The sequence below is a fragment of the Dipodomys spectabilis genome, unplaced genomic scaffold (assembly GCF_019054845.1).
Source record: "Dipodomys spectabilis isolate Male_0828 unplaced genomic scaffold, ASM1905484v1 ptg000115l, whole genome shotgun sequence".
In the NCBI taxonomy this organism is placed as follows: Eukaryota; Metazoa; Chordata; class Mammalia; order Rodentia; family Heteromyidae; genus Dipodomys; species Dipodomys spectabilis.
In genome coordinates, this window is record NW_024870792.1 from 3,726,372 (window position 1) to 3,798,460 (window position 72,089).

Sequence of the window (72,089 nt, forward strand, 5' to 3'; positions counted from 1 at the left end):
CTTTTTAAATAAAGACCCAGAAGCACAACAAATCAAAGAAAGGTTGGACAAATGGGACTGCATGAAACCGCAGAGCTTCTGTATGGCAAAGGACATAGCTAGTAAGATCAATAGAAAGCCCACAGACTGGGAGAAGATCATCACTGGCAATACAACAGACAAGGGTCTTATATCTAAAATATATTTAGAAATCAAAAAATTAAATCCTTTAACAACAAAGCCTCAAAGAAACAACTGCCCAATTAATAAGTTGGCTAAAGACATAAAGAGAAACTTCTCTGAAGAGGAAATAAGAATGGCCAATAGACACATGAAGAAATGCTCAACCTCTCTAGCCATAAAAGAAATGCAAATCAAAACAACATTGAGATTCCACCTCACTCCAGTTAGAATGTCTATAATCAAGAACTCTAATAACAACAGATGCTGGCGGGGATGTGGCCAGAAGAGAACCCTACTGCATTGTTGGTGGGAGTGTAAACTTATTCAACCACTTTGGAAAGCAGTATGGAGGTTCCTTAAATGACTGCACATAGAGCTCCCCTATGACTCAGCAATCCCACTTTTGGGCATTTACCCAAAGGATGGCAAACAAAGCCATACTAAAGCTACCAGCACAACTATGTTTATTGCAGCATTATTCACCATAAGTAAGATTTGGAACCAACCCAGATGCCCCTTAGTAGATGAATGGATCAAGACAATGTGGCATCTATTTACAATGGAATTCTATGCCTCCATCAGAAAGAATGCAACAGCCCCATTTGTTAGGACATGGAAAGACTGTGAGCTTTATATAAGCACTTACAACTTTAAAAATAGCAGTTGTTGAAATATGTAAAACTAATTTATTTCACAATGCAAAAAGGAATGTCAAATGATCTAGTGTATAAGCTAAAGCAAATTGCAATATTATTTGATGCTTAGAAGACCCGCCTCTTTCCTTTATCCTTTCTTGCGAACCTGCAAGACTGGAACACATCAGACTTGTCCCTTTTACTCTTTGATAATCCTAAGATCTAAGCTTTGTCATTTTGACATCTTTATCTTTGTCATCAATTCATAAATTTCTGGCTCTGTTAGTTCTCTTACTATACAATCTCACAATCTGATTTTAAGTGATCCACCTGTCGTGTTGAATATTTATTGCTGCTAAGGACACATAATCTGTTTAAATAAGAGATCACTCCACAGGCATAAGCTCATTAGTTGTAGTACAATAGTGAAAACAGACCAGACATTAAATTTGTAGATAATTGGTTTTGAATCCTGCTGAGGGACACAATGGCTATGAAGTTGTCTGCCATTGAACTTCCACCTGAAACTCAGCTTTTTACATAGAACTGGGGACAGGAATATGTCTAGGAATAAATATATCTGGGGACATATTTTATATTGTATTTTATCTACAGGATATTTCAATAACTTCTGTATTTAGAACAGTTATAAGTGTCATATAGTTGCTTTCCATCTATGTACTCTGATTTACTGATATTAATGACATTTTGACAATATGGTCACATTATACTTAGTGAATCAACAGGAATACATTATGGACTATAGCTATAGACTTTAGTTATATTTCTTCAAGTTTGCTCTAACATATTATTTTTGTTCCAGAATCCCACCCAGAATAGACACATTACATATAGTCACTATGTCTCTGAACCCTTCTCTATACTGTGCCAATTCATCATATTTTCCGCAATGGATTTGAAGAAGTCTGCTCAGGAAGTTTATGGAATAACCCTCACTGGGTCACACTTTCTTCATGAGGGGTCTACCTGTAACCTTATTTAAACAGTTTGTTTTTTCCCTTCCCCTCCACAAATTATATAAACATCAAATACAGTGAAAGCAGGGCTTATACCCTGGGGGAGGTACATACAAAGCACAAAGAAATCATCTTATAAATATGTTGGAAACAATTGCATCTTATTTTGGGGTTCATTTTGCCTAACATCAGCTTGTCTAACAGTTTCTGTTTGTCTCATATATACTAGTTATTGCAAATAAGGGAAACCATGGGACCTATATTTCTTTGGGCCTGGCTTACTTCACTTAATATAATTTTTTCCAAGTCTTTATATTTCCTAACAAAGACGTTATGTGAAAACCATACTTTACAACTTTGGCTGGTTGGGGGGTGGAGTCTGGGGGGATGGTAGTGGGGTCTGGGGGTGGGAGGATGGAGAGGAGAAGGGATGGTATAGGGAAACAAAGGAGGAGGCAACAATGCTTGATAAGAAATGTACTCACTATCTTGCTCATGTAATTGGAACCCTTCTGTATGGTATTTTCACAATAATTATAAAAATAAGTGATATGGGGAGGAAGCTCACTGACACAATTGTCATTCTCATCCAGGGCATTGCTACTGATACTGATTTGGTGTGTATGGACCCTGGCTGACAAGGTGTTTGTAAATGTCTTCATCTTAAATTTACTCTGTCCCTACCTTTGCCATACTGTACTCACTAGAAGTCAGTCACATTTAAGAATTGCAGTCTAGAATAATCTTACCAGACAAGCAGAAAATGTCAAAAGCTATGCACATATGAACATTTAAGATGGTGCTAAGCGAAATGAGGCCTAAGATAGGGGCACAAGATAGGTTTCTGTTGTTTTTAATGTACTATGTGTTTTTTTTTGTTTCTTTTGTATGTTCTTCCCCTATGGTATAACCCCTGTTTTCACTGTATTTGATGTGGGTGCCCTGCATCTTGTATATACATTTGTTTAATTTGGAGAGGGGAAGGAAAATATCAAAATGCTGAAACAAGAATACAGGTTGTCCCATTGTAACAATGAGGCATACAAGACACTATGCAACTTTACAACTTTGGGGTGGGGGAAAGGAGACAGGGAGGTGGGGAGGGAAGGGATAGTAGAGGCAAAACAAAGGAGGGGGTAACAATGCTCAATAGGAAATGTACTCAGTACCTTACTCATGTAACTGTAACCCCCTGTACAGTATCTTTACAATGAAAAAATATTTTTAAAAAAGCATTGCAAGAGTTTTGCTGGACATTATAGCTCAAAACTATAATCCAGCTACTTAAAAGATAAAGATAGGAGGAACTTAGTCAAAATGCCAGTCTTGTAAAGAAAAAAAGGAAAGAAGGAAGGAAGGAAGGAAGGAAGGAAAGAAGGAATTGAGTGCAGTTGTGCTGGCCTGTAATCCCGTCTGCAAGAGAGGGATAGATGGAAGGATTAGGGTTTGAGATTGCCCAGTCAAAATGTGTAAGACCCTTTCAGAAACTAAAAATACAATGACTGGAGGCATTTACCTAACAAGCATGAAGCCTTGAGAAACCCACGATACTTCTAAAAAGATGTGGAGAGTTATATTTCACTTATGACAGAACCACATTTTGTGTGGGATTCTTCTGCATAGTTCCATGAGATACTGGATTAGAAATGGTGGCAGCATGCATTTACATGCAGTATAAAATTGTTCAAATCTTTTTATTTGTTTTGCAAGGATATGAATGATTATTTAAAATTTTGGAGCACAATTTAGTGCTACAGTATTGTTTAATTGACTGCAGAGAATTTCTTCATTTGCTGTGCTGTTGTTTAAAAATGGTATCCCTATTTTGTTCCATTTTTCTTAAAAAAATCATATTCTTATTTCCTGTCACTACAGGATATTCTGAGTTCATTTTGTATATTGTCTCCCACCACTACTCTAGAATCAGACATTTCCAATTTTTCCAGTGAGTACTGGGAAAAACAAAGTGCTGAATTAGAAAACAGATCTAGCCAGATGCTGGTGGCTCACATCTGTAATCCCAACTACTCAGGAGGCTGCGATCTGAGGATCACAATTTGAAGCCAGCCAGGGCAGAAAAGTCTGTGAGACTGTGGCAAATTAACCAGCAGAAAAGTAGAAGTGGAGCTGTGGCTCAAAGTGGCAAAGCACTAGCCTTTGAGCAAAAGAGCTCAGGACCAGGCCCCATGACTCACACACACACAAAAACCACATATCTAGCTGAAGAACTATACTTTCCTGGTATTACTTGAGGAGGTATATCTATATATGTATCTATATATATAATATAAATAATATATAATATGTTATATAATATATTATATATAATCTATCTGCAAACTAGCAATGACTTCACATTTGTATTTTTCATAATTGATCACTGACGATGCCAAAATTGTATCCTTGTATTTAGTACTCATTTCTTCATCCTTGACTAGCAGCATATAGGAGTATTGCATTCATACTGTTAAGCCATACTCCTCTGATCTGGAACTTAACCAACATTAGTCTTGCTGTCTCCATTAATTTCCACAGATACTGAGATCAGCAGTATTTTTTTCTTCATACATTCAGTGCAGTTATTACATTTGTAGCACAATTAGATTAGTTTGTCGTAGTCTACTTTCCATTTTGGTATGCCCTGACATCTTAAATGATTTTTAAAATTTACATATATTATAGTTCTTTCTTTATACTGTAAAGTTATATAGATTTTGACAAATGCAGAGTGTTATGTATCTACAGTTAAAGCATCACACAGAATAAGTCACAGCTTTTAGAAATCTTTTGTTCTACTCACCCTTCCTCCATCCCAGAATTTGCAACCACTTATAAGATTAGCATGCCTGTAGTCTTGACTTTTTCAGAAGGTCATAGAAATGGAATTTTATAATATGCAGCTTTTTTCATACTAACTTCTTTTACTAAGTAATTTTATAGTTCATAATTTTATAGTAATTTTATAGTTTATAGTTTATACATCTCCATGACTTTGACTTTGACCTGAAGGCTGAAAAATTTGTTTTTTATTTGTTTGTTTTAGTTTTCTCTCTCTTTTTTTTTTTTTTTTGACGTTTTGGGTTGGTGCCCTAAATTAGTAATTTGCTCTTCTTTTTAACTTATTGAATTAAAAATCTAAATTTGTGTTGCAGTTAATGGGTTTTCTTTTTATTTTTATGAGGAGGTTATATTAACTATTAAAATGTTTAAGTAATTTCTTTGCTTACTATAATTTATGAATGCTTGGTAATTTCCTTTTCATTTATTTATTTTCTTTTTTATTAAGTACCTTCCTTTTATACTTAATGTTTATCTTTACTAACATGTCATATATGTCCTTTTCAGATTTTTTTATCTTTCTTGTTTAGTTTCTATTTTTTCTACCTAGATTTCCCTATTACTGAATTTACCCGCCTATCCTCTTTCCATTAAACCATTTACTATCTTGGTTACAACAATTTATTCAAAGTGGTTAATAAGGGTAAAATTTATTGAGAACAAGTTCCAAATGAAGACAAGGGGCAAGATGATAAAACAGGTGCCATAAGCCAGAGAAGATTACTATATAGAAATTATGCTGGATAATGTCATGGGGAGCAAGAACAGACAATTCCCTGAGCTGTGCATGATTTAAGGCTCTGACTTCCTGCCAAGAACTTCTATTGTCCAGAAAGAGGGAGAGCCAGAAAGTATACCTGTCCATTTATGTTATACATGCACATCAGCCCTGGGACAAATATTAGGCTCATGAAATAAAAGTTTGTAGTGGATTCCTTCAGCATTTATAGAATTTTTTTTACCTTATTTCAGTCATTTGAAAGTTTACTAGAAAAAATTACCTATCATTCTATTTTCTATTATTCTATGTTCTATCATTTATCTCTATCTCTATCTCCAGTTCATGTTAACTGAAAGACATTTGAACCTATTGGGGTCTCTGTTGTTATAAAATATCATAATGCCTTCTAGAAACTCAAGAGTGTCAGCTCTCACCTCCCATTCATTTGTATTTTTTCCTTAGTCAATCTTACTTTAGCAGATCCCCACAAAAAAGAAGAGCGTTACCATGGTTGTAGAAAAGGGCTGATGATGATTATCCCCTGATCACTTCAGAGATACCATTTTCCCAGGTTCATTATAATCTGCCAATATAAAAATGGAAGAATTAGTCCAAAAGTTTTGGCTAGTTGGTTTTATTGCACACAATTACCCCTTCTCTGCACATCCATGGAAAATATAGCATGTCTGGATGCCTGTTAATCTTGGAAGAAACTTATGTCTCTATTATTTTTTCTCTCCTCTTTTGTCTGACAGCAAATTTTGGAGGGAAATATTACATCAGTAGAAGGCCTGACATAAAGGACTTTATCTTAGTCATTTTTAAATTAGATATGAAGGGGTTAAGTAATGCCTTCTTTTTATTTTCTCTAGGTTTTTTAAATTTGGAATAATAGTTACTATCTTAGTTTTACAGGAATTTCCATCTTGGGTTTAAATGTATAGTTTTAGAGAAGAATGAAACAACTTAAGGCATGACTTTAGGGAAAGGTGTCTAAGAAAAATGTAAGTATCGAAACATTTTTACATCATTTATACATATCTCCTTGCCTGTGTGTCATTGCCAATAGTGTAATAATAATGGACTCCAGGACTAGATGAATCATACTTTTCTTTTTGAGGCAGGACCTAATTATGCAACACAAACTAGCCTCATTCTCACAATCCTCCTGTCTCAGCCTGCCCAGTCCCGGGATTACAGTAATACTCACCACGTTATTAAATAAAGAAACAATATTGTGATGGTTTATTTATTCATCTATGAAGAACAATCAAAGTGTTACCTCTACTTTTATAATTAAGGCATAATATACTCACATTTATCCTTTTAAAGAGTAGGGTTCTATGAATTTTGAAGGACTGCAGAAGAAGATGAAGAATCACCTGAATCCCCAAGTCCCTGACTTTCTTTCTGGTCCTATGATTTTACCTCTGTCATGAGGGAGAGAGTGAAATAGGGAAAGAACTATATGTTGAGAAAGAAACAGAGGGAAAGAAACAAAGAGAACATAGCTATATAAAGAGACAGAGGAAAATAGGTAATCAGAGAGAGACTTTGAGAAAGAGAAAGACTGAGAAAGGAGAAAGATAATCAGAGATAATTATTTTGAGAAAAAGAAAAAGAGAGCAATGAACAGATGTATTCATTACTTTTCTGTTCATATGGTACTAGGCATTGCATCTAAGGCCTGGTGTATCTTAGGCAAGTACTGTGGCACTTACCAACATCCTCTGCTTTTAGAACCATTCTTTTTGAGTCCAAGAGGTGTTAAAGCACATAGGTAATAAGGTTCTTAAATGTGTTATTTCATGTTAAAATATCCCTCCCAAGATTTTGTTATATCATTTTTATATGCTTCCTGAAGTTGTTTTATTTTTGTCTTACTATGAGATTTAGCTAATCTTTATATTTTTCTTTGGTAAATATTTATTATATATAAAAACAATCTGAATGGATGGTATTCTTTTTTATTAATAAATTTTTTATTGTAAAAATACTGTACAGAGTGGTTACAATTACATGAGCAAGTAATGAGTACATTTTTTATCAAGCATTGTTGCCTCCTCCTTTGTTTCCCCCTTACCATCCCTGCCTTCCCATCCCCCCTCCCCAAAGTTGTAAAGTTCATTTTTCGACATAGCGTCTTGTACATCTCATTGTTGCAATGGGTCCATCTGTATCCCTATTTAAACAATTTGTCTTTTCCCTTTCCCTGGACAAATTATACCAACATCAAATACAGTGAAAACAAGGGTTATACTGTGGGGGGAGGAACATACAAAGCAACAAAGAAATCCTTTTATAAATATGTTACAAACAATAGGAAGAAAGAAAAATCATTTGAGTCCTTACCTTAGGGTTCATTTCATCTAACATCAACTTATAGGACCATTTCTGCTTGTCTCAGACATATACTAGTTATTGCAAATAAGGGAAACCATGGGACCTATGTTTCTTTGGGCCTGGCTTAGGATTTTCTTATTCTTATGAGAACTATTTCTGAATTGAAAACAGAAATATACATTCATTTTAGGACACGCTGATTAAATAATAATAGTGATAATTATTTATTATTGAATACTAAGTTCTAGACATCTCCATTTCATTTCATCTCATTTACAGGTTTGTGAGGTGTCCCTACACAATAAGCCTATGTGGGCTTTCATTTTGCATCCTAAACAAAGGGTACTTGGCAGGTTGTTTATGACAACTGTGTACACATTGTTCCTATACTGATTTTAATCCTGTAATCAGACAGAGTTCACAATATACAATTATGAGTGAAACATGCTCCAAGTGATATTCATGATTATTAATATTTATTGGGCTTATCAAATTTTATCTTTAAATTTACTCATGTGGTCTAAACATGTAAATACTTTGAGAACTTAATGGATTATATCTCTGTGAAAGATTTCTTCACTGCATTTGGGTCTTATGACAAAGGAAGTTCCTGGGAAGTTGCATTAAAATACATCATTGATCTCAAAGAACTATTATGAATGAATCAATTTCACAGAACTGCTAAGTGATGGTCTCATTTCCATAGAAATGGTCTCATTACAACTAAGTACTGAGAATGTATGAAGACAGTATTGTTTAGAGGAGGACTTGCAACTCTTTCCTTTCCACTGTCTTACAAATATCTTTATTGATTTCTAAAATTAAATATTTGAATTCATCCCCCACCCCAGGAGACATGCTCAGATCTAACTCTCAACTAGTAGTTTATTAGTTCTATTATTTGTGTAAGTTTGATTAGGCTTAAGATGACAATAGACTGCACTGAATAAAACATTTTTGCATATTTTAAGATAATATAGGCCTTTTTTAAAAATCGTAATGTTTATCTTTCTTCCAACTTTTCATTAATTAATACAAATAAAGAATTATAACCTCTGGCCAAATAGATTAATATGAAAAAAAAATCAACTTTTCCTTTCTCTTGGCCAATTCTTCAAGACTAGCAACTTGTATAAACACAGACACAGTTCAGGAAGACATATTTAAACTATGTAAGGGCAATACAGTTAAACTTTTATTCAACTGGTTATTGTAAATAATAGAATCTCCTCTTTTTTTTTTTTACTTTTTTTATTGTGAAAATTCTGTATAGAGGGGTTACAATTACATGAGCAAGGTAATGAGTACATTTCTTAACAAGCATTGTTACCCCCTCCTTTATTTCCCCTTACCATCCTTTCCCATCTCTCCCTGTCCCTCCTACTGCCGCCCCCCCCCCCCCACCAAAGTCTTAAAGTTCGTTTTTCCATAGTGTCTTTACATCTCATTGTTGCAATGGGTCCACCTGTATCCCTATTTAAACAATTTGTTTTTTCCCTTCCCCTCCATAAATTATACCAACATCAAATACAGTGAAAACAAGAGTTATACCGTGGGAGAGGGACATACAAAGCAACAAAGAAATCATCTTATAAATATGTTAGAAACAATAGGAAGAAAGAAAAACCATTTGAGTCCTTATCTTGGGGTTCATTTCTCCTAATATCAACTTATCTGACCATTTCTGCTTGTCACAGACATATACTAGTAACTCTTCTTATCACTTCTCCATGCTTTTGTAATCAGTGTTTTCCAGTGTTGACTAATGCTATAGGAGAATTGTTGTTTTTTATTACTAAAATTAAGCACATTAATATTTTTATTTAAAAACATGCTTATTGTCACTAAAATCTCCTAGGACAAATACAAATACTTTGAGAGCTTTTATTAATAAACAAAATGAAAATACAAGATTATATTAATAAAATGTATTTTTATAAAGACTTTATTCAAAAAATCCAAAGTTATGATCATCATAATAGAAATATTAGTATAAATGAAAAGAGATATTTTGAATAACTTCTTTCACTTAAGATTTACTATATTTAACATGCTTTACAAACTACTGTATGTGTACTAAATCAATCTTGGAAACCATTCTAAGAGAGTACTATACAAAATTAACTTTCCCAAAGTCACACAGTAGGCGAATATTGAATCTAGGATTTAAAACAAGCTTTACACTTTAGCTATTAAGCTAATAAATTTGTAGATGATATATGGAAACTTCATTTACTGTAATACAAGTAACAAAATAAAACTGGAATAAAGATGTTACCAGATGATCAAATTATTGACTACTCATGACTTTCTGATGTAAGTTATTTAGTTATAGTATAATGTACTACGATGGCAATTGTCATTTGCTATACTATAAATGCATCATAAATCTTTTGTCTTACTCAAGATCACGTCATTCATTTATCTTAAATGCTTATATTTACAATAAACTAAGAAATAATACACATCAAACACTGGATATTTATCTTCATTGTAATCACAGTTGATAATAATGATTTTTTTTTAATTTAATTTTATTTTATTTGAGAACATACTGTACAGAGGGGTTACAATTACATGGGCAGGATAATGCATACATTTCTTACCAAGCATTTCAGCCTCCTCCTTTGTTTACCCTTCACCTCCCTTCCCAGCCTCCCCCCTCCCCCCCACCCAATCATACCCTCCCTCCCCCCCCCCTCCGACATTGTAAAGCTGGTTTTGACATGACATTTTGTACTTCTCATTGTTGCAACAGGTCCACCTGAATCCTTAAACGACTTGTTTGTCCCCATCTCCTCCACATGTTATACTGACATCAAATATAGTGAAAGCAGGGGTTACACTGTGGGGGAGGGACATACAAAGCAACCAAGAAATAATCTTATAAATGCGTTAGAAACACATGCATGAAAGAAACAAAAACATTAAAATACATATTTGAGGGTTCGTTTTCCTAACATCACATTCTCTGACTTTTTCCGCTTGACTCATACCTATACTAGATATTGCAAATAAGGGAAACCATGGGACCTATGTTTCTTTGGGCCTGGGCTTACTTCACTTAATATAATTTTTTCCAAGCCTTTCCATTTCCTAACAAATGGGGCAATGTCATTCTTTCTGATGGAGGCATAGAATTCCATTGTGTATATATACCACATTTTCTTGATCCATTCATCTACTGAGGGGCATCTGGGTTGGTTCCATATCTTAGCTATGGTAAATAATGCTGCAATAAACATAGTTGTGCTGGTAGCTTTAGTATGGTCTTTTTTGTAAACATTAGGGTAAATGCCCAAAAGTGGGATTGCTGGGTCATAGGGGAGTTCTATGTGAAGTCTTTTAAGGAACCTCCATACTGCTTTCCAAAGTGGTTGAACAAGTTTACAGATAATAATGATTTTTAAAATACGTGTAAATATATTCTCAGCATAAATAGACATTTTTTGTTTTGTTTTGTTTTTGCTCATCGTGGGGCTTGAACTTAAAGCCTGGGTGTCCTGAGAATCTCTGTGCTCAAGACTAATGCTCTACTACTCGAGTTACTGCATCATTTCCAGCTTTTTCTGATTAGTTTATAGGAGGTAAGAGTCTCACAGACTTCTCTGCCCAGGCTGGCCTTGAACTGCGGTCCTCACATCTCAGCCTCCTGAGTAGAAAGGATTATAGGTGTGAGGCAGTGGTGCCAGGCTTAAATAGACATATTTTAAATAAACTCATTTAAAAAGTGTTCTCATGGAGAAAGACAGAGTTGAGAGAGGAGCTGAGATTGGTTGAAATACTTTGTAACTGTGTGGAAATGTAAGCTAACAAACTTTTCGGAAAAAAAGTATCCAAGTGGATTGCAATTGAAAAATATAATAATGAAAATACAGACTATGAAAAATTTGCCTTTTATTTTGAGAGGAAGTTGTATTTTAGGCTTTTTTCATGAAGCTATTATGCAAAGACACAATAGTTTTACTTTTATATATTCCCTAAAAATAAGGTTTTATATAGTTTTGAGTTAAAATAAAAGTTCTCTCCACATTTGAAATAGTAGTCCATCTATTTTCTCTGTCAAAATTTATCTCTTGCCTAGCTTTGATATGCCAGCATTGGTCATAACATTTTCCAATGTGGAAAATAGAGAAAACACTTGCAAATTTTACAATTATTATATCCAGGGTCAAGGAAGAATATATGTATATATGTATGTATGTATGTATATATGTATGAATGTATGTATGTAGAATGTAGGTTGTAGGGCTTGAACTCAGGGCCTGGGCACTATCTGGGATCTTTTTTGCTCAAGGCTAGCCACAGCTCCACTTCTGGTTTTGCAATAGTTAATTAGAAATAAGATTCTCAGGACTTTTCTGACCCAGCTGGCTTCAAACTGTGATCCTCAGATCTCAACCTGCTAAGTAGCTAGGGTTACAGGCATGAGACACTAATTTTTTATTATTATTGACCATGATTTTATTGATGATGATGAAGCTCCACAATGGAGATATGTTGGCAGACTTGAATGTCTGATTATCAGAGTTCCTTTATACAAAGTACTAATTGTAAAGTATATGTATATATGCATATATACATTTAATAGGTATCACTTCAGCTATTAGTTGGCTAATGCCTTCCTTATCTATACTCTGAAGGTAAATGTAGTCTCAAGATCAAAGAATTATGTTAAAAATAAAGTCAGCTAAGTTCTTGAAAGGCTTGAGGACAGTGTTTAGCACATGGCAAGTCTGTGGAATTATTTAAGTATTCATGTACATCTCCTTGTACATAAAAAAGAAGAAACAAGGTCATGAGGTGTAGAGTTAGTTAACAAGTATAATTTGGCTCTAATTAAAATAAGTTTAATTAGGTAGTAAGCAGTTAAGCCTAAAGAATGTTGTGACTTGTAGGGGCTGGGAAGGTGGCTCAGTGGTAGAGCGCTTGCCTTGCATGCTCAAGGCCCTGGGTTCAATTCCTCAGCACCACATAAGAAAAAAGCCAGAAGTGGTACTGTGGCTTAAGTGGTAGAGTGCTAGCCTTGAGCTGAAGAGCTGAGGGACAGCGCCCAGGCCCAGAGTTCAGGCCCCACGACCGGACCCAAAAAAAAAAAAAAGAATGTTGTGACTTGTTAACTTTATTTCCTTAAAAATAGTTAAGTAATAGAGTAACTACTAATCAGATATTATTCTTTTAAATGCCATTCATGATGACCTAGACCAATATAATATGTCATTTTCCGTGTAGAATAATGCTATCAAATTATTTTCTCTTATTTGTTACACAGGCACATACACCCATTTGCCTTTGTAACTAAAAATGTGAGTGAAGTAGGGCCATAATGTGTGTGAATGGACACAGAACCTGTCATGTCTAGCCTGGATCTTGAACAAAGCTCCCACATTTTAATTGCCTTTATTATTCTACTTATTACCTACAAAATGAGGTGTTTAGCAGGCATACGTTGAAGATGATGGGACTGCAAGCTGATTGTGGCTTCCACTGCAGAATATCATTTTTAAGATGGAAAAGCCATCACCAACATAAGACTCAGGATGAAGTTTTATAGAGTGAGAGTTAAATGTCTACCCTTTCTCACTTTTTATTTTCTTTATTGTTGTTGTTTTTAGATACTAAGGGATTGCGTCAGATGTAGGTTGAAAGGCCAGTGAGAAACATATTTCTTCTCTGAATAATGGTATCATATTTGTAATTTATTGTTACTTTTCTCTGGCTTCCTTTTGCACAATACCACCTGTGACACATTAAGGGTGCTGCTGTCAGTTAAAGATGCTGTAGGATCCAGTTCTGTCTTCTTCAGATAAAATGACAAAGAATATTTGCGAACTAACAGGTTTAAATCTTGTCATTTAACAGACTTTCTAAGGATTTAAATGTGTGTAATATGTTTTCTATTGAATACATTTTTGTGAGTCTCTTGAAGGAAACAAATCACATCTCAGATCCTTGGCCTAAAGAGTCCATGCTCATTCATATTTAAATAAAACATTAGTTTGTAATAATGAGTCAATGAGGAACCTACTCTAATTAGCTACTTGAGGGACATAATGAACTAGCAATTTAGTCTATTCACTTTCGTAGGATAAATTGAAATTTCTGAATGATTTTGTCTCATATTAGGCAAAGCCAGATTTTGTGTTTTTTTTTTCCTCTTTGAAACTATTACTCATGATACATTTTTAAAGTATTATAGCTATGTACTTGAACTTAAATATCATTAAATAAAATGCTATAGAAACTCCTTTGCAGATCATTAAACTAAATGAAGGCTTGATTTAATGAAACTATAGTACTAAATAATAGCTTTCCTCTATAAAACATCAAGACAGAGATGTAACTGAGACATATTACCATGATATGACAGAGGTACTTGCCTTGAAGGTGGGTTTAAAATATATGCTTTTTTTTCTGAATTTCAGTGGTACATCTTGCTGACAGAACCAGTAAATGAATCATATGGAGTGTTTTCTTGTGTTCCCTAATCATTCTGTTACATAAATATATAAAACCTAATACGGAAAGAAATGTTTGTAAAAGAGGATAGTGTCATTCTGTGGAACTTTTTAGGCTGGTTTTTTTGGAGGGGGGTCCAGTCATGGGGCCTGAACTCTGGGTGTGGGCGCTGTCCCTCAGCTCTTCAGCTCAAGGCTTCATCATCACTTGAGCCACAGCACCACTTCCGGCTTTTTTCCTTTTGCTTATGTGGTGCTGAGGAATCGAACCCAGGGCCTCAGGCATGCAAGGCAAGCACTCTACCACTGAGCCAACTTCCATTAATTTTCTATTGATATTTAGTATGTCACAAAAATGCATTTTTAAACGAGATACAATGTAAATTGGGCATTGCTAATGGCAGAAAGTCTACTTGAAAAATATTTATCCTCACACTCATTTTCACTCATTGAAATAGCTTTGCAAAAAGATATAATTTTATTCTCTTACATTTATATTTAAATGTATTTATGTATGAAAAGAGATAGATAATTATATACATATATAGTTTATATGAAATTGGAAATTATCTTTGAGAACATAATAGAACAGAATGAGTTGGTTGCAAGCATTTGATACAGAATAGTGTATTATATTGGATTTAATATTTCATTTATTCACCGACTTATTTACCCTTACCTACGTACTTTGTCTCAATGTTTATATTGTACTAATATGGCATTTCAGACAATAAAGTTATAAATCCTAGATTAATCATAGATTACATTACATAATATGCAATAGTATTCCTTGCAAATTATACTAAATCAATCTTGGTTGACATAGGTTAGTCATTATCTAAATGGTAAATTTCTCTTTAAACAAACTAAAGAAAAATACCTAAATAAAAAAAGTTACTGTCACTACAACTTAAAAAAACTAGAATAATGTATTTTAAGTTATTGACAAAATCTGTAGAAATTTAAACTACTTTAAATATTTAAAAATAAAGATGAATAAAGGAAAAAAAATCTATGTAGTAACAACATTTCACATAAATGTATCCAATTCTCCAGGGGACTGGTTTTTAGTTTGTTATAGTATTCTGATGCTAAAGAGATGTAAGCTAATAATTTCCCTTACAGAGCTGTTTGGGAACATGCAATTAACCTCCTCTTTTGTGAGGGTAGAATCAATAGAGAAATCTCTCAAAACAATTAGAAATATTTCCAAAAGTCCATAATAGTAACTCAAAAAGCTCCACTTTATACTTACATAAATTTAATTCCATCCCTCTGGCTTAGTCAGTCTGCTTTAAAATTATGGTACATAATGTTGTTCCATTAAGCATTTTTTTAGTTAGGAATGTGAAATAGGTTATTTCTTTTTAACCTGTTTTTTTTCCAGACTATTTACTTAAAATATAAACAATATCTTACCAGCTTCACAAATTTGAACATCCACTATTTAGGAGAGACTTATTGGATACCAAAGAGACAGACTAAGAAGAATTAGAAGTTTTAATTTTCCCCAAGAAGCATATGAATTCAGAGACTTAAAAAATGTATGTGTTCTCTGTGTCAAAGCTTATGCAGACTTTTTGAGACTACAGATTTTCAGTAATGTTTAAAAGTAAAAGGGTATCACACATTGGTAGCCCACACCTGTAATCGTAGATGCTCAGGAGGCTGAGACATAAAATCACAGTTCAAAGCCAACCAGGACAGAAAAGTCCACAGACATCCATCTCTAATAAACCAGCAAAAATTCAAGCTGGTTCAAATACAGTGCCAGCTATGAGTAAACAATCTTGAGGGCTCTGAGTACAAGCCTCAGTACTGACAACCCCATCCTGAAAAAAAAAATACCCTCAAAAGACAGGAGCATGCTTTATACATTGGCAAAAAAAGAATGTTTCTTTTTCCCTGTTTTATAAGAATTTTTTTTTGCAGATCCAATTTAGCCAAAGAACAAGAAATTTAACCTTAAACATTTCCCTATAGCAATATGCATTGGTGCCTGTTTCTGAAAGGAGATGAGAAATTTGAAAATCAAAGGCAACTGCATAAGAAGACTTTTCTTTGTCTATTCTGGCAAGGTTTTGCTTGCAGAAAGTGTCTTTAATAAATTCCATGGGAGATTTATAAGTAAACAAAACACCATTATATATATATCTATATATACTACAATTGGACATACTTCATGAAGCTTCATAAATAAATAATATTTCTATCTTTATTAAATTAATTGGTGACTTAAAATAGGATTGTGTATATTTTTATTATCAAAAACCATAACTCCTGGTAATTGGGTTGAAAATAATAGATTGATAAATGAAAACCAGCAAATCATACATCATACTATGCATTACAGCTACAAATCGATTGTTCCAAAATTCAAATAAATGGAAATATTCCTGTTGGGCACCATTGGCTCATGTCTATAATCTAGCTAATCAGGAAGCTGAGATCTGAGGCCAGCATGTGCAGAAAAGTCTATGAAATTCCAGCTCCAAAATAGCCAACAAAGAAGCTGGGTTGGAGCATGGTATGACAGAAGAGGTACAGTCCCAGGAGAGTAAGTTCCAGGCCCTGAATTAAAACCCTGCTATCAACAATTTTCTTTAAATGACAATATGAAATTTTATTCACTAACTTTATCATACTAACAGAGAACATGATTATTCACATTTGACAGATGTGCATGAAGAAATATCACTCAACACATGACTTCCATTAACCAAAAGGAAGGGGATAGGTATCTTCTAAGACAATGCTCACATCAGCTCAATTTAGGAAAAGATTAAGGACAAGGAACATGAGAAGTCCTCTTTCACAAAGTAATGTTGAAAGTTGAAGGCTCACAGGTAAGAACATATTCCCTTTAAAAACCAGAATACTATTGAGGCAAATGCTTTGATCTAATGCAAGGAGAGTACAAAACTTTAAGAATCATCTTTATGGTCAGTTTTGATTTGACTAAGGAGTTGGTTAGGATGTTAAGGGAAGAATAGAATGTAAGGTATTTTATTCTAGCAAAAAGAAAAGCTGTAAGAAACAGCTAATCATGAAAAAGTAGTATACCCTACGAATATTCAAGTAATAGGATTGCAAGTGCTGAAACTGTTTAAGTTTGTAGATTTTATGAATAGTATACTGGAGTTTCAATAAAGCATCTCAATGTTCAATCTATTCAGAAGTCTGAGCCATTCTGAAATTCTGCTTAATTAGAGATCTCATCCTTCTGTTTACCTTCAAAGTTACTTTTAATTAACTCTATTTTAGATAACTTTAACTAGAATATTAATTATGTAGCTTTTCCAAAACTAGAATGTAGGCTATTGCAGTTGTCAGAGAGAAAGATTATTGGACACTGTGACCTGAAGGTTGTATAACTACATGGCAAACATGTTCTGTCTTTTACTCTTTCTGCATAAAATAAAAACAAATGTGTTGATTATTTTTATGAGGAATAAAATGACTCAAAAGGTATATAATCAGCTTTTCTGGCTTCACTTTGTGACTGAGATAATCTGCTCAGGCTTCCTTAGTAACACAAAATTAAAGACCTGCACCTGAGGAGGATTTTCTGTTTGTTTAAATGCCCTTAAAACTTGGCAGATGAGTCTGTGTAAATAAGGCAGTATTAGCACATCTTTTAACTATGAAAGAGTAGTGACATCAATTAGTCACAACTAGGATTGATGTTGTTATCTTGACGGTCTGTCTCTTCACTAGACAGCATCTCTCAACCAGATTGCGGCATCCTGGGAAAGTAGAAATCTGAGCCCCAGAAGGTATACTTTTTGTCATTTCTTTTTGTAAGTAGCATGTTTTAGGATGTCCTGATCTGTAGAAAATTGAAATGGAATAGAAATGGTCAGAAGAGTCACTGGTTTTACTAAACAATTATTTATTTTAAGAAGACTCTTATAACCAAAAAAGAGGTAAATAATATCATTTAGATTTATGATAATTTTGGAGTTAACATTCAAATTTACATCTTACCTGTGATCCAGTGACTGAATATGCTCAAATTATTAGTAAAATAGGGAGTCCAGTAATTTCAGAAGATTTTGTTGCATGTTACTTAAGATTAGAGACGCAGGATGCTTACACAGAATAACTTGTATATAAAGCACTCAATAATTTGCAAATGTTATTATCCCTATCATGATTATTTGTATATTTGCACACAATGTTAAATGATTTATGTCTTGTGAGTGCTAAGTTGACAAAAGAAAAAATATTTCACTAAATTCCATGTGTAGTTTGGGCATATATATTCTTCAGCTGCAACATAAAAGGAAATTTATTTATGTTCAGTAGAGTGTGCTGGAATGAACAAAATCCACATGCTATATACAAAAAGATGGACCTCATCACACTTTGCCACAATTCTGTTAATCATTTGACTTTTCTTACGAGCTTTTTTTAAAAAAATCAATCAAACATTATCTGGCAAGCTCAATAAGACACATCTCCATGGTACTTGAATTTGTAATGTCCATAGGCCCAGAGTGATTATTTTCATTTAGCAAATTAGGGATGCATTGAAAGACTTTGATAAATATATTAAAGGTATATGACAAAGCTATATAATATAAAAGAGAATATTGCAACTACAAATTATAAATGATCCTACTTTTGCCAGATGTAGTAGTATGTTCACAACCTAGGGTTCCACTTCTTAAAATTGCACCACTAGCTGGGGCAAGCATTAAAGCAGAACCAACTCCATGGATCATCCTGTAGGAAACATTTTCGATTCAAATGATAACATTATCCTCAAGACATAAGCAGCAAATGATTTCTAAATTATACTAAAAGCAAGGGAACAGAAAGTGAAAGTTAACCATCAAAATGAAGAGCCTCACAATTAATTGCTGGATCTGAGCCAGTGAAGAGTAAGTGAAGAGGAAATCTTTACCCTTGTAAAGCAACTCAGAAATACCACTGCAAAACCTCTGTAAGACATGGTTTCCAATAATCTAATTTGAGAGCAGTCTAATTCAAGAGTAGGAAAAAGGGAACATCTGAGATTTTTCTAAGTTGTTGGCTATAGAATCCAAGATAATAATGACATTAATGACTCCATGAGAGAAGGAAGAAGAATATAAACTGACCTCTTGTTCACATTTCACAGATCATCAGTAGATACAAGGGGCTACTTCATTATTATTTTCCTAGTCCTGAATGGGTAACTTGGAGAGATATACAAAATACAAAGTTCCCTGACATATAGATTTAAAAACAAACAAACATTGCTAACAGCCAAAAGCAAGCTTTTATCGTTATTCCTCTTCTATTCACAATGAATCAAATTAAATCAGAAGCAGGATCGTGTACTGGTTGTTATTACAGAGATAATTAAATCTCACAGGGAGGATGGTGTTATCCATCCTTTATTTTATGACCACTGCAAAAAACTAGATGGAAAATGGAGAATGACAGATGACTTTTTTATACCAATAATCACTTTATTTTCAATCATATTTTGTTATCTTAAAGTAGTTGTACAAAGCAGTTACCTTTCAACAAATCTCTTTATAAATACAATGAATCTTGAACTCTGTCCCTCCTTTCATCATTCCCCTCCATCCCTCTCAGCCCAGCCCATCCCATCAAGTTTTCTAGTTTCATAGAGTACTCATAGTATGACTAAATTCTCTGTCCTCTTTCTCTTTTCATTTGTCTACCCCTTCTCCTTGACACCCTTGTCCCAGCACATACCTTTCAAATGCCAGTTTCCTAGTATTTATTTTGTTAGTTCATTTTCCTAAGGAGTTACATTGTTTGAATTCTCCCCTCAAATACCATTTTTTGGTTAACACATTTGTGTATATTTACATACAACCACATACGCATTTATTTGTACCTCTCCACATAGGAGAGAAAATAAACATCTTTTGTCAGATGAATTCTGACTGCATAATGGAGTAATTATTGTAATCATAGTTACTATGCTGTTGCAAGGGCTATACTGAAAGTTGGTATGTGACCATGATCTGGTGAAAACAGTTGCGACTCAGAAAAGATATCAAAAGAGTTTGCATTCACATGGGAATGAGTGCAGTTCATATTCACTAGCTTACCTCAGGGCTATGTTAATTCTGCTCTGTATTATAATGTAGTCCAAAGGGGACCTTGATTGACTTGACATTTTGCAAACATTAGCAAACATCAAACTGAGTCACTGTATTGACATTGTCCTTATCCAAACTGTTCAAATATGTAGGTACTTTTAAATGTCCTTGTGTAGGAAATGAGTTGAAAAACCCGGAAATTAAAATTAATAATATTTAGTGGTTTTCAAATTGAAATTATTTTTTTAAAAGTAAATGAAATGATACTATGTCATCAATGCTTGGTTGATTTCTTTTTTTTAATACTTTTTATTGTAAAAATACTGAACAGAGGGGTTACAGTTACATGAGTAAGGTAATGAGTACATTTCCTATGGAGCATTGTTGCCTCCTCCTTTGATTTTCATCTACCATCCCTTCCTTCCCAACTACTCCCCGCCCACCCCCTGAAGTTGTAAAGTCTGTTTTCAACATAGTGTCTTGTACATCTCATTGTTACAATGGGTCAACTCTTCTTAATGTACCATGTGATTTTTTTTGTTTCTTTTGTATGTTCTTCCCCCACAGTATAACTCGTTTTCATTGTATTTGATTATGGTGCCCTGCATCTTGTATATACATTTTTCTAATTTGGGGAGGGGAAGGGAAAAAACAAAATGCTTAAATTGATTGATTTCTTGTTCAAAGGATTCCTATACTGTCTCTTCTAAGTCAATGTAAGGACACAGTGTTTATCAGAAGAGTTTAGATTTGGAGGTATACCCAGTATCTTTGCTATAAAAAGAATATCAAGCATTGACTTATGACATAAAATATAGTTTTGTGTGGTGACCATGAAAGAGAGGTCTCTGTAACAATTTGAGACTCTTCCATAAATGATTTTTCCACTCATCCCAGATTGATCTTATGTATAGAAAAATGTTTAAGTCAGTGGAAAGTTGAATGGATAGAGCAAGTATCTCTTGGCTGGCTATCTGGTTCACCTTGAGAGTAGCCAAGGGATGTCAGATATTAAATAACATGAGATGAATGTTGATTAATCAGTCAGGTAAAATGTTTAGGAGCAGGGCTGGGAAGGTGGCTCAGTGGTAGAGCGCTTGCCTTGCATGCATGAGGCCCTGGGTTCGATTCCTCAGCACCACATAAGCAAAAAGAAAAAAGCCGGAAGTGGCGCTGTGGCTCAAGTGGTAGAGCGCTAGCCTTGAACTGAAGAGCTGAGGGACAGTGCCCAGGCCCAGAGTTCAGGCCCCACGACCAGACCCACAAAAAAAAAAAATGTTTAGGAGCAGTCTATTATGTTATGGAATATTACTTACTCAGGGTTGCACTTGAATATACCTAGAGGAATTAAATAAATTATGCAAACAGGTGATTCTTCTATCATGTGATCTGTATTTATCTTACTGATATTCTATACACATGCCTATTCTATGAATTCATGGATAACTTTATTACATGCTGAAAAGTAAAAAAAAACAAAAACCACAGGGAACATGATGATTTAAATCCATATGATAATTTAAGTTGACACTAAGCCATTGTCTCTCTACAGTCAAATTCAAGGATGCCTTAAGCTGGTTCTAGTAAATATACTTAGTTATCTCCTTGGAATAGAAAGAACTGTAATCTGAAGTTGGAGTCATACTTGGAAATTGACTAAAGGTTCATATATGTCTAAAGACTGGAGGAAGTAAGTAGAGATTGATTGGAAAATGGGTGTTCCAGGGAGAAAATTTGTTCTATTTGCTATTGCTTCAATATCAAATTAATATCAACATAAATTTAGTGGCTTCAAACAGCAACTAGGCATGATCTTATACTATTGGAGATCAGAAATCTAAAATGAGTCCCAATAGTCTAAATTCAAGGTGTTAGTAATAGTGCATTTCCTTTTCTAGGCTCTAAAGGAGAATTTGTTTCCTCTCCCACTATGAATAAACTACTTACAGTTCTTGGCTTGAAGACTCTTCTAATTTGAAAGGGCTTAAAGCTCCTTCAAAATTAGTAGTGTCTAGGAAGGTTTTCAAATCACATCATGACACTCCCTCTCTTCTTCCATTTATATGGGAAAAAAGTGATTATGCGGGCCTTCCTAGAAATTCCACAAGTTCCCAACTTGCAGGTCACCCACTTAGTTATCTTAGTTCCTTCTGTATCCTTAATTTTCTTTTGCTATATATTCTATAATATTCATAGGATACAACATTTAATATTTGGGCTTGTTTTTGGGGGGGAGGCAACTTACTCCACCTACTATTCATATTGATATTCCCATGGCAATGGGCATAAAATAGACATTGCTGTGTTATTATCTAAAGAAAACAGGGTTGCAGAAAAATTTTCTCTGCACTTCCCTTGTAGGTTAGTGGTTTCTGTCCTAAGCTACCCTGTATTTACAAAAGGTCCTCAGCAGATAAAATCTTTGTTGATTACAATAGTATTCTTCATTGTCTTTCCTGTAATCAAAATTTGGGTTGCTTACATGGTGAATTATTCCATTTTTAAAATAAAACACAATAGTTAAGGCCTCATACACCTATAATAATTAAACAGTTTTTGGATTCAAAGAGACATTGTTTTGAATCAGGATTATTGTACATAATAATCTGGCCTGTGATAATATATTTCAATATGCAAGACAAGAAAAATAACACCCAGGTAGAGTATTATTTGGAAGTTATCAAAGTAAATATATCAAAAACTGATAAACATGACAAATATAAACTACTTCTCATTAAATGATCCCATTGTCATTAATACAATAATAGCTAGTAGGTTTTTGTTAAAATTTAAATCAGTGAGAGGATCTGTAAAGGATATGGAACATACATAAAATAAGCTAAAATATTTATAGTGATCAAATTTTCTACCTTTTTATTTTTAACTTTTCTTATATTTAAAGTACATATTACAAAAATCATTAGAAAAAGCATTAACATCTACACTTTTTGGTGTAGATCAGCTTACTTTTGGTGACTTCTAGGTTTTCTGGCTATGGAATTGCAGCTGCTATGAACAAAGGCACTGGCAGTGTGGAACTGCTGCATAAATAATTATAATGGTCATAGGAAAACTCACATGGAGTACTAGGGTCATTGTTTTAGATGCTCTTGACCAAGACTAAGGTTATTAGGACAATAATAAATAGATCTGGGTGAAAAAATAACACAAAGGAGGTTGATGCGGTCAACAAAATATGACTGTGGTACAACACTAAAAGGGTAATGTTTTAACAGCACAAATGAAATACAACTGTAGAGCAATCGACTGCCCTCATGATTACATATTATGACATTTAACCCAAGCATAGACCTTTATTGTACTTAATGATATAATTATAAGGTGTAATGCTAAGTGCTTTGAATACCAAGTATAAAATACTGTGTAAATGAACTGAGGGAACAAAGCTGTGTGAATGGGATTTGCTAATTAGCTTCACTCATCAACTCTAGCCTTGTAGGGAAGATTTTATAAACCTGATGTGCCAATTCAAGAATTAAAGTTTACAGTGGGTGCTGATTTCTTTTGAAAGTTCAGACTTGAACAGGAGGAATTAAAGAAGAAAATGAAGCTTAATGATTATTGCTTGCATTTATCCACACATGTGGCAGTCTCAAGAAATCATTAAAAAGTCCAGAGCCAGGCCAGTGCAGCTTAAAAAGTGTCTCTGTTGGGTTCTACTTCAGTCATAAAGCAAATCTCAAAATAGTATCTCTCATCTCACAGAGATAAGATTCTGACTTTGATAAAATATACATTGCATTCTATATAACATATAGTCCCAATGTATTTGGTGTTTTTATGTAATAGTGGTCTGTGTGAGCAAGTGTCTAACAATGGTTTTATAATCTGAAATCACTTTAATTTTTAATGTAGCCCTTAGGATGAATTACTTGTCCATTGCTACTTGCCCTGTAAAAATATGCGATTGAGGATATCACAGGTAAAACTACAACCATGCTGGGAGCCGGTGGCTCACGCCTATAATCCTAATTACTCAGGAGGCTGAGATCTGAGGATCGTGGTTCAAAGGCAACCTGGGCAGGAAAGTCTGTGAGACTCTAATCTCCAATTAACCACCAGAATACTGGAAGTGGTGCTGTGGCTCAAGTAGTAGAGCATTAGCCTTGAGCTGTAGGGCTCAGGGACGGTGCCCAGGCCCAAACTTCAAGCCACACAACAGACAAAATAAAAACAAAAACAAAAAATGAAATAAACCTACAATACTGAAATACAATAGCATTTCTATTGTCGTACAAAGAGCCTGACTTGCTTTCCAAACTTGTTTGACTTTAGAAAAAGCCATCATGTTTTAGAAATAAGTCTAAATTTGATTCGTCAAGATGCATATGGACAAATTACAGACTAATTATATGTACAGAATGAATAAGTGGTCGAAAGATTAGAAATTATAACATCAGCAAACCTAATGCAATTTTCTTGTTAGCAGCCTTTCCTAATTCTCTTGCTCTCTTTTTTTAAAATAATTTTTTATTGAGATTAATTGATTTAAATTTCGCAAATTTCACAGTATTGTGAAAGTTAAAGTCACCAACACATTTTAATCTTAACAAGGCAAATTTCTATTGTTATGGTCTATAAAGTTTGTGAATTATATAAACTTTGGCAATACAAATATTTCTTGTTCTCTTGTGTGTGTGCATGTGTGTGTAATTTCATAAAATGTGGAAAGCAAGCATCAAAAATTATATCATTAGTCAACCCCAACTGATTAAATGATACTATGAATAATGGAATGACTCATATGTTATCATTCCAGAAAGGACCAGGAAATAGAGAAGATTACCCCTTTAGTGTATGGAGTACCATTCTATGTGTTGTATGTACTATATAGAATAAGAGGTAGAAAAGGAGAGAGTTAAAAAGCATAAGTAGGCAGCTGTACTTCTTCAGCCATCCTCTGTGCCCATAGCTAGTGTGATGGACATGAACCACCATACCTAGGTTCTTTGTTAAAATGAAAAGTCTCACTTTTTCCTAGGTTGGTGTTGAGCTGTGATCCTTTGTTCTTCTGTCTCCTGAAGCATGAGCCACCATGTCTTCTCTCCTCTAGTACATTTCTTATCAAGCATTGTTGCCTCCTCCTTTGTTTACCCCTTACCATCCCTTCCCATCTTCTCTGCCCCTCCCCCCCTCCCTCCCCACCCCGGCCAAAGTTGCAAAGTTCTAAAAACATTAGTAAGAAAGAATAAACATTTGAGTCCTTATCTTGGGGTTCATTTCGCCTAACATCAACTTATCTGGCCGTTTCTGCTTGTCTCAGACATATACTAGCTATTGCAAATAAAGGAAACTATGGGATTTATGTTTCTTTGGGCCTGGCTTACTTTACAGTTTATTTTTAAGTAAAGTTTTACATCAATAAAAATTTTCACTTAAAATGAAATGATGTCCATTTTACTAAGGACTTTAGTTTACTAAGGTCTTAACTAGGCTCACTAATTTGCCTGTTCTAAAATTAAATTGTATATAAGGTTCTTTCTCAAAGTATAAGAACAGTGAAGATGATATTTTCAAATGAATAAAACCGAATTTTAATATGCTTTCAGTATTAATATATTTAAAAGTAAAATTTACATCATAAACCAGGAAAGTTATTTTCAAATTTTTACAGTAACAGAAATAATTGCTGTGATAATTGAAACTCCTTTATTTTTATGTTTGCCAATAAACAATTATGAGTATAAATAAAAATAAAAAATATTTAATATTTTTATTTAGACAGAATCAAAAATCAAATTGAAAATTTTCGTATGTTTCCTTTTTGTAAATATACTTTTACAGCTTAATTCTGAAAAAAATAGTAAAATAGCAAGAAAAAACCTCAAATATTTATAACAGTTTCTGCACTATGTGCCAATTTTCAGGAAGTAATTCTGGAAAGTATTGTCAATCCCAGGCTACTTTGTATTCAGCAAGTATTTGCTGAAATGGCTTACCAAAATTTCTCAAACCTTCATAATTATCACAAAAAATTTTAAAAACCCTCTGTAATGGTTCAAATCACAAGAAAATAATCAAATACAGTTTCCTTCAACTGATGCTCATAATACTATATATCAGTAGTTACTCAAACTTAAGTTTGATATCTGTTTTGATTACTTCATTCTTAGCTATTCTTAATTAAATTTGTATTACAGATAAAAAATGTCAGCCACATATTTGAGGAAGCAGAGTAGTAGCACAGTTATCAAGTTACCTTAGAATTTCAAAATCTAAATCTGATCTCTAAATATTTTATATTATATTTTATGTGGAAGCTAGAGCTTTTACATATTATGTATTAACCATTTTTTAATCTCGTGGAGAAGTATTCTTTTAAAGAAATCCCTGGGGCTGGGGGTTTAGCTCAGTGGAAGAGCGCCCGCCTGGCGAGCGCAAAGCCCTGAGTTCGGTCCTCAGCTCTGGAAAAAAAAAAAAAAAGAAATTCCTTCATTAAATTAGAAATAGTTTAGAAATAGTTTATAATATAAACATATGATGAGGTAGTCTTTCATCTTGAGTGTGATAGAAATTTAATAATTCCAGAGACATCTAGGTTTGAATGTTTCATTTTCAGAAAGAGTAGTCAAGTAAGGAAGTCATACAATTTTTTAAAATTAAATTGGCAATTCCCTTCCTATACTAACTTTTACTGCTATCTCATATACTCTAGATTAGAGAAAAAGGTATAAACACTTGGAATAAAAAAATGTAAATGTATGTGGGAGTAGGGGGGTAAGTGGGAGATAAAGAGGTATGGGGTAACAATGATTAAAACCAAATGTGTTTATTGCCTTACTTACGTACCTGTAACCCCCTTTTCATTACCTTTTCAATAATTTTTTAAGACAACAAAAATATCAACAACAACAACAGAAAACTCTATGTTAGCTTTGGAATATTTTGCCTTTTTTATCCTTCTTCAATTTCCTTCTCTTGCATGTTTTTCTTTAGTGTGGCAAATTAGTGGAGGGAAAACAATTCACCTAGCTCTCATGTTTGTCTGTACTTAAGAGGATATAGCTTCTTGGGCTATGTAAGATAGACTTGATTTTGCATTTCTGTAAAACCATTGGCAAATATAAAGATCTATGTTATACAAGAAAGAAATCAAGGAAGGAAGGAAGGAAGGAAAGAAGGAAGGAAGGAAGAAGAAAGGCAGGTAGGAAGGAAGGAAGGAAGGAAGGAAATAAATAAATTTAAATGCAATAGGTTATCCACCATATTGACAAGTTTTTCTCATCCAGACATAGTTCTTGGAAAATTATTGGGACAAAGGGTTTTGTTGTTGTTGTTTGTTTGTTTTTTCAAGGCATGATGCTGCCCCTGAGCTTTTTGCTCAGAGCTAGTGCTCAACTACTTTGAGCCACAGCACCACTTGGCTTTTCTGATGGTTAATATGATGTAAGAGTCTCATGTATTTTATTACCTAGGCTGGCTTTAAACCACAATCCTCAGATCTCAGCCTCCAGAGTAGCTAGGATTATAGGTGTGAACCACCAGGTCCCAGCACTACTTTTCCATAATTGAGTACTACCTACAAAGGAGAACACTTCTGTTACATAACCAGCGTCAACACTTTAAATTCCAAACAGAATCCATTTAAAAAACAAAAACAAACACAAACAAAACAAAACAAAAAACATTATTGCCTACAAGAAATACACCTCAGAGACAATATCATTAGCTTTGAATGAAACATTGAAAAAATATTAAAAAACCTCCAAATGTGGGCCGAAGTAGGTATACTCATAGCCTACAAAACACACTGCGAGCCAAAATTAGTCAGAAGTGACAAAGAAGGTCACTTTATATTAAGGAAGGAAAAATTTAGCAAGAAGAAATAATAAATGCCAGCATGTACACATCAGGATATAGTCATGGTTAAGTGGTAGAATACCTGCCCAGCAAGCCTTGAACACAAAGCTCTGTGTTCAAATCCAAGTACCACCAAAATAATAATAACAACAACAACTACATATCTACATGAACAAACATTGGCAATTCTATTTTAATTAAACACTACTGGACTTGAAAGCACAGATATGCCCAACACTACAATAGTGGGAAAAGTGAATAATACCACTCTCATAAACAGACAGATCATCTCAACAAAATGTCAAGTAAGTAATTTTGGAATTAATAGACACAGTAGACCAAATGGACTTAACAGATATTTTTAGAAAATTTAATGCAATAGTTGAACACTGTACATTTTTCTGAGTAGTCTATGAATTTTTCAAAATCGATATTTTAAGTATATCTTAACAAATAGCATTGAAATATCTTCCTTTATTCTATCAGACCACAATGGAATAAAACTAGAAAAAAATCAGAAATTACAGAACATATTCAATCGAAGTGAAATTGAACAATATAATGTTGAAGAAGCCTGGTTATCAGGAAAAAATGGAGAAATAAAAAATTTCTAATAAAAATACAACTTATCAGATCCTATTGCTATTAGAGATTTCTATATCTATGAGCACTTGCATAACCTAATTTTAAAAAAGGAAAAAAACTTCATTTAGTAATTCAATGATACAACCTCAGCTCTGAAAAAAAAAAGTCAAATTGGAGTCAATTAGCATTGGAGAGAAAATTAAGGCAAAATTCATTAAATGGAGACTTACAAAGTACAAAGAATTAATGAAACAAATAGGCTTTTGGAAAGATAAAGAAGTGTTGGACATATGTCAATGATAAAAGCATCTTCCTGAGAAGTATGAAGTTCTGAGTTAAAATTCCAATACCACCAAAGAGAAAAAAAGTACCTACCCTTAATAAACCCTAAGATAAATTGACTAAAAAGAAGAGGAGAAAAAGTTTGGATTATAAAATTAGAGATGTAAAATGAGCTCTCATAACAAATGAACATGGAATGTAGAAAGTCATTAAGAAATACTTTGAGGGCTGGGAAGGTGGCTCAGTGGTAGAGCGCTTGCCTTGCATGCATGAGGCCCTGAGTTCAATTCCTCAGCACCACATAAGCAGAAGAAAAAAAAAAAAGCCAGAAGTGGCACTGTGGCTTAAGTGGTAGAGCTAATCTTGAGCTGAACACCTGAGGGACAGCATCCAGGCCCAGAGTTCAGGCCCCATGACCGGACCCAAAAAAATAAAGAAAGAAAAAGAAATATTTTGAAAAAATATTCTAATAAACTGGAAAATTTAAAAGAAGTATATAAATTTCTAGATGCATTTGGCCTACCAAGAGTGAGTCAAGAACATATAAACAACTTAAACTGATCGACCAAACATTGATATTGAAGTGGTCATGAATCTTCCAACAAATTAAAGTCCAGGACTAGAAGATTCACTGACAAATTTTTCCAGGCCTTTAAAAATCTAACACCACAGCTATTCAAATGATATTATGAAATAAAAGGGAAAAGGAATGCTATCAAATCATTTTTATGAAGTATCATCTCAATACCAGAACCAAAAAGATAAAATAAAGTATAAAGACTAATTTCTTTGATGGACTGAAGTACAAATATTTCATATATATATATGTATAATTGTAAAGATGCTATACAGAATGGTTATAGTTACATGATTAAGGAAATGAGTACATTACTTGTCAATCATTGTTACCCCTTCCCTTCCTTTTTGTTGCCCCATTATTCTTTCCCAACCCCACCTCCAACAGTTCTCCTTACCCCACCCCACTCCCCCTCTCCAATTTAGTATTAGAATGACTAGCTAGAGCAGTAAGACAAGATGTAAACATACAGGGGATCCAAATAGCGAAAGATGAAGTAAAACTCTCCTGTTTTGCAGATGACATGATCTTGTATTTAAAGCACCCCATGGACTCCACTCCCAAGTTATTTAAGCTGATTCGAAACTTTGGCAAAGTAGCAGGGTATAAAATTATCCCTCTGAAATCAATGGTTTCCCGTATGCCAATGATGAGAAGAACACATCTGAAATTAGGAAAGCAACTATTTTTGTAATAGACCCACAAAAAATAAAATACCTAGGAATAAACTTAACTAAAGTATTGAAGGAACTCTATGATCAAAACTTTAAAAACATGAAAAAAGAAATTAAAGCAGAACTTAGGAAGTAGAAAAACCTCCCATGCTCCTGGATAGGGAGGATTAACATCATGAAAAAGGCAATACTGCCAAAGGCTATCTACAAAGTCAATGCAATATCCATCAATATCCCAACCTCATTCTTCAATGAAATAGAAGCAATCTGAAAATACATATGGAACAATAAAAGACATCGAATAGCAAAAATAATCCTTAGCAGAAAGAACAGTGCTGGAGGAATAACAATACCAGACTTCAAACTCTACTACAAAGCCATAGCAATCAAAACAACTTGGTAATGGCACAAGAATAGACCCGAAGAACAATGAAATAGAACTGAAGACCCATTCTTTCTTATGGAGACATACAATTCTATTATATATATATATATATATATATATATATATATATATATATATATACATATATATGTACCTATACATATATATACATATATATACATATACATATATATAAAACATTTTTTGATCCATTCACCTATCAAGGGGCATCTGGGTTGGTTCCGTATCTTAGCTATGGTGAATAATGCTGCAATAAACATAGTTGTGTTGGTAGCTTTAGTATAGCCTTGTTTGTGATTGTTTGGGTAAATGCCTAAAAGTAGGATTGGTGGGTCATAGGGGAGTTCTATGTGCAGTTTTTTGAGGAATTTCCATACTGCTTTCCAAAGTGGTTGAACAAGTTTACACTCCAACCAACAATGCGGCAGGGTTCTCTTTTGGCCATATCCCTTCCAGCATCTGTTGCTATTAGATTTCTTGATTATAGCCATTCTAACTGGGGTGAGGTGGAATGTCAGTGTTTTGATTTGCATTTATTTTATGGCTACATAAGTTGAGCATTTCTTCATGTGTCTAATGGCCATTCTTATTTCTTCTTCAGAGAAGGCTCCCTTTAAGTCTTCAGCCCACTTATTAATCGGGCAGTTGTTTCTTTGAGGATTTGTTGTTGGGAGATTTAAGTTTTTGAGTTCTAAACACCACCCCATTTGTTAGGAAATGGAAAGACTTGAAAAAAATTACATTAAGTGAAGTAAGTCAGACCCAAAGAAACATAGGTCCCATGGTTTCCTTTATCTGCAATACTGGTATATGTCTAGGATAATCAGAATAGTTCAAAAGCTATGTACATATGAATGTATATGATAATACTAAGCAAAATGAATCCCAAGAGAGGGAAACTGTTTTTTTTCGGGGTTTTTTTTTTTTTACCATTCTTTTTAATGTACTTGCAATGTACTATGTGATTTTTTTTATGTGTGTTTCTTTGTATGTTCTTCCTCCATGGTATGACCCCTGTTTTCACTGTATTTGATTCCAGTGTCCTGCATCTTGTACATACACTTTTCTAATTTAGGGAGGAAAAGGGAAATAATAAAATGTTGTAAAGAGGATAGGATGACCCATTGTAACAAGGAGATTTACAAGACATTGTTGAAAAGGAACTTTACAACTTTAGGTGGAGGGGAGGAGTTGAGGAGGTGGCGAAGAAAGGTAGGGTAGGGGAAAATCAAAGGAGGGAGTAACAATGCTTGATAGGAAATGGACTCTTTACCTTGCTCATGTAACTGTAACCCTTTTGTTCAGTATCTTTAGAATAAAAAATATATTAAAAAAAATAGAACCAAAGACCCACAAATGAACCCACAGACCTCTAGCCGTCTAATCTTCGATAAAGGAGCCAAAAAAATAGAATGGAAGAAAGACAGTCTCTTCAGTAAATGGTGTTGGAAAAATTGGTTAAACACCTGTGGAAAACTAAAATTAGATCCTTGTATATCACCCTGCACCAGAATCAACTCCAAATGGATCAAAGATCTCGAAGTCAAAGCAGACACCTAAAAACATTACAGGAAGGAATAAGAAAAACTCTATGGCTTCTTGGCACAGGCCGAAATTCTCCTAATAAAGACCCAGAAACACAAATCAAAGAAAGGTTGGACAAATGGAATTGTATGAAACTGCAGAGCTTCTGCATAGCAAAGGACATAGCTAGTCAGATCAATAGAAAACCCACAGATTAGGAGGAAGATCTTCACTAGCCATACAACCGACAAGGGTCTCATATCTGAAATATACTTAGAACTCAAAAAATTAAATCCTCCAAAAACAAATCCTCAAAGAAACAACTGTTCCATAAACAAATGGGCTAAAGACTTAAAGGGAAACTTCTCTGAAGAGGAAATATTTCTTAATAAAATACTTGCAAACTAAATTCAATGACAGGTTTAAAGGCTTATACACCACAATTAATTTGGTTTCATTTCAAGGATGCAAATATGGCATAAAATATGCAAATTAATTTAACAGAGCACATAAACATACACAAGCACAAAAATCTCATAATCATCTCAGTAGATGTGGAAAAATCCTGTGACAAATTTCAATATCCCTTTATGATAAAAACTGAAGAAACTATGCATACAAAGGATGCATTCAAAATAATAAAGTCTACATATGACAAATCTTTAACAAACATCATAGTAAATGAAAGAAAATTTAAATCACATCTTTACATCCAAGTATGTGACAAAAGTGTCTTTCTACTCTTATTCAAGATACCTCCAAAAATCTGAGCCAGAGTAATTAAGAGAAAGAAGTAAAAATGATTCTGATAGTGAAGAAATGAAATTATTCATGTTTGCAAATGATATGATTCTGTGCTCAAAAGGTGCAAAAGGTTACATAAAAAATGGCCTATACCTAATGATACAAAATCAACATGCAAAAAAATAGTAGCTGTTCTATATACAAGCAACACAAGTTTAAAATGAAATCAGAAATTTATTCACAATAATCTCAACCGAAGTAAGAATAAATTTAAACAAGGACATGAAAGACCTCCACATTGAAAAACTGAAGTCATCAGAAGATGGAAAGATCTACCTTGCTTATGGAGTGGCAGAATTAATACAAAAATAGCCATACTACCAAAAGTTAACTGCAATTCCCATTAAAGAACCAATGTCATTCTTAGAAAAATGTATCCCCAAATTCATATGGAAGCTTAAAAAACTCCAAATAGCAAAAGAAAGCCTGAGCAAAAAGATTGTGACACTGGAAATATCACTATCCTGAGCTATGACTTTTATCTTGGAGCCATAGTAACAAAACTAGGATAGTACTGAAATAAAAACAGTGGTGAAGACCAAAGGCATTGTATGGAAGACCAAGAAATAAAACCACATAGCTACAGACATCTAGTTTTGACAAAGGAGTCAAATGTGCCAGTGCAAGGCACTGCTCAACTGGACTCAGAGGTCTATTTAATCACTTATGGATTGTTTGTGTGAAAATAGGTGACCTGACCTGTCATCCTATTTCAAGGTTGAAGACAAAAAGAATGACTAAGATATTTTGTTCTTAATTTTTACAAGAGAGCTATCTAGAGATCGGGGGTTACTATTCTGAACCTAAATTACCTTGGATTTAAAAATGGTAAAACTGTTCAGACCTATTATCTTTGATAAGATCACTCCTAAATGAAAGAAATTACTCATGACCTGAAACTGAGACTGCCCTTCCTCTGTGGAAGTCATCACTCATTGGAGACTGTAAGCCCTTCAAGTAATAAGACTGCTTTAGTTATCTTCCAAAAGGTCTGAGATAATGATCAACTGGACTGCTTAATTATGCATACATCTCACTCAATTTTTTTCCCTATTTAATCCCAAAGCTCCTGTGAATAACCCATTGATAGGTTGAAATTTGTGCTCTCCATTTTCCATAATCACTTTGATTAAAATCCTTCAGTGCCTTTTCATCATTACTTTGGTTTACTTTCTGTGGGGAGACAGGCCAGACCCACCATGCTGGAACCTCAAAACTCAGGCCTTTGTCAGAGCACTGTTTGCACCCACATTCAAAATTGAACTCTAAGGTGTTTTCTAGACTAATTAGAGCTCCAATTAAAAATACATTAACCTAGACAAATTGTCCTTCTTAATTCTTCTGTCAAAGTATCTGACAGTTTTTCATAAAAATTATCTGAATAAAGTATTTCATATTTCATAGGTGTCTTTTCAGCTAAACTGAAAATGCAATGATCATGTTCTGTTTAGACACAATCAACAATCTTGATTGTGTCTAAACAGAACATCGTGTCTATAGTAAATGCCTAAGTAGTCTGTAGTGACGATATCTTCATTAAGATTAAAATGGTGGTATATATTTTGTATTCTCTAATTTGTTAACATATTATGTGCTCTATAACATGAATGTCATATTGTGCCTCAATCTTTTTTAATGATAGAATCTCATTTGAGAATAGTAAAGGGAGTTGTAGTGGGCAAACCAGAAAAAAAAAGTTATTTAAAACAAAATTAGTAAAAGGAATCTGATATTGAACACTTCAAAGCCAAAAAACTATAAAGAAGCAATTACTTTGTAGGTAGCATTTGGTTACACTGAATAGATGGGTAAAAACTGACCAAGCATTTGTTATATCCCAATAGCATACAGTCATCATAAATAAAACTAGAGCTATATAAGACAGGTATTTAGAAAGGACAATTTCTCTTGAGGTTATCTAGGGTCAAGGTATAGCAAATGAGTCTGGGGGATATTTATAGTAGAAGGGTATCCAAGGTTTCTTATTCCAAATCTGTTATTTTTCTATTAAAGACACTGAGAGGTAGAATGATAAGCTATCTGTCCAAGTCCATAGCTACGTAATAAAAGTTGTCAAAACATAAACCAAAGCATCTAATTCTAATTAGAAATATAAGAAATATTCAATACTCTTGTATTTTCTGCCAAAAAAAGACCTCATAATACACTATTTGCACAAAAAATGTCCTTTTAGCATTTTGTAAGTATTTCCTTTCACAGCTATAATTCAAAAATGCTGGGTCACAGACCCTTTAACCTAATAACATATAAATTTAATGTCCAAGTAAGATATAAATACCCTTAAGGACCACTTTGAAGAAGAATAGAAAGGTAACCTTGAATGTCAGAAAAGGGGAAGAAAATATTAAAGATACTCACTTACATGCACAGTTATTTTTCAAGGTGGATTCACTCGATAAAAATTATGACCTTTTTTCTGTACCTTATTTTATTTTGCAGACCTAAAAATATTGCCAGTGCCTGAGGCGTAAGTCAGAGTGAACCTCCATTAGCACTCCAGAGACTTGGCATTTTCCTCATTAGGCTCCATAGTATCTGACTGAGTGACCTTGTTTGGTGAGAAGACACAGATGGAGTCTGTCAGTAAATCTTGTTAATGTAACAAGTATTCCTACTGTTAGATGAGTGTTGCACCTGACACTGGCATTTCATCCCTTAGTAAACAACCCCTGCTCCCTTTTCCAACATGGGTCTCTTCCCTCATGTTATCAGGTTTTTCAGCATTAGCTTGTTCAGAGGATTATCTAAAAGAATGTCTCTTGCTGTGAAGGTGAGATTCTTTCTCTTTCCTAATCGCAAACTCTTGCTGGCTTTTGAAAGCTGTAAAGATGACACTAAATGTAGCAAACATAAGCCTATTCCAAGTTGATCATCTCTGTACTCAGAGGAAAAACAAAATTTACTGTCAGGGGACAATTGTTCTAATTCCATGTATCATCCTATTGTTGTGTATTATTATGTAAAAGAACTTCAAAGAATCTTAATGGGTGAATAAAGAGTTGGCATATGCTTTCCTACATATAACTATAGGGCATATATCATGAGCTTAAAAGATATTTAACAAATAAAGAAACTTCTAATATTCTTATATATATTGGGTTGATAATTATTTTAAAAATAGCATCCTTCCAGGTATAATAAAATAATCAATGATATAATTTAGTTATGAATGATAATAGTCAATATTTATGTCTACTTCTAATTTTTTTTTTTTTTTTTTTTTTTGGGTCCAGTCATGGGGCCTGAACTCTGGGCCTGGGCGCTGTCCCTCAGCTCTTCAGCTCAAGGCTAGCGCTCTACCACTTGAGCCACAACGCCACTTCTGGCTTTTTCTGCTTATGTGGTGCTGAGGAATCGAACCCAGGGCCTCTGGCATGCAAGGCATGCGCTCTACCACTGAGCCACCTTCCCAGCCCCTCTACTTCTAATTTTAAATAGTAAATATAAAAGTTAAAATAGTTACAAATGCATAGGCAACAGTCAATTTTAACTTTAAAGGGATATAGTGCCATGAAAACAATTTAGCTAAAAGTTAATCTTAAAACCAGATGGCTGAAAAATAGTAATAACTCGTTTACAATGAGTCTTAACTTTTCTGAGAATTGTTTAATTTTATGCATTCACTTGGGATAACTTAGTAACTGCAAACAAAGGAAAACATCTATGGCCCTATAACTTTTCCATATGTCTCTTCCCTGCACTGAGAACCATGCTGTAGAAGCACCAAGAATAAATAGAGGGTCTCTGCATAGAAGAGTTTAGTAGGAAAAGTAAGCTTTTCTGTAGCACAACACTCCAAACATTGAAACAGAGAGTTAAGAAGTTGCAAATTAAAATGTTTTTGACCTTATTCCAGTAATGAAATAGAAAGTAATACAGGATAGTATCAACTACAATCAATGATGAAGTTTTCCTCCATCTGTGTTACATAAAATCACAAAGATGGGATTACAAATCAGCCAGCAATAGAATTGGAGTGTGTTTTTAGTTGAGCCTCTACATTTACTAAACTTGAGTATGACTGAATGCATATAATACAATATATATTTCATACACGTACACACATACATATATTGCATGCCAATTAATATTTCCAAATGTTCTAAACGATGAAAAACGCAGTATATCCTCACAAAGCAAGGTCAAGGCTAAAACTGTCAAGGGATATGTAGATCTGTCTAGTAATTATTTTAACTGATCAATTTTCACAACTACCAGCATAATAATCATTATACCAAGTAAAAAAGGAAAATAGATTTCTGTAAGTTATTTGAAGAATAAAATGACATATCCATCCTTTATGAACAATGTCAATCTCTACCAACTGTATAAGAATATATTTACTTGAACTCTTCATCTAAAAAAATGTCAAAATCCTTTCTATCCCTCCTTCCCTCCCATCTACCTTCACTCCATATAACCAAACTCTATGGTCCATTGTTACTGTTTCTCTGAATTTACTGTCCCTTCAGTCTTTTTGTGTGTGTTTTTGTGTATATAACTTTTTGTATTACTTATCCATTTGTTTACTACCTGTTTTAAGTCAGATCCAGAGCATTTCATTATTTAAGATTGCTCTATTATAATTCCAACTTGGTGAAGGAAGACTTCTTACATATATAAAGCTCAGTGATTAAAGAGCAAATGTAGTAGAAAGACCCCTACTCAGGCAGGCAAACCAACCTAGTCGTCCAGAGTGACAGAGCCCACCACAACAAAGTTGTTAAAAAAGAAGCAACTTTATTGAGAAGGTTCCTACACTGACAGGCCAGGGCGGCAGCACAGGCTCGGGAGCTGATACTGCAACCCCGAGCGGCCCATGTACTTAGGTTTTCAAAGGCAAAATTCAAAAGTTCAAGCCTGGTCACTCAGGTGACCAATGAGATTGTCACACACCCAAAAGATTGCACAGTCATAACTAGACCACACTCAGGTGGCCAATGAGGTTACACTTTGTCACATAATGGCTGTTTAAACCAGCCTATCACTTTTGGTTTAAATGACTCAGGAATTCAAAGGTAGGGCAGAGTTTACTGTAAGCATACACAAAGGAGGAGTTTGGTGGAGTTTAACATAAGCATGTGAAAAAGGTGGAGTTTAAGGTAAGCCCATGAAATTGCCAGTATGAGCAATTACTGGCTGTCTGTTTAATCAGTCAGTCCTTAACAGAACAATGAAGGTGGGTTAAGTTGTTAAGGGGAGGGGAACCTAGAGGCATTCTTCCTATTCCAAGAACTGGCCTGGTTGGAGCCAAGGTCGAGTTAACCTTGTTTAGGTTTTTTCTTTTTTCTTTTTTGTTTTTTCCTAAAACCCCTGAAACAAAGGCAAAGCTTGGAAAGAAGCTGTGCCAGTCTCCTCTCAGGGCTTACTTCACAAAGAGGGTTACAGAGCAAAGTAGGCAGATACTGAAAACGTTTGCAGTATCAGTGGTGTCTCAGCACTGGCAGCTTCATTCTCTGAGTAGTCATTACCTTAGCCATTTTGAAAATGGTCTGTCCAGTGTACTAAAACATGATAGTTTACATAACAGAATGCATCTCTCTCAAATGCTTAATCATACTTAAAGTGAGACATAAAATACGCATAAGAATATTTTAGCTTTCACTTGATGGAAACTTATGTTTACGAAAAATAACTTTAAAAATAACAGAAATTAAAGTAGATCCAAATTTGGAGAAAGTCATGGTGCTCTGTAAAGGGCAAATATCTGGTTATCCATGTAATTGTGTCAAAGAAAAATAGCTGTTGAAAAACAAACAAGAAGTTATTTAAAAATATTACAGTAGGAAAGACAAAAGAAAAATGAGAAATTTAACACTGTAGTAGCTAGTGAAAGGTAAGGGAAAATAATCTGGTCAATGTGATTAGGTGGTTTTTTTTTTTTTTTTTTTTTTGGCCAACGGTTAGTATTACAGTTAAGCTCTTACCCTCTGGCAAAGACTGACTTGGAGAGGCATTATCTTTTGTGAGGGTCTCTTTCTCAAAGGGATGAGTCTCAGGTCCCTAAGAAAGACTGGAGGCTGAGAGATTTACATTTCAAAGAGACTAAGGAACTAAAAAGTTCTTGTTCTGTAAAGACTAAGAGAATGGGGTCAAAGGGCCTTTATTTAAGAGAAAACCTGAGAGAAACTTCAGGGTCTCTCTTGGTTAAGAGTTTTGGCAAAAAAAAAACAAACAAACCTCAAAACACCTAAAATACTATCCTTGCTAGAAAGATATAGATAGAAAAAAAAACACCAAAATATTTGTAAATTAAGTTAATTTATAGTGGTAACCTGAGTATGCAAGAGTCAGCAAACTCCCATTTTTACTGTAAAGCTTTCCTTCCTGTGTGTGTATTAAAATATGGATACTGGGTCTAAGTAATGCCATCTTGTCCTCACCACCAGATTGGTGTTTTAATAGATGATGGTCTAGACCTGTGTAAAGTCTACACAGGAACATGTCCCTACCTCTTGGCTAAGTTTCCACCCAGTGTCTGTTACCTAGGTAACTGGCACACCTGGAAGCAGTCACTTTCCCCTCCGGCTTAGTCACATCCTGGGCCCATCTGATGGTCACAAGGCTTCCATCTGATCTCAGGAGGGTCCCAAACCCTGAGGTCACATCTGGATCCAGTGTGGCCACATCTCTTCCTGTCCCTGGCCTAGATAAGTCCGTGAAGCCCAAACAAAATATAACAACTTTAGGTTTGGATTCCATTTTGTCTGAGAAATGTGTCAGCAACTCCCCTTGATCCCCTTGAGCCCAAATTCCAGGAACAACCCTCTTTAAGGTAAATTCCACTACTACAGCAGATAACAGGAAAAACCCAAAGTTCCAGATGTTCCTGCAAGTTAAAGACCACTTGTTTGCGGTTCAGACCATCTGCTTTAGCCAATCATTTCAAAGAGCATCAACTCCATGAACCAGCCAATCCCCAGTACCCGGTAGGTTCCCGCCACTGGTTATGCTAATTATTTTTTAGAATTATTTTATGATTTTTCCCGCTGTGTGATGAGATTTGTTAAGTGTTGCAATGACACATAGAAGTCCCTGAAAACCCTACAAAACCCTGCTAGAGGAAGGTCGGGGCTCTCGGTCTAGATCTGCTGCATTGGTGATGGTCATTGAGTCCAGGCTCAAGCTTGCAATAAACAACTCTCATCAGAATCGGCTTGCATCAGAATCTGCTCCTTAGTGGTCTTTTGGGATCTTTATCTGGGCACAAGAAGTCCTGGCCCAGGGTGAGTTGCTCCTTCCTTTTTCAGCCATGCTTCTCCACCATGTGCAGGAGCAGCAGTTGGGTAAATAAACTTCCTGCCTAAATAGCACATGGTGTTCTCTTCATCAGCTATCTAATGAAACCTACCTATTTAATATACCTAATAATGAGGACTTTCCACTCAGTTCTGAGAACCATAGGTGTGTTATAGGTTGTTCTATGAACTATAGAGGTAATAAAGATCATTCTTTGAACTGGTTATTATGCTCTAGGAAAGGCTAGTTCCAGGGAATTCTTATCCTTAACTGCCCAACATTGTTCACCCTGGACAACCTTTAACTAGCTTAATTTTTTTCTGTAAAACACTCTTTTGCTAGGTTTAATCCTCATACCAATTGTGTGGTTTAGGCCTTATAAGCTTTGTATTATCTACATTGGCTGCTGCAAGATATTTGGGACAGAAGTCTGCTTGTAGTTGCTGGCTTTGTAATAAAGACACCTGATTCCACCACTCCAAGTGTGGCATTTCTCTGTAACTTGCTAAATAAATTTTGGTGTAACAGTTTAATCCCAACACACAGCCATTAACTATTGTTGTCCAGACAAAATTCTTATGTTATTCTTTCAGAATTATCATGCACTTTTTTCCTTATTGTTTTGATTCAGAATTATCATGCACTTTTTTCCTTATTGTTTTGATTCTTTTATTGTTTTTCTTCTACTGCCCATATTTTCTGTATTTTTCCATGTTGTCGATTTTTATTCAATGTTATTACTTATTCAGTGTCAATCTATTTTATTTTCACTTTGCATTTGCTGTACTATGTGGATTTCACTGGACACTAGTGAGTTTTACATATTTTTTCTATGTAAACTTGAGATATGGATTATAATTAACTAATATATTCTCTCACACTTAGAATAGACTACAAAATATTTAATTTTTTTCTAAATATCACTAGTTGGTGAGAGATCAAAACAATAAATGATAGGTACTAGTTAATCAAAATTCTGCCACAAATTGTCCTATCAATATTATTTATTCTAATCTTCCAATTTTATATACACATATCTGTATTATCTGCTAGAATAAATATAGAAATACATCACTAAAACCACTTTTGAGTTCAAATTAATCATGTAATAATTCATTTATTTATCCTTATGTTATCTTTATTAAGTAGGATGGCATAGAACAATTATCACACTAAACTAAAAGGAATTTCCAATAGAACCTCTTGGGTTGTCCCCATATCCTCATCAATCCTCTATGAAGGGACTGAGTGATTAGAATGCTATAAACACAGAAACAGCATATTGTTTACCACTCTATACAGAGAAAATACAGATTTTTGTAACATATGAACAGACTATTTTAATAGCCATTCTGTAGTTTTTAATAATTAACACTCAGAAACTAATTCACATATCTCATATCATCTTTCAAAATAATAATGCCTTTCTAAAGACTATTGTCTAAGTATAAAAATAAATACTGGAATTTCACATATACTTTACCCATTTTTCCAAAAAATGAGTGTAATTCAATGAACAGTAAATGTATAACTATTTGTGGCACAGCATCCCACCATCGTAAGACAACTCTTAATAGTGTTTAATGAAAATACGGAATGTATATTGGGCCTGTAGTTAGCAGAAGGGCTCCTAAATTGAAGACCTTCATGACACTCCACATGGACAGTGATTTGCCCGAATAAATATGCTGTTTCTCTTTATAATGACAGTAATAAGTAGTTCTTGCTATTTGACCAAGCAGTACTTTATTCCTTAATCAATAAATTTAAAATGTGAGAATGCTGTGGAGAGCAGCAGTCTCCAAAGTCTGTAAGCTTTTGTAGTCCATAAGCTGCTAAGTGACTAGATCCAACAATATTTTGCTTTTCAATAAAATATACTAAAAATGCCTGTCTTTCATATTTTGAGCTAAAGATTATTCTAGGATAATCTTATAAGAGAAGCAGAAAAGGTCAAGAGCTATGTACATGTGACATATAAAATGATGCTAATAGACCAGACGAAGATGGTAGAGATGTAGCTGGGCTACATGTGAGCTCTCCCCAATAAACCAGTTTTCGAAGTTCAAGGAATAATTCACTACAGGAAAATCACACCTAGAGAGCTGTAATAATACAGAGATTCTGCCTAGTGAGGAAAAATTCAGGAAGTTTCCACTAGAAGGCAGATTTGAGCCCAAGCGGCTGCCACAGCCGCCTGTAACTAATGTGAGACCAGCCAGACAAAGCTGGAGCAAACACGCGAGAGACCTTGGGCCACATCTCTTCCCCCACTTCCAGCCTGGACTAGATGACCCGAATGGAACTCCACATCCTGCTGGCCACTGTCGGGCCTGAAAGCCAGGGGGAAACCATGAGCACCCCCACTCCTTCCCACAGAACAGCCCAGGGAAGGCAGCCCACCTCTCTCCACCAGCAGAGAAGAATGCCATATTGCTTACTGGCATAGACTCCACCATAAGAGAGAGCAGATAACTTGGGACACAAAAGCATCAGGCAGCACCATTTTTCTCCAGGACAAGGACTTGGACCTATGAGAATCGGCTCCGCCCAGCAGAAGGCTGCCCTGCTCAGGAGGTGGTAACTCCTCACTGGGCCAGGGCAGATCACCCTTCACTACCTGTTGAGCCAAGAGAGGCAGCCGCCACCCCTGCAGGCAGCAAAGGAATTCTACCCATACCGGAGCCAAATCGGCAGCACAGCCAGTGGCAGAAATCTCACTAAAACTCATTTAAAATAAATAAATAGTCCTGGACAGGCTATAAAAGCCGAGAGAGGATCCAGGTTAGTAGCCCAAGGGGGCTCCCCACTTTGGGAAAAGCCACTGAATCCAGACAGGCCAGAACCCATTTTGAGTGTGAACCTCCAATTCCTGTGTAACTACAGGGATCTGGGTGGGGCTTGTCTTAGAATTGTGATTTAGTGTGTAATTGCTATACTCCCACTCCCCGAAAAGGTGAGATATTGTGAGAACTCCCATTGTTGATTGTAAACCACCAAATGTGTGCTACTACAGTATTCTGGGTAAGTGCTAGTCTTAGATAAGCATTCTGATGTGTAATAGGATATAATCTCTCTCCCAAAAAGGTGAGATAGAGTGAAAATACCCATCATTGATTGTAAACTTCCAAAGTCTGTGCAAGTACTGGGCTCAGGGTAGGAGCTTGTCTTACAATTGTGTTCCGGTGTGTAATTAGATATAAGCTCACTCCCATAAAAAGGTGAGATAGAGTGAAAACACCCATCGTTAGTTGTAAACCTCCAAAATCTGTGCAACCACAGGGCTCTGGGCTGGTACTTGTGTTCTAGTGAGGAACTGGATTTGCTTTCACTCCCAAATGGGCAGAACAAGCCACAGAAACATAAGAAAAATGGCAAGTCAAGGAATTTCAACTTGCACACAGGATAAACAGGCGACAGAACAGTTAATTAAAAATCCAGAGGATACCTTTCCAAATGCTTAATAAACACTACTGGTAAACATGCTGAATGAAAAATTGAAAGCTTACACAAGGCTATGCGTGAGCATGATGAGGCAAACAAAAGACGAATTCCTGGAACCCACAACCAGAAAGCTGAATGAATTCCAACAAAAGGAAAGGGAGTCCAGTGAAAGTGTAGCCATTTAACTAAGGGATTTGATAGTGAACAAATCAAAGAGGCCAAGAAATTTATGCAAGATCTAAAACAAAGTTTCAACAAAGAAATTGAAGCCATTAGAAGTAAGGGAAATAAAAAAACAAAATAGAAAGTCTGGACAGTAGGCTAGACCATGCAGAAGACCATATCTCTCGGATAGAAGACAGCTAAGACATTATAGAGAAAGAACAGACAAGTATTCAAAACAAATACAAAAAATATGATATCTATTCAGTATATAGAAGACACCATCAGGAAGCCTAATTTAAGGCTAATGAGTGGATAAGAGGGCCTAGAAACAGAAGCCAAAGGTCTAGGAAATTTATTCAACAGAATCCTAGCAGAGAACTTTCCAGACATGCAAAAAGATAGGCCCATTCAGATACAAGAAGCCTTTAGAACCCCAAATAGACCAGACCAGAACAGGACATCCCACCATCACATTGTACGACTCAGGATCAATTGACAAAGGAAAGGATCCTTAATGGTGTCAGGAAGGAGTGTGGGAGGTGGGGGAGGTAAAGGATAGTGGGACAACAACAAGGAAAGGAGTGACAATAATCGACAATTTATTCATTGCCTTACTCATGTAACTGTAACCACTCTGTACAGCATCTTTACAATAAAATACAATTTTAAAAAAATGATGCTAAGTGAAATGAACTCAAAGATAGGGACACCAGATGGTTTTTCTTTGTTACTGTTGTTTTTAATGTACTATGTGATTATTTTTGTTTCTTTTGTGTCTTCTTCCCCCATTGTATAACCCCTGTTGTCACTGTATTTGATTCTGGTGCCCTATATCTGTGTATACATTTTTCTAATTTGGGGAGGGGAAGGGAAATAACAAAATGCTGAAACAAGGATACAGGCTGATCCATGGTACAATGAGATGTACAAGACACTATGATGAAAATGAACTTTACAACTTGGGGCAGGGGAAGAAGGGGGTAGGAAGGAGGGAAGGGATAATAGGGGAGAAACAAAGGAGGAGGTAACAATGCTGGATAGGAAATGTACTCATTACCTTATTCATTTAACTGTAACTCCTCTCTACAGTATCTTTACAATAAAAATTGTCCCAAAGAAAAAAGATTATTCTATGTACTATATAAGAAAAATCAAGAGAGTAGAGATGATTTTATGAATGTTTGTTTCATATGTAATACACTTTTTGTAAAAAATGAGTCTAACATTAATGATTTTAAATCAATTTTATTTACAGACCCTCTGAAAAGTACCTTTCCTATGGTTTTCTTCACTCTCTCTTCAAAGCAGTATAATCAATTATACCTACTTTGGTATCTTTAAGCTGATAGAAATCTACAACCCAAAGTGCTTAAGTCATATTAAAAATATTATGTAACATAAAAATATAATGATCAGAGAAAGAAAAATGAAAGAAGGAAAAAAGAAAACAAAATAAAAAAGAAAGAAAAGAGAAAAATACCATGCTAACTTCAGTTAGCCAATAAAGGGATGAAGAAAGAGCAGGCAGCTTTTAGAAATGTATGTATCAGTATTAAAAAAATATTATCAGTCTTTTTTAATTCTTTCGTTATGGTTTCAACCTGAAACATCTTGTGAAGTCGCATAAGTTGAAGGTTGTGTTTCCAGCCCATGAGCTCTTTGGAATTGATTGAATTCTGAGAGTGCTAACTTCAAGGGGGTTAGGACTCCTCAGAGGAAGTAGGTCAAGGTCACTGAAGTTGAGCCTTTGGCTGTTATACCTGGTCCCCAGGCCTTTGGCTCCACCTCTCTGCTCCGTAGTGGCCATGATGTGAACATCTCCAATCCATTACAGCCTTGCTGTCATGAGCAAGGATCAGTGGAGTAAGTGTCCCTGTACTGAAACTTCTAACAAACTCAAATAAATTCTTCCACACTTACGTTGATTTTTCCCCCATAATTTTGTCACAAAAATGAAAAACTATTACACATTATATCCTACATTTCTGTAGTTAATGTTACTTTTTTTTTTTTTGTCGGTTGTGGGGCCTGAACTCTGGGCCTGGGCGCTGTCCTTCAGCTCTTCAGCTCAAAGTGAGCACTCTACCACTTGAGCCTCAGCCCCACTTCCAACTTTTTCTGCTTATGTGATACTGAGGAATAGAACCCAGAGCCTCATGCATGCAAGGCAAGCATTCTACTACTGAGCCACCTTCCCAGCTCTACTATTTTTTTTATATTGAATCATTTTTTGGATTAGAATTTGTCAAACAATGATGTAAATGGTGTTAAAATCTTTGCATTGTTTGAATTATATTAAAATGTACTATTATTTAAATATTATAATATAGTATTATTTTGCACCAGTATTGGGTTTCAACTCTTGCTTTTTTAAAATATATATTTTTTTACTGTAATGACACTGTACAGAAGGGTTAGTTACATGAGCAAGGTAATGAGTCCATTTCCTGTCAAGCATTGTTTTTTTATGTCTGACACTCTACAACTTGAGTAATACCTTCAATGTCTAAAATACCTTTTTTTTTATACTGGAATTTGATCTTCAGACTTCACACTTGCTAGCTAGACAGTCCACTGCCACATCTCTAGAACATTATTTATGATGATTATTTTTGAGATAGGCTCTCCCTTCCAACCTAAGTGCATGCCTGGATTGAGACCTGCCTGTTTTTGGATTTCTGTCATATTGAGAGGATGCCAAGTATATACCAACATACCCATATGAAAATATAGGTTTAACTGTTTTGGGTTCTTGTGTTTATATGCAAATCATCAGACATTATTCCCACTGCTCAATTTTTACTAAGGTGCCTAGAATTGAAGGGGCTTCAAGCTTCAGCTACCTATTGTACTTAATTGAGACTTCACTGGCCAATCCTAGATAATTAGCTAGCTCCTTTCTCACATTGTGATGATTTTACCTTTGTTTGAGTGCTTTACTTCAGCAATTCTTCATTTTTATAAGTGATCCATTAGTTCATTTTATCAATGTCCTTAGGACAAAGTAAGATTTGGAGTTACCTCATTTTCCCCAAAAGAAGCACCTTGACTGTTAAACAGCTTTACTCATTTCTCCAACAATTATTAGATGTTAATTTTAAAACTACAGTTAATTATAACCCCATCAAGATGCTAATACCCAAGGGAATGTTGAAAACAATGAGAAGAGAATATCTGTTCTCTGTTGTAAGTCTGACTTTGAACTGTGATCCTCTCAGCCTCCTGAGTAAAGTGTTTATTTGTTAATACAGAATAATTTATTCTCAGATGGTGAAAGATGATAAAAATTCTTATAGTGTGTTTTCAACAGTGTCAAGAAGTCTCTAATCTCATGAGAAATACCATGGTATTTCAAATATCTCTGATGAATACTTTACTTAATTAACAAATATCCTCCATCCTTTCATTCCCAACTCATTTCCTAACTTCTTTATTTGACAGCTTTAAAAAACTAGTGTCTTCCATGTGACCACACTTTAAACATTTGATTATCATCATATATAAAGTTCATCATTTATCACACAGTTAGAAGATAAGTCTACTCCTTAAGGGAAAGTTAAAATCATGTTCATAGTTTATTGAGTATATTAATATGATAATCCACTGCCTTTTTTACAACATTATTACCAGACTTCTGCCTAGAAAGAGCAAAGTACTAATCTACTATGTAGGTTTTATTGTTTGATTGCGTGTGTGTGTGTGTGTGCACACACATGTGTGTGCTAGGGCTTGAAGTCATTCATTAGGAAATGTATTTGAGCTTTTCACTCAAGGCTAGCACTATACCACTTGAGTAACATTCCACTTCCAGCCATTTGTTGGTTAATTGGGGATAAGAGTCTCATGGACTTTCCTGTCTAGGTTGGCTTCGAACTTTGATCCTTTCAGCCTTCTACATAGCTAGAATATGTATGTGTGTGAGCCACCAGTGTCTGGCCCTCTTATACTTCTTGATACTAGTTCTTTATGAGGCTTAAGTATTCTTTTTATTTTTTTATTTTTAAAATTTATTACAGTTACATGAGTCAGGTAATGAGTATATTTCAAACTATTAAAATGACAGACTCTTGAGAGACTTTCATTCTTTTACCTCAAAATGCTCACCTCATTTTTCCAGTAATCCTTAATAATTGTAAATGATTCTTACCTAACCCTGATAAAACCCTTAAATAAAACCCTGATAAATTCTATTGTTAACTTTATAATCTTCTGAGATGGTCCTTAATCTCTACTGCACAACAATAACATAATAATATTTACAAATAGTGTGAAAAAAAGAAAATTATATCCAGCCTAGTATCATTTTCAATATCTTTCTTTGCTGGTATTCAATAAATTAACTTAGCTTCTCCGATCCCAGATAACATGTTAGGCAGCTCTGGGGAGGAGGAAATACCCCAAAGTCAGAATACAGAGAAGAAAGATTGAGAGGATTATAAATAAAGTGTAATAACAGATGACTGATGTAGTAAATTAGGCTAAAAATGTGGGCATACTTATTTTCTCTCAAATATGATGTTTTGAAGAATGTTACTAAAAACATTTCTATGGTTTATTAAGCTATTGTACTGACCCCTATTCTTCTCTTGTTTAACACAAGCTATAACTTTGGAACATACACTTTTGAAATGTAAAATTTCAATGAATCCTTTTGTAAAACAGATTTTCTAGGTTAAAATTTTGCAATCATTTTGGTGAATTTTTCTTTTCCCTTCCTAACTTATTGTGACATAGTCATCTTGCTGCTACTCCCTTCTGAAACATATAGATCTACAATCTTTCTAGCTTGCACAAGAATATAGGCTGCTCACAAAGCAGAACTTCCAAACCTTCCCCTGACTGATCATGCTGTGTTGTGAAATTGCAGTGATGCACTATTGGCTCATGTGAGTTGCTACTGTGGCATTGGTTTTCAGTATCTAAATGGACTGATGAGTCAATGCCAACACCCTGGCCTCACAAAACCCTTTTTACTTATTTAATACATCTACCCCTTTTCCACAGTGAGAAATCATCATCCACATTAGGGAGTTTGTAGTCTTTCTTACTTTCCTCTAAAACTCACAAGCTGGAAAAACAGTTTCCTTTCCTTCCTTCCCGCTGTTATTTTTTGGTTAGTGGATCTAAGTAACCCTGCATTTTCTCCTTTTTTCCCAGAAATGCTCAATTATTGGACACCTCTGAGAAGACTTGCTCAAGGAAAATAAGGACTTGGGAAACTTTGTTCTGAAGGTAATAGCTGAATATTCAAAGCTATTATTGTCTGTGCATTATCAAATTTGAATGTCAAAAATATTGCTTAGGTATTTGTCCTTTCACTCCATTTGTAACACATTTTAATCTTTCTCTATGCTGGTGATGCCTGAACTAATGCAGGGCAAAGACCAGGTCTTAGAAAAGCAAGAGATAAAACATATTCCTCCATCAGAGAAGCTGATTTCAAAGCTTATTACATTTGCCTACAGAAGTCTTTTCTTCTATCTTAGTTTACTTTGCTATTATATCATGCACATAATTTTCAATCTTCTTTTTTAAATTACAAATGTTAAATATTTTAAAAATAACACAGCACAAGGTCTGTTATGAAATATATCACTTAGCTCCTCTAAAACAACTCCAAAAATTGTCTCTGAGGTACTTTCTCCTCCAGTTTTTAAGTAAGTAGAATACATGTTTGATTTCAAGTTCATACCCATTAGGCCCACTCTTCAGTTAAGATTCCTTGTCAGACTCAGAAGATTTCCCATCCAACCTGTCAATTTCCACATTCCAGCACTATTGTATTTTTTTTAGCCAATAGCAAGCTTATTTTAAAATTATAAAAAAACAAGTCTTGTGGTATTAGTATATGGATAGAAAAACAGGCAAAAAGATATACACAGGAATACATTTCACATGAATGAAAGTTTATTATCAGATTCAATTAGAATTGTACATCATTGGGAGAAAGGTTGTTTTTCAATCAGTGGCACTAGGAACACTGCACGTATAAGTACATATACACACACACACACACACACACACACACACACACACACACACACACACACACACACACACACACAGTCATTCTTTGGTTACCAGGAGAGATTGGCTCTAGGAACCTTCGCCATTGTAACAGTTTCTGTTCTTAAAATTCATCCTAGTTGGATTCTTAACTCCTTGCTAGTTGTGTCTGATTGCTCTCAGTCAACATAATGCTTTTGGGATTTGCTTTTATCTCTTCATGTATTACATTACTTTGTGTTTGTTTAAAGACAGGGATGGATTCACTATGCAGCTCAGGCTGGCTTCACAATTCACATGTCTCAGCCTTCCAAATGCTGGGCTTACTGGTGTGTGCCGCCACCATCTGTTTTCAGTGCTGGGGCTTGAGCACAAGGTTGTGCACAGTACCTTAGCTTTTTTGGTAAAGGATAGCACCATACACTTGAACAATAGTTCTATTTCCTGCCTTTTGCTGGTTACCTGGAAATGAGTTTCACAGACTTTCCTCTCTGGCCTGCCTTTGAACCAGAATCCTCAAATCTAAGCCTCCTGATTAGCTAGCATTACAGGCATGAGGTACCTATACCTGGCTATTTCATTACTTTTTAATGTTATGGAATATATTTTGTACGTGATTACTTTGTCAGATTACAACTGGATGCAATTACAGAGATAGTTTGTTCTTTTACAAGTGTTTTTTGGGAAACATTTACATTTCTTTATGTGAAATATTTAGGCAAGGTATTACTGAGAGATGGAGAAGGAGTAAATTTAAATTTGTAGTAAATTTCCAGCTTTCTAATGGAGTTATTTTTTTCTTTTTCAGTGTACTGATGATGTGGATTGAACTCATAAGACAGCCTCTCTATCACTTGAGCCATGTTTCCAGATCTGTTTGTTTCAGGTATTTCTCAGATAGGCCTTTATGTGTTGCCCAGGCTGGCATGGACCTTGATCTTTCCTGCCTACCTAGATGGCAGGTATGTGGTAGTGCTACACACAGCATTATTTTCAGATGTGGAGTCTGGCTTCATTTTTTGCTCTTGCTTACTTTGAGCAGCAATCCTGACTCTGTCACCCAAGCATTTTGGACTATACAGTATGTGCTAATCGAGTAGGAGCCACCAAACCTGGCAGGAGTTAAACCAGTAGTAAATTACTGTGCCAGTAGCTCTATATCTTCAGCAATATTTGGCGTTATCAGGCTTTAGTTTTGGCTGTACTTGTAAGATTTTAGTGGTAGCACTTAGGCTTGTAAATTTACATTTTTCTGCTTGTGAAGAATATTAATATTACTATATATGAGTTGGTCACTATAGACCTATTTTATGCTCACTTAATGCTTATCTTTTGACTTTTTAAGGACATCCTTTATGTTCTAGATAAAATTTCATCTGATTTTATGAAGTATTTTTGTATGAATTTATCCATGATATTTGTCTTGCTGTACTTTTTTACACTTTTTTTTTGGGAATTTTTGATTGACTTTCATCTTGACATTTTGGGAGATTTTAGATTCAGATTTTGAGGGATTTTTGTTTAATAAATCTGTTATTACTCAGATTTTCTATTTTATTCAAAGCTTATTTCAAGTAGAAAATAATTTTATTTTCTATGGAATTATGAGGAAATTTTCTTTAACTACTAGCAATCCTAATACTTTTCTAATTTTATTACATACTTCTTTATTTATCCAGAGTTGTATTGCTGTTTATATCGTAAGTTGAGTTTCATAACTCTATATATCTATATCTACGTTTTGTTCCTTCTCTGTTCTGTTTTTCTGTGATACAATTCTTGAGCCACTCTACATGATTATAAAGAACTTTGATTAAAATTCATTATTTTTTTCTTATTTTATAAGCCATCATATTGCTTATTTTTGTCCTTTGTTCTTCCTTAGACTTAGTTGATTAGCATTTATTTAAACAGTGTTGGGAGATAATTATTGTCATTGCAATGTATTTATAGAATACTAGTAAATCAAGCTGTGTTACAGTTCTGTGACACCTACTGTATTTCTTCATGATTTTCTGCAGTTAACTCCTCCCTTTTCTGGAAGCTTTGGCAATCATTGATTTGTTTTGTCGTCCTACTTAAAATTTACTTTAGAATTGAATACTTGCACATCTTGTTTAGGGAATAAACATTTAGTAATTCCCTAACAGTTGATTGAGATTGTGTACATCTATAATATACTCATGTTTATTGCTGTGTAGTATCTCTGTATGGATTGGCCACCAGTGGTTTTATCAGCCACCAGCAGTAAATTGTGAGCCTGTCAAAAATATAATTCCTAAAGAAGAGTTCTAAAACACCTGCACTTTTTATAGAGGTAGTGAGAGAAGTATCTTTTGTGATTTATGGTAATTTCTCTTCAATGTTAACCCAGCATAAGCTACGCAAATGACTTAATCCTTCCTTTGATAGTTTCAGGATTGCTGCTATTTTTCAGGAGAGCTTACCAGTTTGATTGAAGTTCTTGCCTTATCTCTGGACTTTCAGAAGGGGGTCCAGAGCTGAATATTGAGATAATCATCAACAAACACTGCTCCAATCAATCGTGTCTATGGAGAGAAAACTCCAGTAACAAATCTCAAATGAACCAGATTAGGAAGCTTCCACACTGGCAGTGTGTCTAGGGCCTGGGAGAGTGGAGTGCCTGGTGCTTGTGCAGAGAACTGCAAAGTTTCCTCTACCTCTATACATTATTTGTGTATTGATGAAGTTAACAAATTTAACAAATGTAAATGCATTTCTAAGAAAACAAATGACACATCAGATGTTCTTAAAAATGAATGAATATGCTAAAAACCGTCAACAATTAGGAGAAAATTGTGCTTAATTGAGGTGTATTTTATTTTTTGTTTATTTGGTGCTGGTTCTGGGGGCTTGAACTCTGGACCTGTATGATGCTCCTGAGCTTCTTTTGCTTCAAGGCTAGCACTCTACCACTTGAGCCACAACTCCATTTCTGGCTTTTTTTTTCAATGTAGTTTAGCGGAGATATGAGTCGCACAGACTTTCTTTCTTGGACAATCTTTGCTTTGTAGTCCTCAGATCTCCGCCTCCTGAGTAGCTAGAATGATAGGCTTGGCACCCAGCTTTATTGTGGTTGTAGTTGTTGTTTTAAAGTATATTTTAATGAAACGAAATTTGTGCTAGATGACTACCTACAAGTATAAGTAAAATAGAAGAGCCACTACTAATTTAAAATCCATAAAGAGTAGTAGCCATTGCAATTGTTACATTTGAAAGATTTCTTTAGAGTAGTTGTCGTTTTCAAAACAGAAATGTAATCTAAATGCTGAATGTTGTGCCTTGTCTCAACATTTCGAAAAATTTGCAACTTAAAGTATTTGATTCTTTATTGCCAATGTCCTAAAGAATTAATAGACAATAATGGGGAAATGCTTATCAATTAAATTAATATATTAAAATAAACAATAACATGACTTTGGAAACAAAATGTTGACTAATTGGCATCAACTCAGCCTTATCAACTCTGCCCTGGTAAACAACACAAATCTCTTGAGATGGTTTCTGAAGATTTCATTAAAAAAAAAAAAAAAGTTAGCTCACAGAGTACTGGTGGCTCATGCCTGTAATCCTAGCTATTCAGGAGGCTAAGATCTGAGAATCGCGTTTCAAAGCCAGCCTGGTCAGGAAAGTCTGCGAACTCCTATTTCCAATTAACCACCAGAAAGCTGGAAGTGGTGCCATGGCTCAAGTGGTAGAGCCTTGAAAGCTGAAACCCTGAGGGATAGAGCCCAGGCCCACAGTTCAAGCCCCACCCCACCCCCCCAAAAAAATTGCTGGGCACTGAAGACTGACGTTTTGAAGCCAGCCCAGGCAGGAAAATCCCTGTGACTCTTCTCTCTAGTTAACCACCAAAAAAGCCAGAAGTAGAGCTCTGGCTCAAGTAGTTGAACATTAGCCCTGGGCAAAAGTAGCTCAACCACAGTGCCCATGCCCTGAGTCCCTTACAAAAAACAAAAAAGAAAAGAAACTCAGTGATTGATTCACCTGGAGGAAACAAATCTGGAGATCTACAACCTGCTTTTTTTTTTTTAATTGTGAAAATACCGTACAGAGGGGATACAATTACATGGGCAAGGTAATGAGTGCATTTCTTATCAAGCATTGTTGCCTCCTCCTTTGTTTCTCCTTCCCTTCCCCCCGCCAACGTTATAAAGTTCGTTTTTGGACATAACGACTTGTACATTGCAACAATGAGATGTACAACCTGCTTTTAAACAGTAACTCACTGCCTGTGATCACCAGTCACAAGGTAACAAAGGTGCTTTCCTACACTATTGTGAATGGACTGATAGGCTTTTTAAAACCTTAGCTATGTATAATATGTGCTTGTAGCTCTTTGCTTCAGTCTTGTGGAAGAAAATGTGCAGCCCCTGGAATTGTTGACTACTTTGGTATTTGAAATAATTATATGTTATTTTTGGTTCAGCAAAATAGATGGCATATTTTAAACATACTTCAAGTTGATTTTTTAATGGGTAAATGTAATGATAAGTTCGTACATTATAAAACTCTTCAGAACTTACCATATGCATAAAGAAGTTTTTTTTAAAGACTCTAGCCTATATTTTTAAAGACTTAGAAGAAAAATTCAAATAAATGAGATGCAAAACACTTGTTCAAGATTCTGACTAAGTTCACAAATTTTAAGAGAAATTTGTAAAGACATTTGGACTATTTTGATAAAGTGAGAAACAAGTATTTTGGGTTTACATATATATGTGTGTGTATGTATATATTATATGAATACATTATACATTGTATGTATTATGATATGTATGCTTATATATGTACATATATGCATATATATGTATGCACCATATTCATTCACTTTTACATTGATTTATTAAAGGCCTTGAGAGAACTTTTAAATGAAATAAATTGGACAAAATACAGTGTGAGTAATAAAATTAATAGTAACATGAATGGATATTATTTTAACTATCAGCATTATATCAGAACAAAATCATTTTACTTTAAAGTAAGATCAATAAACTACGGCAAGGTGCACATTTGCAAGATGAAAACAAGATGATATAAATATTAGAAAATATTTTATTTTTATTGATTTGACACAAAATAGTAGCCTCATTGAATAAAATAGAATTGTATAGCTTATAATGAAACATTCAAAACAATTTGGCTAAAGAATTTTGTCAATTCCCAGAAGATGTAAGCTACTTGAAAAAAAAAACCCTGAATATATGAAAGGCAAATATGACAAAGGTTTTGAAGAATTTCCTATTCTTAATGAAATGCTCAACATTTACAGTAATAGACTTTAAAGATAAAAGAAATGTTGCTAAGTTGAAATAATAATAAAAAATTATTTTCATTATCCTGCAAGAAAAAGATGGCTTACTTTCTATCTTCTACTTTGGAAATGCTATTATAAAATTGCTGTTATATGCTAGAGACATTACTAATATTATATTATAATATTACTTTGGCCTTAACTATAGCCAGCTAATTATCATACTTTACTTGTGGGTACTTTGAGAACTTGCTAGTATGGTTCTTTTTAAATTTGAAATTTCCTAATTAAAATAATGAATAGCCTTTGTAAAATGGAGGCGAATGGAGCAATGTGTAGAATCTTGGTGGAGATGTAAGAAAGATTAGTAAATAATGAACATTATTCCTGGCCTATAAAAGAGTGCATGTGTGAAAAAATTAAATGATTAATATTTAAAGCTAGATAAAAACTAAAAAAGCCATAGAATATATGATAAAATTTTAGCCACCAAGTTCTTGCTGAAACTTATCAGTCATGGTTATTTTAATTGATAAAATACTACAGCTTTCCTTTTTCTTTTGAATGGATTTAATTATGCAGTTCCAGCCCCCCCATACACAGCAAATCACATGTTGCAGCTGTAACCACCAAGGCAATTATGTTTGAACACAGAGTATATAAAGCAGTATTGTGTTAAAATAATTTGTCACAGGATTCCCTAATCCAATGAGACTTACATCTTTGTAAGTGTGGGCTGAGTCATTAGAGACCTGCCACAAAGGAAAGACCAAGTAAGGACATACAGCCAGGATGGCCTTGAGTAAACCAAGGGAAACAGTCCTCAGGAGAACCCATAATTAAAGGTACCTTGTCTCTGGATATCTGTTGAATTATGGAAACATCAATGTCTGTTAAGTTAACCTCTTTGATTGTATTAGAGAACATCTTATAAACTACTGATAAAAATTTTAATCTGCTTTAGCTATCATTGTGAGTGAAAATTGCAGCTAAATATATTACTTGCATCTCATGAACTTTGTTCGTTTCAATGAAAAGTAAACTGCACAATTCCAACTATCTAAAAAGTGGCCTGATCTGTCATAAAAATGTAACGTATTCTTTCTTTTTTTTTTTGTAACATATTCTTATGGTGTGTTTTAGGAGGAAAATATACTACACAAGTTTACATGTAAGGAAAATAATACCATTTTTGAAAAAAAAATCATTTGATCTATGAGGAAGGACTTAGGTTTGTCTCTAACTACTTTTGAAACCCCAATTTAAAATTCTTTTTTTAAATTACATATAGTGAGTAGTTTTAGCAAAATATTAAAGTTTTATTGTAAATTTCTTTTTAATTGACCTACAGAAAATCCCTGAATACTAGGCTTACCTAAGTCATTGATTAAGACTTCATTCTGAAAATAATTCTACAGGATACAGGGAAATAAAGATTAGAAGCAGAATGTAAAATATGAATTAAGGCATTATGAGTTAACCATGCTAATATGGTTGAAGTACACTCTGTGACCTAATCAAACAATTTATTTATATAATTGATATAAGATAATAAATAATTATTTATAATCAAATAAGATGTAATTAGTACAAGCAATAAAAATTTTTATGAAAAACGTCCCTAGCACTTAACATGGATCATTTTAAATTCACTATTACATATCTGAAAGATTCAAGTTGCTTCTAAATGAACTAAAAGTAGCATGCAATTTTATAAATTTTAAAATTATTACAATAAAATTGATTAGATAGTTGAGGCAGTCTCAATATATTCCATCAATTAATTTTCTGTATTATAAATACCTTATTTTAGTATGGCAGGTTTGTTACTTAGTGAAGCAATAGCAGTGAATTATTTTAGTTTTTAAAATTTAAATTTTGTCACAGTGATGCATAGAGGGGTTACAGTTACATACATAAGGTAGTGAATACATTTCTTATTGAACATTATTACCCCTTCCCTCATTTTTCTCCCACTTTCCCTTCCCTCCCAGAACACCCCCCTCCCAAGTTGTATAATTCATTTCAACATGTTCTATTGTGAGGATCACAGTTGCATTGGTTCACCCTTTGTTCTTTGTCTCACCATTTTGTTGTTCCCCTTCCCTAATTCAGGTAAACATATTTACAATATTAACTAAATTCTAACACCTTTTCATAGTAACTTAAGCTTCATTTTTTTTTTGTTCTAGAAACCTATCCAAGATGCTGCATTATACTTTGTTGTCATCATTTTTCAGGTTCCTCTTTACTGAAATAGTTTCTAGTATTTGACTTGTTTACAATGACTGACAATCTTGCAGAAAATAGGTCAGATATATTGTAAGATACTTTTTAACCATTGGGATGAGCCAGATGATTTTCCTATGAAGAGATTGGGGTTAAGAGTTTCAGGGCAGAAAAACCACAGGGCAGAAGTGAGGTTCTCTTCATACCAGTGAATTTTATTATCAGCATCACTTATGACAGTTAATGTTAATCTTGAATACCTGACAAAAAATCTTCTTGTCCAATTTTACCAATATAAAGCTGAATTTGTGATTCTCTTTGTGATACTCTTGCACTATGCAAAAGGAAGTGACATGTGCATCTCACAATCTAGTTCAGTCAAGCTCACCCTGTTTAGCATGGACTTTTTACATAATTTGTTGACACTTCTTAAATAGACATTTGTGTCCTCTCCCACATACATTAATTTTACAAATCATTTCCTTACATAATCATGCATTCGTGAACACTACTGAATTTATTGTCTAGATAGAATTACTCCTGCTTTAGCAGTAGGATCTCTACTTCCTGTCTTTTCTGTTATATGCCAATAATACTTTTTAAAAATGTTTGATTTTTGCTGCTGATTTTTTGAGTTTTAATTATTGGTCTTTCAAAGTATGTAAGGTTATTTTATAGGTTTCCTGTCACAGATTTAGAAGCATAAATTTCTTCAAGGAGGCTTGATTTCTTTTACTGGAAAAGGTGAAGGTGCTAGCTCTGCTTGTGCTACTGACATATCACCTTCTTAGCCTTCCAGAGTGACATAGAAAATAAATATATGAGTATTTAGACTGTGCATACCTGAATCTTTATTAAGTAGGAATCTTTACAGATGCTTTCAATTCTAGTATATTGTCTAAAAAGTTTTATCACCTCGCCGTCTGTTGCTCTTCAAATTACGTATCCAATAGAACAAAACCAGCTCTTAGAAAATTTTTGAATCATTTAACTCTAGTGTACATTGATATTAGTGTCAGATAATTAAAACAAAGCTCAGTGAAAAACCTAGTCTACTATTACGAAAAGATGCAGTTACTTACCCTTGTGAAAAGACTAAAGAGTCATAATCTACTTTCAATGAGATTATTTCATATAATAGTATTTAAATCTCTTCTTATACTTAGTATTTTTTCTGTGATCCCCAGATAATCTAAATGTGTTTTAGTTGCAAACACTAAAGTTATCCTTTTTGAAAGGATTTTGAAAAATGTTTACTGTCTCAAACTGAAGACAGAAGTTGTAGATGTATTCACAGGTGAATTGTACCAACTAGGAAACAAAATAAAAATTATATTGCCTTTCTTAGAAAACAGAAGCACAGAAAATACTCCTTGAACTATTTTGTAACATCAGTATTAATATTGACTAATATCAAGTAACACTAAAACCAAATTAAGATATTGTAAGAAAGAAGAACTGCTAACCAATGCTGCTCATGGACATAGATAAAAAGATTCAACAAAATTTTAGCAAATATAATCGAAATATGTACAAAAAGGATTAGACTTGGGACCAAGTATACTTTATTCCAATCTTTCTTTAATATTTATTAATATAATCCACATAAATTCATTAAAAAGAAAAATGATACGGTCTCATCAGTTGACACAGAAAATTACTTTGACAAAATCTAACACTTACTCTTGTAAAAATCTCTCAACAAACTAGTAATGAATTTACATAACTTGATTACAAAATATCTAGAGTATATGTAACAAATACTGCTGAAACACCGGTCTTTCCCCTAAAATAAGGAGGAGAAAGGCACCGTGGTTTCATTTTTACAAATTTTCTTCACACTGTACTGGAAATTTGACCCATTATAACACACCAAGAAAAGATAATGAAAAGAATAAAGAATGTAAAGACGTAACACCAATGTGAAGTCTATAATTTGTTTTTGAAAATGCACATTTGGAAGTCATTAAGGTAAACTTTGGAGCTCTACAAATAGTAGATAGAAATCATATATAATAGGAATTGAATAGCAAGCAACCCCAAATAAAACTTGGAAAAATATTCAAGGCATCTGACAAGATCATGTGAATTAATGTCAATTAAAACAAATTCAAGTTTTTTAGTTATCAGAAAAATGTAAGTTAAAGCCATGATGGCATAGAGTTCTATAGTTACTGGAGAGCCTAAAATAAGAAATATTACTATTATCAAATATAGATTATATTGTAGAGAATTTTAAGTCTAATATATCTTTAGTAAGAATAGTAAATACCTCTGGAAATTGTTTTTCAGGTTTTACAAAGTTAAAGACTGAGTAGTATTCATCCATGCCTATTCCTAGGTATTGGCTGAAATTTAAAATAACTGATAACATTCTTACATTACACTAAAACATGTATAGAAATATACATAAAACTTTACTAATAATGGACTGTCTTTCTATTTGATAAATGAACATAAACAAGACATGTTTGGGTGTGTGTAAAATAAGATTGCACTTAGTATGCAAAGGAAAAGCCTGCTGGTGGGTACATAACACATATGGAAACAGTACACCTGAGCAAGAGAAAATAGGGCCAAAGCAGTCTATATGCAGTACAAATGGTATGGATGCATTGTATGACATTTTAAATAAAGGAATCAGTACATGATGGCAAAGACCAGTGTTTGAGTTAAGAGGAGACTGGAACTATGTGCACAGAAGGCTGAGGAAACATTTTGTAGGGTCAATATATATATGTATATATATATATATATATACATGTATATATAGATGTATATATATATATATTTGTTGGTCATGGGTCTTGAACTCTGGGCCTGGGCACTGTCCCTCAGCTCTTCTGCTAAAGGAGAGCGCTCTACCACTTGAGCCACAGGGCCACTTCCGGGTCAGAAATGTTGTATATTATATATGATATCAATTACATAGTTATGGATTTTTGTTAAAATTCATAGAACAGTACATATACAATGACATTTTTTATTCTATGTAAACTTTGACATAAATAGAGATTATGTATTAAATCTTATGCCTTCTAAATTTAGGGTAAGTGATTAGCTCATTCTGGACATGTTGGTATTTATATTTGGGGAATATCTGATAACTGAAATTCCTCAGGGGAGTTACAAATTGAAATCTGTACTTTGTAAGAAATATTTATGGCAAATATGTAGATTGGATAAACCTCAAGTGTCACATTATTTGAACTCATGGCAACAGATGTAGCTGCAAATAGAGAATTTCTTAGTTTGACCATTAACTGGGTCACGACCTTCTGACTCTAGCACAGACATGGTGGAGTTGCAAATTAAAGTCAGGGAGATGGCATCATCAGCAGAGGCCCTTCAATAATCTCACAGCCAGTGCCATGTGTGCATAGCTGACTACATGTTGCAAAACCAGTGCTACTTAACTGGAAAATTTAAGTATTATTTCCTAATCACTAACATTCAGATTTGTTTCATGTCTTTCAGTTTTGAAGTGCTCATTCTATTTGTCTGTCACCTCCTAAAGTTTATTCTAGAGAGAAACTCTGAACCTGTTCCCCCTGCAGATAATCTTCAGCATTTAGAAGTACTCATACATGTATGTAAATGCATATATGTTTGTAAGTATTATGTGTATATTATGAAATGGACACAGATTTTAGGCTCATTTAAAATCAAAATACTTTGATCATAAGTGGACTTATCAATTCCAAGAGTTAAGAAATTAGTTTTGTGTCCAGTTCTTTCAGTGGTTATAGAAAGCTTTAGGTTGACTGGGAAAGAATGTTACATTGGACTGAAGAATGTGATGGTACAAGATGGTAGCAATTAATGTAGGTTATTACTTGAGAATGATAGAAATAAAAGGTTGAGAGCTTCAATGACTTGCGTAGGGTATCTATAAAGAGGTATAATCTGAGGAAAAAATAGAGGCTTAATAATAAAAGAGTGACTGTCAATACTAATGTAAATGAGAGAATAAAATACAGTACTAATGGCTGAGTGATTGATAGTCCAATTTATAACTGTGATGGGCCCCCAAGGCCCTAAAAACAATATGTATAAAAAGTGTGCAATAAAAGTCAATATATTGCTAAATATGATTAGGACTGATATTTTAGAATGTGTACACTCATCTTTATTTGTGGGTTTAAAAAATTTAGACAGAAATATATTAGGAAGAAGAGAAAGATAACTAAACGTTCTTTCCATGTATACATCTATTTGAGTCCTTTTGCTTAAGGAAAAAATAATATAATCTTTCTCACCGTTATCTCTGCACCTTTAGAAGACATATATTTTACTTGAAAAACTTATTATCAATGCCCTCCATAGAGCTATAATGCTCATGGGTTTAAAAAGCCCATTTTTGCTTCTGACAAAGGCTGATGTCTCATGAATAAATATTAGCTGTAGGAATGAAAGTTTGAAGAACATACATAAACTATTTACATTTTGCAGGGTAAAGTTTTAACATGAAATATTTTGTGCTAAAGTTAATGCTATTTTCAAAGAGGGCTTGAATATTAAGTAATAAGGGGAAAAATGTATCAACAGTCTCAAGCAGGTCTTGACTTAGTGCATGGAGATGTATTTCTGTTATTCATATGTAGATAATTACTTTAAACTATTTTGTATTATCCACTTCTATTGTGTTTTTCTATGCGTGCTTCTAATATTAATATAACAATAGGTCAAATACTTCATCAGTAAAACTTATGATCAAACTTTTATATAATCCATGAGCAAACATTGTACACTTGTCTTTCTATTGTTTATGCATGTTGTTGACAAATTGACTGACAGTAACAACAAGAAAACAACAAAATATACACAAATAGCAGAGAACAGTAAGTGAAAGGGAAGTCTGCATTTTAGTGGGCTCTCACAGGCTGTTCACCAACAATACAAATGATGAAAATGATGGCTTGAATATAGATGAATTTTCAACAACACTTAGTTTTTTGTTCACACTCATATTTATCCAGTTGATTAAGGCAATCTGCATAATTTAGAGGTAATTTCTTTCTGAAAGTCATGATAAAATATTCTGATTGCAGTATGCCAAGCTCTTTAAACATGCAAGTTTTCCAAAGAAGCATAAAAATGAACACACATATACGTACACATATACGATAAAAATACTTCTAGATCTCTAAAATATGTTTTTAAAATCCATGGATTTATTCTTTATTTCCATTAAGATTTCAAGAGCAAGGAACTCTTGGAGCAATGATTCAAATAGTAATGATGCAGTTTAAATAATGGCCTAGTATTTTACTTGGAACTGTTTTCTGTGACTAGGGTAGATTCACTCTAATAAGGTGAGCCCTATGGACTCTGTCCCCTGCCTTTTTATTGTTCTCTTCTTTGAAGTGTGGGTTTGAGTGATATTATACAAGCTCAGAAAGATAAATCTTGAATGAGTTTTCTCAGAATAAAAATTTAAGACTAAAATAATAATAATAAAATGACATGATTATAATGAGACAGATGACAGGAAGAATCAGATATCATATGTAGATATCATACATCAATATCATTTATATCTATTGATCTATATTATACATCTCTATCATAAAATGTCATAATGAAACCTAACAAAAATTTTAACAATAAGGGGAATCATGGAAGGAATTATGAAAGAGTAATGGAATGAATTTGGCCTGAGTACATTATTTTCATATTTACAAATGTCAAATGAAACACTTGTGCATTTTAAGAGAGAAATAAATAAATGGAATATAGCATGTTAATATCTAACTAAATATCTACAAAATATTTGTTTCTTCCCCTTAGGGATTTCATACTCTCTCTCAAATTCCTCATTGTGGGAAAGTAAACTGAATATTATGTAAAGGCCTCTGGAAAGTCAATAAGGCTTTGTAGGCTCTATTTCCTGCAAACACCAGCAAGGATCACAAGCTTGGGAATTTCCTTGAGAGTCATTGTGGAATTGGATCTTTCCTTGTTCAAGTTTCAGATAAGATAACAGTCTAGCTGACAACTTGAATGTAGATTCATAAAAGTTATTTTAAAGAGTTAAGAAATATTCAGCTAGTTTATGCCACATGAAACATAGAAGTAATATAATTAGTGTTGTAGCCAGGCATTTGTGGCTCATGCCTGTAATTCTATTCAGGTGGATGAAATCTGGAGGATGGTAGTTTGAGGGGTAGAAAAGTTCAATAGAAAGGAAGAAAGAAAGACAGAAAGAAAGAAGGAAGGAAGGAAGGAAGGAAGGAAGGAAGGAAGGAAGGAGAAAAGAAGGAAAAAAGGAGGGAGGGAGAAAGGGAGAGAGAGACAGAGAAAGAGGAGGAAGAGAAGGAGGAAAGAGGGAGGGAGGAAAGGAGGGAGGGAGGGAGGGAGGAAGGGAGGGAGGGAGTGAGAGGGGGGAGGAGGAGGAGGAGGAGGAGGAGGAGGAGGAGGGGGAGGGGGAGGGGGAGGAGGAGGAGGGGGAGGGGGAGGGGGAGGGGGAGGGGGAGGGGGAGGACAGGAAAGACCAAAGAAACAAAAAGAAAAAAAAGAAAAACCAGTCAGGTAATGAGCTCATTTTTTAGTACCACCAAAAAGAAAAGTTGTTTTCATCTGCTAATTCACTATATAGAAATAGATAACTAATAGTGTTTCTTTTAATGTTATTTTGCAAAGCTGTGAAATTGGAAGGGTAATATTTTACTTTTAAAATCTTTTAACAGATTATTTTGTATATGTTGTTCTTAAAGAGATGTAAAATATCCATCAACAACTCATTTTGAGTGTTAACTAGTATCTCACTTTTAAAGATTCACTTGAAAAAATAACTTCAGAGTCAACTACTTAGAAATAATATATGCAGGGACTGTGTTCTTTTGGGGGGAGGGAATCAACTTCTTAGGTGTAAATTTTTCTGAAATGTAACACTAAGCTGGTTATGTTAAAATTATTTTTATGGAAAGTACTATTCCAAATTTAGCATGAGGTAAATTTTATCATAACTTAGTATCACAAAATATCTTAATATTCATTCTTTCCCTCTTTTTATTGTCAAAGTGATGTACAGTGATTATAGTTATATAAGTAAGGTAATAACTACATTTCTTGTCAAACTTGTTACCCATTCCCTCATTTTTCTCTTATATTCCTTCCCCCACCCCAAGTTATACAAATCATTTCCAATATGTTGTCTTGTGAATATTGCTGTTGAATTGTTTTCCCCCTTTGTCCTTTGTCTCGCCATTCTGTTGTTCCCATTCCCTTCCCTAATTCAAATGAGTGTATATACATACCAGGGTACCAAAATCAAATACAGTGACAATAGGGGATATATCATAGGGAGAAGAACACAGAAAAGAAATAAGGAATCACATAGTACATTAAAAACATCAACAAAGAAAAACCTCTTTTGTCCATGTCTTGGAGTTCATTTTGCTTAGCATCATCTTATATGGTCATATGTACATAGCTATTGAGCTATTGTGCTCATCTGCTAAGATTATCCTAGATGTATAGTAATTATTACAAATAAGGGAAACCATGGGACCTATGCTTCTTTGGGTTTGACTTACTACACTTAATATGATCTTTTCTAAGTCTTTCCATTTCCTTACAAATGGAGCCATGTCATTCTTTCTGATGGAAGCAAATCCTCAAAGAAACAACTGCCCCCATTAACAAGTGAGCTAAAGACTTAAAGAGAAACTTCTCTAAAGAAGAAATAAGAATGACCAATAGACACAAGAAGAAATGCTCAACTTATGTAGCCATAAAAGAAATGCAAATCAAAACAACATTGAGGTTCCACCTCACCCTGGTTAGAATGACTATAATCAAGAAATCTAATAACAACAGATGCTGGAAGGGATGTGGCTAAAAGGGAACCCTACTGCACTGATGGCTGGAGCGTGAACTTGTTCAACCACTCTGGAAAGCAGTATGGAGTTTCCTCAAAAGACTAAACCTAGAGTCCCTCTGTGACCCAGAAATTCTAGTTCTAGGCATTTACTCAAATGACCACAAACAAGGCTATACTAAAGCTATGAGCACAACTATGTTGTTTGTTTCTTCATGAAAACTGCTAAATTTATTAGGTGAGAAAGTCATGGGGAAGTTTACAATGAATAGATTAGGAGAATATATAAACAAACTAATCAGCATTAACATTACACACCAAGACAGAAAGCCAAACATGTGTCTCTCAATATGATGCAATACTAAAAAAATACAACATGACTTATGACTTATTGCTCAAATTTGAATCTATATCTGATATTCACCATAGCGAAGATATGGAACCAACCCAGATGCCCCTCAGTTGATGAATGGATCAGGAAAATATGATACACACACACACACACACACACACACACACACACACACACATTGGAATATTCATCCCTTTAAAAAATAATATTACTGGGCTGGGAAGGTGGCACAGTGGTAGAATGCTTGCCTTGAATGCATGAGGCCCTGGGTTTGATTCCTCAGCACCACATAAGCAGAAAAAGCCAGAGGTGGCGCTGTGGCTCCAGTGGTAGAGCGCTAGCCTTGAAATGAAGAGCTGAGGGACAGCGCCCAGTCCCAGAGTTCAGGCCCCATGACTGGTAAAAATAAATAAATAAATAAAAATTATTATTATTATAAAGATGATTGCTATTATAAAGATACAGAGGGGTTACAGTTACATAAGTCAGATCTCTTCTAAACATTCCCCCCCCCCCAATTTTTAGCTGATAAGGAAGAAAAGATAGTATCTATTTCTATCCTTCATAAAGTATCTATTTCTATCCATCCTAAAATAAGAAACATGATTAACTCTTGTTGTACAAAGGTCGTTGGTGCACTCAGATCAAAGTCTCTTAGAATTACATCCCTCTGATGGTATTCTCTGGAAAAATCTCTATCCTGAGTATATTTCTTGGACTATCTTTTTTAGGGCCCCCTTTGGGTAGCTAAGAAGAACTTAGATAAAATCTTTATATACACTTTCCCACTGATCATAGGAAAGAATCTTGCTTTGGAATATCATTTCTTTTCAGAAGTCCCAATAACTAATTCTATTATCAAACATTTTGAAGCAGTAATAATTCTTGCTATAAATAGTTTCCTTTACATGAAGCAGAAATAAAATACATGAAGACAATACAGGTTCTGAACAGTAAATTGGTTCCCTAAAATGGAATTGCTTCATGAAAAAAACAAAACAAACAAAAAAACTTACTATCATATAAAAATTCAGATTTTAAGTAATTGAATTTCTATTAGATGCTATACTTTTTAAAAATAAAATAACCTTAAATTTAATTTTTGTCTTAGAGATTTTCATTATAATTTCTTTAATTTAAAATTAAATTGAATAGGCATTAAATTTGACTTCCATTGTTTTTGCAGCTAAAGGTTAATTGAAATTTTCTTTGAACTCTAATGCTTAAGAAATCACTCACTTGAAGGAGTGGTGCATGCATACAAATTGTGTTTTTGCATACAGATGAGTGTTTGATGTTGCACTGTGTCATTCACAATGTCTCTGTCAATGCAAATAGCAACAGCACATTGGAACATCCCAATAGGAGTGAAATTAATTCACTTCTTAGTATTTCCTCTCCCAAACTAGAATCTAATTACTAATCATGAAATGTGGCATTTGCTATAAATTTAATTTTGTTTTTCTATTTAGAAAAATATATATATAAATAATTTATGTCAGCTCTTAATTCAACTCTACTATCAAGAATTAAGAATTTTACATGAGAACTTCTACAGAACAAAGATTCAATAACTAATTTTAAGCAGAATGGTAGATCTAAATAGATCTTTAATACCATTCTCTTATTCTATGCTGCTATACTTTTCTTTCTTTATCATTTAATACAGTCTAATGATGCTTATATAGAAATAAAAGTATCATAAAAAGATTTGGAGGGAAAAATTTGTTTAAATCAATGAAGGGCCATAGTTTTCTACTTCAAAGTATTTCATAGATACATGGGAAATACAAATTTAAATAAAATAACTAGAGTGTCATAAATATAATATATAATATAATAAATAAATGTAAATACAATAACTTTGAGGGCTCAGCAAATAAAATGAAATTCAGAATAACAAAAAACAGTTTATCAAGTGTTGGGTAAAATGAACACTTATAGAGTCATTTTAACAAATAAAAACCTTGATTTTTATGGCAACGACAACAGATCCAACACTTTCTAGTGTTACATCATGTGCTTAAAAGCATATGTATTTTCAAAATGCTTTTAAAACATAATAAAATTGTATTTTATTTTTATTTTTTTCACTTTTCTTTGTGATTCTTTGACTGATCTAGCCATCTTTGAATCACTATTGTGCCCAGGAAAATAATCTTCTATTGATGATCTTTCATTAGATCTGATAATAAATGATGTTAAGCTTAGAGTTTATCTACAAAATATTAATTTCAAAACTGAATTATAACATGAAACATTTTTATCCTGAGCAATAGAAAGCTGTTAAAAATTTATGCATATTGATGCTGGTGGCTCATGCCTGTCATCCTACTTACTTCCAATTGAAAACAGAGGGTTTTTTGTTTTTTTTGACTCAGAAAGCAGAAAAGCTAAGACCCTATTTCAAAAATATCCAACAAAACCCAGGGCTGGAAACATGGTTCAAGTGATAAATCACCAGCCTAGTAAGCATGAGAGTAAGTATTCTAACCCTAATCCCAAGGGGAAAATATACAATATAAATTGTTTGTACAAAATAACCAAATTCAAAAACAAATGTTTATATAGATAAGGATACAGGAGATCTTTGGCCCAAAAAAAGGTTTTTAAATAAGCTAGGTGAGAGTTGGTAGACAGGATCAAGACTAATGTTCAGGGTGAACCTATAAAGAATATGGACAGACACTGAACCTTTGTGGACAGATGTCTCCTGGTGGATAGAATGGCTATTGTCAAATAGTGAATGAAAGATGCTTCATCTAGCACTAAATGGATCAGTGATGTGATGTTCTGCTTCAAAATCACATCATGAGCATTTCTATGAAACTGGCCATTCTATTATAAGTAAAGAATAAAATAGTTCTTAAACAATGCTTTAAAATGGTTTGTAATTTTATGCTATTCTTCAAAAGTTTTAGTGAGGATTTAGTTTTAAACGAAAGGGAAAAAGTAGAAAGAAAAGGAAACATATCCTATCTCCTACCCACAAAATGGGACTTTAAAATTTTGAATTTTCCTTTGTTGAAAGTGAACCATAAAATTTGTGGGGATGGGCAGGAGAACTGGAAGAGAGCAAGGGAGGGGGTGACATTGTACAAAAAGAAATGTATTCATTATCTGATTTATATAACTGTAACTGTGTCCATCAATTAAAAAAATCTGTTTAACCATTTGATTAGGTTATTGAAATGTCCTTTAAAATAATCAAGAAAGAATCATGTTTTCTGTGAAATATATTTCTTTTTTTTTTTTTTTGGGGGGGGGGTCCGGTTGTGGGGCCTGAACTCTGGGCCTGGGCGCTGTCCCTCAGCTCTTCAGCTCAAGGCTAGTGCTCTACCACTTGAGCCACAGCACCACTTCCGGCTTTTTTCTTTTTGCTTATGTGGTGCTGAGGAATGGAACCCAGGGCCTCATGCATGCAAGGCAAGCACTCTACCACTGAGCCACCTTCCCAGCCCTGTGAAATATATTTCTCATAAAATGAGCACAATAATTTGAATATCAAAACTTAATTATGTAATGAAATATTTTGGATCTATAAAATATAGACTTCATGATGGAAAGTTTTCAGCACAATATATATTGAAAAATCTGAATATAACATTAAGTACATATTTTATTCTACATTTTAAATAATTATAAAGAAAAAATAATTCTATTCATCTATTTCTCTATGTCTATCTACTCATATCAATCTTCCTTTGTGTATCTGTTTTTAAACTGTGGTTGTGGCTGGAGATTTTAATGTTGAGGGATTTTTTATCTTGCATGTTATATTTTAAACATTTCTCCTCTTTAATATGACAAAACTATTTAACAAAATAAAAATAACAATATTAGTATTTTATACATTTTATTTTTAAATTATGAGCTTTTGTAAAACGCTTTTGGATCACTTAGATTTTAGATTTTTGTATCCATCAGAAAATTGATAGTTGTAAATTGAATGATTATGTATAAACTACTAAATGACAGTGATTTGACAGTAGAGACTCATAATGGCAATGGTGTATATAATAAGGTTTAATTTTCTGTAGAAATGACAAGGCAAAGAGAGGCATCAAATAGAAGTAATAGAAGGAATGATGCACTGGGTCTATAATTATATTAGTTTCATAAGACTGCCATAACAAATTACTATAGACTGGGTGGGTGAAACCAACATACATACATTCTCTCACAGTTTAGGAAAACAGATTTGAGACTCAAAGTATAAGTGTAGTTGAGTCTTGTTTGAAACACTGAGGGAGCATCCCTTCTATTCTCTCTTGTGTCCTGTGTCAGGTCCTAACCAGTGGTGCAATTTGTCTTTTTGATTTCATCACTAAAATCACTAATCTCTAATTTAACACTGTTTAATCTCTGTTCTGGGACACTGTATCCAAATCTTCTTTACTTTTCTCTTACAAAGGCACTAGTCACTGAGTTTATGACTTTCTCTCTGTCCAGGATGATTTCATTTCAGGATCCCAAGGCAACAATATTAGAAGTTATTTCTACTTCATTAAGAGTAACTGTTTTAAGATAAATGAATCCTGGAGTAATATTTCTGATCAATAGAAAAGTAGAATGCATCTTCAACAATGCATACATACCCAACAATACACCAGGGCTCAGAAAGTTGTCTCTTAAATCCTGCCATTTTCTGGACAATAAAATTGACCCATGTGGTGCATGGCCTTCTCCAATCTCAGAGTTGTTGGGAATTTGAGAGGAAGGGACCATCAGCTAAAACCCATTCTGTGAGGTACTTCTCAGTATCTGTGAATTGAGCAGTTTCTTTACCTCTACTGATATTCTGAGAACTGAGAGAGCAGGTATGCTCTTTTACATAATTACATGAATTTTTCCCCAAATTATGATAATTTCACATTTATACCATGTGTTACTAGTGATGGGATATGAGTCTAAGTCACATTGGCATTGTAATGTCATTAATATCACTAAGTAGAATAAACTAAACAACAGATTATTTGATGGTGAACAGCATAAATAATTATATAATTAGAATCTGTGCTGTTTTTATCTACATGCATTACCTTTCTGAAGTCATATACATTTATGTTGTCTGTCAGGACTTATGGGAATTCCCATAATTTATGGGAAAAGATTCTAATTAATACACAAGCATCATGTGCAATAGAATATTTGGCTAAATTTAAACACTGTTGATTGTAAAAGCCTTAAATAGGAGGAATATGTGAAATAAATATTATATTTACTACTAAACTACAGACAATGTTCAAAAACAGTAACTACTATTATTGGAAATGTTATGATGTTATTGAACTCTCATAAATTCCAAGAAGCATACTGGTTTTTTTTAAATTTTTTTTAAATCCCTATTGTCTGAACCATGCTCTGCTGATGAACTATTGAGTTCTCTTGTGAGAACCTTTTTTTTAAATTGTGAAAATACTGCACAGTGGGGGTTACAATTACAATGTTTTTTTTTTTTTTTTTTTTTCATTTTTGTCAGTCATAGGGCTTGAACTCTGGGCTTGTGTGCTGTTCCTGAGCTCTTCAGCTCAAGGCAAGGGCTCTACCACTTGAGCCACAGAACTACTTCTAGGTTTCTGGTAGTTAATTGGAGATAAGAATCTAATAATAATACTAGCAGCGAGATCCTAACCTCAGGCCTTGACTCTGGGATCCTGGAACCAGTGAAGACCCCTTCAGCTTTAGAGAGGATAGATGCTAAGAGACCAGCTCTATCCTGGCCCCAGGATCGTGAAGGTGACTTCGTGTGAAGTCATCTGGGACTGGTCAAGTCTTGTCTGTATGGCCACTTATTTGTCTGTTTCTTGTCTTTGAATGCACTTGGGTTGCCCTTTCCATTTACCAACACAAGGACATGGGTCAGACATCTGGGTTCCTTGAGCCCACTGGCAGGTGGCCTCAGCAGGCTGCTGGGGGATGTAAATCGCCACAGGGGAGGTGTCCCCTGAGACGTTCCAGGGCCCCCATGGTCTTTCTACCACTCTGACAGCCAGTTCGTGGGTGCCAGACATGTCATCAAGAAAAGAAAACTCTTTATGGCATTACTTAAACATTTTCCAGAAGTAGGTCTTTATTTCTCTCTCTGTTGTTCTATGTTTTTCTGCGGTAGGGAGCTTGTGGGTGAGGGTGGCAGGCTCACTCAGCGGACTCTGGATTCAGCTTGCTGAATGGGAAGGGCAGGCTCATTGGGCAGACTTGCAGTCCTGGTAGGTTTGAGCTGGGGGGCCCATGAGGCTCTAACTCAGCCTTCAGTTGTTGGTATTGTCTTGTTCCGTTTTTAAAATTGGTATCAGTTTTAAATGTGGATCATTGTGTGTGTGTGTGTGTGTGTGTGTGTGTGGACAACTCTGGCTGAGCTGGGTCACAGATGTGCTATGTCCCCTTCCTTGTGTTGCAGCAGTCCAGAGGTGGGGCATGGAAGGTTCCAAGCCCGGTTTGGTCCTCTACAAGCCTCAGGCTGCCTCTTCTCCCCGGGAAGGAAGTCAGAGGTGAGGGTATAGGGTGTAGATGGCTGTGAGCCTGGTTTGGACATTTGACTGGTCCTGGCAGTATAAACATATTGCAAGTTATATTAATTGATTTGCGTATATTGAACCAGCTTTGCATCCCTGAAATGAATCCTGTTTGATCGTGGTGTATGATTTTTTTGATGAGTTGTTGA